The sequence below is a fragment of the Pholcus phalangioides genome, unplaced genomic scaffold (assembly GCF_987345545.1).
Source record: "Pholcus phalangioides strain wild (caught in Gottingen) unplaced genomic scaffold, Ppha-v1.0 ptg000028l_1, whole genome shotgun sequence".
In the NCBI taxonomy this organism is placed as follows: Eukaryota; Metazoa; Arthropoda; class Arachnida; order Araneae; family Pholcidae; genus Pholcus; species Pholcus phalangioides.
Window position 1 is genome coordinate 5,423,272 of NW_028301618.1, and position 72,089 is coordinate 5,495,360.

The 72,089-nt window shown below is 40.2% G+C and overlaps 1 long non-coding RNA gene across 2 annotated transcripts; it reads left to right on the forward strand.

Annotated features, from left to right (window-relative positions):
- Positions 1-2,435: 2,435 nt before the first annotated feature.
- Positions 2,436-15,930, forward strand: LOC149067817 (uncharacterized). 2 transcript variants are annotated; one of them, XR_016195291.1, is made up of 3 exons: positions 2,436-2,477; positions 4,557-4,733; positions 15,607-15,930. It is a non-coding gene; the product is annotated as an uncharacterized LOC149067817 (long non-coding RNA). The 2 variants fall into 2 exon arrangements; XR_016195292.1 differs by lacking the exons at positions 2,436-2,477; positions 4,557-4,733 and adding an exon at positions 14,685-14,796.
- The last annotated feature ends 56,159 nt before the right edge of the window (positions 15,931-72,089 follow it).

A 72,089-nucleotide genomic window follows, 5' to 3' on the forward strand; every position in this document is an offset into this window, starting at 1 on the left:
CCCAATGTACGGTATATATCCCGTTCTCACTATTTACATGTTTTCTAGGGTTACCGGTGAGATGATAGCAACAACCAATGTTTCCAAATGTGCCAAAGAGGATGGCATTGACGAAGTATAATTGTTTTTATGTAGTCGAAAACTTGGTAATGAAATGGTTACCGCATATTGGGAATTGACTAAAATAACCAATATATCAAAACAAAACACACTTTGGCAATTTAAGATATAAATTTCAAAGTTATTAAATAATAATTAGGCCGTTATGGTACATAAAATACGAAATTTGATTACCAAACAGCTGCATGAACAGGCCAAATTTTTTACAAGCCAACAATATTGGGAAAAACGGTCCTAAATAACTTTTATATCAGACTCTTCGGGACTCTGCGACCCAAGACGACCTGACACAAATTCCAAAAAACATTTTCCTTAACTCAGCCCCACTAATTACAAAGTTTTAGTTGTCAATACAAACTTTTAAGTAACCATGGCGACCTAAGATTTGTCAAGCCCATCACTTTTTTTGGTTGATAATGCAACAGCTATTAAACATATGTACATGAATCAACTACAATATATATATATCTAATCATCATGCATCTGAACGGCTACGACAGTCGATGGAATATCAGGATCGACAGCCCCGTTATCACAAGCGGGAGATGAAACCGGTACTCCGACGCTGGCGGCCTTTGCATACGCATAGTCGAAGATGTCCGGCGGACAAGCCTTGTCCTTCCTATGCGACCTCATGTGAGCGTCGAGCTCTTGTTTCGTTATGAAACCCTTGTCGCAAACGAGACACAATGCAGATTTCACCCCGATGTGTCTTTTCACGTGCTTGATCATGTTCGGACCAGACAGAAACTTCCTGCCGCAGTACTTGCAGACATGCCGCCTCACCCCCTTGTGGAAATCCAGGTGGCTCGTGAGGGCGCTGCGGGACTTGAACGCTTTCTCGCACAAGCTGCACTTGTAAGGGTGCTCGCCGCTGTGGACCAGAAAATGCCTCTTGAGGCTGCTCCTGCTACGGAACTGCTTCCCGCACAGCTGGCAGGTGAAGGACAGCACGTCCGTGTGGACGGCTGTGTGTTCCTTGAGCCGGCTCTTCCTGGAGAAGGCGTGGCCGCAGATCTTGCACACGAAAGGTTTCTCGCCGGTGTGGATCCGAACGTGGACGGCGAGGTCGTGTTTGGTGGAGACCGTCTTGCCGCACTGCTCGCACATGAAAACGGGTTTGCTGACGTGCGTCGTCTTGTGGTACTTGAGGTCGCGCTCGTGGATGAAGCTCCTCGGGCACTCGTCGCAGCTGAACGGCCGCTCCTTGTTCTCGTGGATGCGCAGGACATGGTTCTGCAGGGACACCTTGCTGCACATGACCCTGCCGCAGGTGTCGCACTTGAAGGGGCTGTCGCCCGTGTGGGTCAGCATGTGGTTGTCGAGGGTCTCCTGCCACTTGTACCTCTTGTCGCAGATGCTGCAGCCGAAGTTCTTCTCGTCGCTGTGCGAGTACTGGTGTTTCTTCAGCCGGTTCAGGCTCACGAAAGCTTTGCTGCATAGGACGCAGACGTGCTTCTTCAGCCGGACCTTCTTCTTCTTCATCGTCGGCTTCCTTTTCTTGGCCTTGAGCTCATCCCTCAAGAATTCATCCAGTTCATCTAATATGTAGTTCGCTTTGACGACTGGTCGGTTCCGCAGAACCCTCCTCTTGTCGAACCCGTCGTCCATATTCAGACGACTAAACTTTGCTTCACTGCCAGAGGGAATGAAAACAGAGACGACCTTGACCAGCAAAAAAATCAAGTACACTATGATGTCATTAGTCCAATACCGCTTTTGGATAAACTGACCATATTTGCTCGAGAAAAATAAGGGAAGTTGTGCTTTGCCAATACCTTATAAAGCCGGGTTTTCCTAGGAGCAGGTTTCCTGTACCGCGCGCAACGTGATTCGCCCAGAGCGACACGCCGTCCACTCACCAGTAAGAAAATCAGCATGACTGTTTTCCTACAGAGCGCAATACGCCTGACGACAGCGCTTTACGTCGGGCGTGATTGGCCGACTGCTTCTGGAGGAGTCAAATGCGTCGTGCGCCGTGGTTTTGCCGATATTCTCTTCTCTTCAAACCGGAGCATGCAGACGATAGAGTAGCTGATGCCAAGGCCATATACTATAATACAGCAGTCCAGATCTGTTGCGCTCCGCTAGGAAAACACAAACGCGTAGCGTGATTATGTAACACGTTGCTGCCGACAAGAAATTATACTGTTCGGTTCACGCGGCGCAAAACACCTATTCCTAGGAAACCCCGGCTAGGAAAGTCCAATCTCCCGTATTTTTCTCCAGCAAATATGATCAGTTCAGTTCTATGGTCTGTTTTGTTCTCGTCTGGCAACACATATTTAAGCAAGTAAAATTCTTTAACAGCTTTGGCAACACTCGCCCTGGAAGCCACGTGTTTTGTGCGGATGAGCGTAAGTATCCTCCAAATATTTTTCAGTGGTTAATGATATTGAGTTTTTCTCATTAGATTGTAATTTTGTATTGAATGATGTATGTATAAATTGATTTTTGGGTTTGTTAATATACGAGAATGTAATTTAGAATTAGTCTTCAGTTTCTTTGTTAGGCCGGTATTACACTATAAAAGTTTGATAAAATCCCTTTTATAAAACTTGAAAAATCTAACCAATAAGGTTATTGGTTACATTCTAACCGTTGACCTTATTGGCTGTATTTTTCAAGTTTTATAATAGGACTTTTATCAAACTTTTATTGTGTAAGACCGGTATTACACTATGCAAGTTTTATAAAAGTGCTTGTAGAAAACTTGAAGAATACAACGAATAAGCTGATGGGTTACATTCAAGCTTATCCAACCGATCAGTTTATTGGTTGTATTTTTCAAGTTTTATCAAAGCACTTTTACAGTGTAATACCGGCCTAATACCAGCCTTGGGGGGGGGGGAAGTGGGTCGTGAAACCTTTTACTTTAAAGTAGTGACTCGCGAGGCATATTGAGAGTTTCAAAGGTTTGTTGGCGTTCGATTTCTCGACAATTCACCATGATTTCACACTCACTTACACATCGAGATTGATGCTCAGAAAAATGTTTGCATTGTAAATGAGTTGAACGTAGAGGCATGGGGGTCCCATATCAAAACACAGCGATGAGAGTGGAGTAAATGTATATAATCGTAGGCTGGGACCATGGCCCCCACAAGGGGTGGGCTGGCAAGGCTCCAACCCCGGGGCCCGAGATGATTTTCATTTTTTTTTTTTGTTTTCATGCTATAAATCCACCATAAAAATGGCCCGTGAAAGATCCCAGCCTAGGGGGCCTGTGGATGACAATATTGAAGGTGGTCCCCTGAAGTATGAACTGAAAATAGGTTTTATCAGTGAGTTTACCCCTTCCCCCTCCCCTATTTATACTCCCCTTTTGAGATGGGTGTCTTTACGTTCAAACATTGGGTAAGAATACATATAAAATATCTCAGAGATGCCACTGTATTTAAATTTACCTTTGAAAAATCTGGGTCCTTTTTGAGTGAAAGTGGGTCCTCAACAAAAATTTATCTTGAAAAAAATTATGCCCCCCCCCCCTATAATTCACTGGTATATTCATGAATTTTCTTCCAGCATGCCACAGGTCTTTGATCACCTGCTTGTATTTCTTCGTTGAGACTGAGCCGGTGGGTGATGTTGTGGTTAGGAGAAGAAAGTACCTGTGAATAAAGTAATTCATTTCTAAAAACATGTTCTATCCAAAGGTTCATTTACTTTCACTGTCTACTAGTATGAAAAGCTTGCAAAGCAGCTCATTAGCACTAAGAATTTAACGTAAAGAATTCCGCACATGTAATCTAAAACAAATGTACAGTTCATCCCGCTTATGTTTCTCCCATTTAGAATGTTTTTCCACTTGGTACAACTTATTTTCGTGGTCCTAACAATAAGTAATTCTCATTAAGATTTCCTGTTTAAAGTTTTTCTTATTTACGTTTTTTATGACGGTTTTTGAAAAACGTTATAAACAGGATCCACTAACAGTTGGAGAGAGAGGCACACTTTTATATATTTACTAATAATGAATGTATAAATTCTCTTCTAATTCATTTTACATTTCGTTAAAAATATCTTAGCATTATTAATATCTTCTGATCAAATTTAAAGCAAATCAGATTCTCTCTTTTCAAACACTTATCTTCTCATTCCCTATTCATACTTTGGTTTTCCTGGTAAAAAGATTTTATTCTCCCTGATGGTCTACAACTCTGATCTGTTGCCATTTAACTGCAACATATTTTAACACCTGAATATGGGAGCTATGACAGTTTTGTGTTCTGTAGGTGGTGCCATCTATATCGCTCCGTAACTATATACTTTCTCAAATATGAGGGTGAATTTGGTGCTCCCCTCTAGTCCAGAGCCTAGGACGCCAGACCTGCCTGTCCCTCCTCCCCCCCCCCCAGTTGCGGCCCTGCATCTATCCTCCAAACTTGTAATGCGTGCATTTGAAGTAGTTTAATGTATTCATATTTGTGTTGTAGGTCTGTGTGATGGCTGTGGCAACCAGAAGTTTTTCCAAAGGAATAGCCAACTCAAAATTTGAAATCGGGCCTGTTGGAAAAATGTTGATGTGCATCTTAAATGAGAAAACTTGTAGTTCACACAAAAACGCTTTGTAATTACTCTTTACAAAGGCATTATCTGGAGACTATTTTCAGGTGATGTAACAAAAAGAGTAACAGAAATTGAAATTTGCTATTAGGGTACATTTATTGGTGTACCGTTTTGTAATTTTCAGACATTTCTTTTTTCTTGTGCTATAAATATTGGGTCAAGACATAATTTGACGTTTCAAAGTGATTTGTTTTAGATATTTATGTACAGTGAAACTTGTGTTTGAGGGCTGGGCTGAACAAATCGCAGGTGCCAAGTCACCATGACAGGCCCGAGTGGCACCATGGTAAGATGCTCGTCTTCCACTATGAAGGTTACGATCAAGGTCCATGGGTTTGAATCTGGGCATAGAACGTTAGGAGCAAGTTCTTTACCTATCGAGCCTGAGGCGACTACCGATGCACCCTTCATTTCTCACCCAACTCCCCTGCTTGGAAATTACCGTATGGCCATATATGACCGGAGTTGGTGTGCGGTAAAAGTAGGTCACCATGGCGATTTAAAAATTGGCAGTGACGCCTAAAATTTTCTTTGAACAAAATTTTCAACTAAATTGTAGGCTGAGAGTAGCACAAAATAATTGGAATTTATAGCAGAATATCTGCCATTGTCAACATTAAAAAGAAGTCTCTATGCCTTGAAAAACTTAGTTGTAAAGAAAATTTTTTTTAGGACAATGATTTTTTTTTCCCGCCACCAATTTTTATTTGTTCAGCCCTGCTCAAGTGACCCTAGGCATATTTCTACTGTCTGGCCAAGGGGGCAGCTATCTCTATTTCTTTGTAAATTATCTCAGGGGCTTTACCTATGCACAGTCAAATCCCGTTTTAACGAACACTTTTCCAATCATCCCAGGTAAGTCTACATAGAAATAATGCAAAAACTTTAAATTCCTTTATAACGAAGTGATTTCTCTGCTCTCGGGGAGTTTGTTATAACGGGATTTGACTGTAATTGATAACTGCATTTGTAAGTTGCCACATTCTCTATACCAACGTTTCCCAACCTTTTTTGACTTGCAGAGCCATTTTCAGTATATAATTTCTATGGCTGAGTCCTGTTTGACTCAAGGAGCCTTTTTTTGTACATAATTTTTATGGCAGAATCTTGTCGGTCTTTCTTATTTACTTATCTCAAATTGCTGATTCATTTTATTTCCCTCGAGTCACTATACACTATATATAAGTATATAGCTCGTGTATAGAGCAGCGGTTGAGAACGCTGCTCTATACAATCCTTTATCTAAAAACATCTCAAAATACTTTTTTCAATTTCTATGTTCAGTGGATATTTCTATGTATTTTTGGTAATTGTGGATGATTCCACATTGTTTCATTACGTAGGTGTGGCCTTTTTCCCCAAGTCGTCTGTGGTGTTGTCTATAAAATACTTTTTATTTTTCTGCTACCATAGGTGCCAATGCTTTCGATTTTTCAGCCTTATTAAAATCTCCTGGTCGGGAATCGGAATCTTCTGATTTTTTGTATCTTCATAGAAAAATTCCTCAAAGTCCTCAAATTGTGGTTTGTTTGAATGGGAAAATTGCTAAAGAAAAAATTTTAGTCCTTACAATTCCAGGGTGACCACTTTTTCTCAGGAAAAATATGGGGAATCGAGATTTCAAGTACGAAAAATCTGTGTCACCAAATATGATGCCAAAAGCAAAGTGGCCAATTATTTTGCCACAGAATCAGCACAGCAAAAAATGTGTCCCGGGAAAATGGGACATAAATATATGTTCACCCATTGAAATTCTGAAAATGTCCCCGGCTTTTCCCTGTTATTTGTGCACTGTTGTCTTTGATTTGGATTGTGTCATTATGTGATAAACTACAGATTTTTCAAGTCCGTGAATTGGTGCCTAATACATATTTCACATTTTTAGAGGGTGGTGATAGCTTTGACCAGAGGATTCATAAAATGGCCTGAACAGCCAAAGGCGAGGACATGTGGATGGTTTTGGACAATTATGTCGCAAAATTTTTTCATTTTGTTCTTATTACCGCAACAAACTTCACAAACACTTTTATTATACTTTTGCTTGATAGTATGGGCAATTCCACAGTGACTGACGTTAACATTTTGAACTTTTTTAGAAGTTAATAATTGCAATAACACAAAAATAAGTTTCTTGATTTATTTGAAATTTATGATACAATATATTCAAGGTTAGACAGACAATATTAGGAACATAAAAGTGAAAAGATTAGGAAAAAAGATTATTACTTTGAGCCCATTCAAAATGGTGTGACTGACGTTATGTTAAAAAAGACATGGAGTCAGAATACCTTCAAAACATTTGGATATTCTCCTTCATGTGTATTTAAATATTACATTTTTAATTTTTTTTTTTTTAGTACGTAATAGATTTCAAATAAAAGGTGCACAATCAATAAATCACAAACAATAGTGAAATTATTTAATTAAAAAATAAATAATTGGTGTGACTGATGTTACACTTTTTGCGTGACTGATGTTACATATGAAAAATGTTTTTTTTGTATGCAAAACTTAGGTATCTAAAAGTCCTTCAAAATACTTTTAAGGTAATATATGGATAAAACCTAAAAAAATTCTTGAAATTTAAAATGTCCTCGAGCATTTACAACTTCTGGTGAGTTTAATTTTTTTATCAATTGCTCTTGAGGATAGAAAATTTCATCCACATGCTGAGGCCATTTCCAGTACTTCCCAGCTCTTATTATTACATTCACTAAATATTCATTATTTTCAATAGATTTTATTTCCCCCCGGAAATGTTCATTATCATATTCAACTTCATACCAGTCTCCAATAGATGCTATGGGACTGACTATACTGTAACTTTGATTAGCTATTTGGGAAAGATCTGTGAATCTGCTTCCAACACTTTTACCATTCACCACTTCAAGAAAATGATAACTTTTCAGTCCTTCAATGCGATCTGCATTTTCAAAAATTTCCTTAAGCTTTAGTTTTTCCATCCTCTCTTTTAAATTTTTTGGGGTCATTTCAAAGACATTAACATTTGATGTTGAAATAGCAGCTTTTACAAAATCTCCCGCACATTGAACTATATGGCTTCTTTTCTTAACAGCTTGCAACACCTGCCTTTTTACAGATCCACCAATACCGTCGACAGGCCCTTTTCCATGAGATTTTGCAAAGAAATTCCATGTTATGTGCAAATGATGTTTTTCTTGTAGTGCAGGCAAAGCAGAAGCAATAAATTTATTTTTGAATTGCGATGCTGGACCATCAGACCAGATGTTCAAAATTTCTACTTCTCTTGGAATTTCTTCTAAAATTTTGTCAACATAAGGCAGTACTGTATCCTTGGAATGACTCAATTCATCTGAAACTATTACTGTAGGGTGAATAATTCCAGAATGATACAATGCGGCTGTGAACAGACTTATTTGAGATTGCACCCAGTGTGCACTCTGAATTTCATCTTGTGAAGCACATTTGTAATTTTCAGCAAAGTCAACCTGTAGTAATACTGTATTTTGGGGAGGAGACATGCTAGTTACTAGACCATGTTGTCTATAAATTTTTGATTGGTGTCTTTTTGTAAAACAATGTTCAAGAAATTTTGGGATGAGTTTATGAATGTACTGTATTAAATCACTTGAAGTCCCATCCTCTACAGTCTTACTTAGACGGTCATTTTGACTGTTCTTCCACACATGCCAAGTAATTTCCGTTGAATCAAAAGTTTTCATGTGATCTTGAACTAACTCCATGAATAACTTGCCATCTTTGCAATTTGCACATTCATTAAGCCAACAATCTGGTGATTTTTTTGCACAGTAAAGTAGAAGGGAAATCAAATGTGTACTCAGGAACCTGTGGAAAATATTTATGTAAACAATTTACTGCAGCAATGAAATTTTCATGGTATTTACATAAACAAACATTGTGTGGAAGTTTGCAACTAAGCAGTACATGCTTAGGGCGTAAAGCAGCATATTTACTTTTTCCAATCTTTAAGTGTGGGTATTATTTTTTAAACATGACATATGCTTCTTTTATGGAAAACTGCAGATGTCTAATGTGTATCTTCTTTTTCATTCCATTATCTTCACGAACAGTTACTATGTCTTTACGACCTAGAGCCTGTCTGCCTATTTCATCTTGTTCATAGAAATGTTTGACCATTTCTCTTGTTTCTGAAGTTAGTGAAATTGGTTGATTATCAATTGCAGAGGTATCAACTGTGGTTTCCAATCCTATTTCTGTTTGGAACAATCGTCTTATCACTGCTTTTTTTTCTCCTAGGAGAAGACGGTAAAAATCGTTTAGTGCGAGATGTGGCCTTTCCCAATGCACTGGAGTTGATGTAGGATGAATTAAGGTTTACAGATGTATCTGATTTTCGTTTTAATATTCTGCATTTTGCCACTCTTTTTTTAATGTTTTGTCTTGTCTCATGTTTTATTTTTGCTTGTACAGATTTTGGTAATTTTGATAAATTTTCATTCTTTTTCTTACGACTTTTAGCTGCTTCTTTGTTTTTTTCTTTATATTCTTCATACTTTCCTTCCTCCTTTAATTTCTTTCTTTTTTTCTGGGAGTGATGCTGAAAGTGTTGCCAAAAACAAACAAAACTTTTACAAAAAGCATTTTAATTGATTTATTCTGAAAGTATATGTTTCACCCTTGCTATAAATATAAAAATATTGAAATAAAGAACAACTTATTTTTTCACACATGATGTCCAGTTTCACATGGAATTGCCCGTATGCATATAGCCCTTTCAGCTATTTCCGCACAGAATTCAGCTGTTTTCTTGTGAGCCACATTCTTAATCTTTTTTTGCTTTGCCAGCATTGCTTATGTCCGGCACCATGGGAAGAGCACCTATAAATTATGGCCACCCCCTTCATAAAGTCATTTACTGTTCCAAAATTTAAATGAAAAAACAATCTATTTCTGAAATTCAAAATTTCATATAAAAAGGAAAGAGTTCCACCTTCAATTATTTTTATGGTTGCGTGTGTGCACAAATCATAAAACTTTAAATTCATATTACACAGAGTATTTTGTTCGATTCTGAAGCATGCGAAGAATAAAATTCATTTAGCAAAACATGTGACGACCCGGGTTCTGATCTGGAAAATTTTGTATCATAATATCCTCAAGACATGGAATGACAATAAAGCATTCTGTCTTATTCAGATCCTCCAAAGTTTTTCCTAGTCTTGAAATTGCCGATATGTATGTTTCTGCGCTTGTTCAAGGAACAAGGTCAGTTTCTGTCTGAAGCCCATTACCAATTCATACATATCACAAACAGTATTTCGTTCTTCCTGCATGCTTACGTTTAGATCATTCAGTTTTTTGAAATGGACCAACCATGAATGCCAAGGTTACTTTCAAATCATCAAATAGTTTCGAAAATCAGTGTGATAGATTTTGTGATGAAATTGGAGCTTTAATTTCTTTTGAATACTACCCACACACAGGAAATTGTCTTACCCCAGTGTACATTGGCATGTCTTTTACAGTTGTAGTGCCTGTTAATAGAATAAGTGTTAGAAATTTCTCTATCTGTCCATCAGAATCCATGCAGCGCATGAAAACCATGAGTTATGCAACCGATGCATAATCGGAGGACTCGTCTACAGATAAAAATATGCACGTTTTCAATTTTTCCAGCATTGATTTCTTAATGGAACACGCAATGGCATAAACTTGTCTTGCAACAGATGTATCGCTAAGAGGGATATTCTTAGCAACATTGTAGAGCGCAGGTGACGTGCTGGAATCTTGAATATTTTTAGATGTTGCTGGATCAGGCAGCTCATTCTCAGTGACTGATTTTCTGGTAATAAATCTATCCATGGTTTATCTAGGCTACATAGACCAAGTACTGACTTCAAAGACCAAATGAAAAAGACTGGACAGGGACATTGTCTGGTGAGTTTTTAATACAGATTGTGGCGTACGCCCCCCCCCCCCCCCCCGGTACAAGCGATGTACACCTTGGAAAACAGGACTTCACGCCACAATCTATGTTCAAAACTCACCAGACAATGTCTTTCTCCAAAGGACAAATACAAAAAATAGAAATATGGAACAACAAAGATGACCAAATGGCAGGGAGAAGAAAGAGATAGTGGTCTCTAATTCTTTGTTAAATGTTTCACAAAAATAAAAAGTGGCCAGGATCCCCATGTTTCAATCACTAGTGGTTCCTAGCCTTTAATAATGACTACTTAATTATTTGCAAACTAAAGATAAAGAATCATACAGAACATAAATATCAGACCTTTTTATTAAGAAAAAGAGAAAAAAAACTTGCATTTCTGATATCTTACGGATATTGTATTGAATAATTTTACCCTCAATTGTTCATTTGCTTCATTAGAAACACAAATTTTGATGCTTTTGCCTACTCCTAATCTGTTTCGCTATCTGGAATGGACTACACCAAATATTGAAGAATTCCTTTCAGCGCGGGCAGTCGATACTTTGGCTGTTTTTAGCAGGTTCGAAAAAAAAAAAAAATCCCATATCACTTTCTCTTTAATTACATCTTTACCCAAAACATTATAAAAACTATTTGACCACTCAAAATAAGAGTTATCAACAATCTTAGGGTAAGAAAAACATTTTCGGCATGAAATGGTTCCGACTTCCCCAAAAATTTTAATGTAATTGCCAGGAACCTGGAGCCACAGTTTTGTTTGATAAATTTGAGACTCTTATTTCTCTCTTCTTTTTTAACATCAATTTCCATATTAGAAATTAACATTGATTAGCTTAGGGGTCATTCAAGTATTATGTCTGCATCGGGGGGGGGGGGTTCGGATTTGATGACAAGGGGGGGAGAGGGAGTTTGAAGGTTCCTTACGTCATCAACCACCCTTTTTGAAGATATGAAATATTCTAAGCTGTTGACAAGGGGGGAGGGGGGTCAAAAATGGCTAAAAAATCTGCTTACGTAATACTTGAATGGCCCCTTAGAATAAATGCTGAAGACGAGACCTTTTTATTGTTTGATATGTTGATGCTTCTTTTACCTTCAATTGCAGCTTTTTACATGCTAGTTAGGAATGTCCATTCAGCTAGGGAGCAGTTGCTGCTCCTTTGTACAAAATCGATAGTTTTGGCTATTGATTTCAGCAGTCCCAATCATGTCTTCGACATTTCTTTTTAACCCAATATTTATGATTTTACTGGAGGTGTCGCTATCTGTTTCCGATCTGTGGTCTTCAGAAACTTTAACAACTAACCAATTTTAATGTAAGATTCAAGAGAATGACAATAAGTATTCCATTGTGCCTCTACTGGAAGTATCAATGCACTTCCACCTTCTGTATGATACTATGCTTTCGAGAGATGATTGTGAAAATATTTAAATATACCGTGCTTGTAACATGCTTTGTTACATCAGTTTTAACCAAATATTTGGCTAGCAGGTTTAAAATGTGGGCAGTGCACCCATATGTAAGTCCTGGAAAGCCAAGCTTTTCGTCCAGTGTCTTTCTGGAAGAAATGCATATTTGCAGTTATTGTCTGTAACAAAACTTGATATTTATTTTACATATGAAGTTTTCTTCTATTGATTTCACTGAATTTGCTAAATAATTTCCAGTATGCGGTGAGCCAGATGTGTCAATAGTATCCAACATGGATGACTTTACCACACTGTGTGATAACGCACATATAATTGGTTCATTAAAGATATTCAACCATCCATCGATTGCCATGCAAACTGCTGATTTTCTAAGTCAGCTTTACATCCTGTAACTTCATCATTGTAAATCTTGAGCAACCATTTGTCAGCTAAATCTGTTTGAATATGGCATCTCTGATATTTAATATATATATATAAATATATATTTTAATTGTTCCGATATTTAAGAAGGGTAGTAGAGAAGTGGTGTCTAATTATCGTCCAGTGAGTTTGACGAGCTCCCTCTCGAAAATTTTGGAAATTATCATCAAAAGGCAGTTTGTGAAGTGGATAGACGAGAATAATGTATTGTCGGATAATCAGCATGGGTTCAGGAAGGGGAAGTCATGTGTAACTAACCTCCTTTGCTTCTATGATTACGTGACTAAGGCTTTGGGTAAGAGCGAAAATGTCGACGTTGTTTACCTTGATTTCCAGAAGGCATTCGATCGGGTCCAACATGGCAAACTCTTGAAGCGTTTACACGAGATTGGAATAGGGGGCAACTTGCTGAATTGGATAGAATCGTGGTTAAGAGACAGGTCGCAACGAGTTATGGTGAACGGGGAATTCTCTGGTTGGACAGACGTCACAAGTGGAGTTCCTCAGGGAAGTGTCCTTGGCCCCATACTTTTTTCACTTTTTATCGATAAACTCGATCAGGGTATCGATGGAATTACTAGCAAATTCGCAGATGATGTGAAGCTAATGAGGGTAATCGGGAATGAAAGCGATAGGGAGTTGCTCCAGACCAACTTAAACAAGATTGCAGCATGGGCAAATGAATGGAGCATGACGTTTAGCGTAGATAAGTGCATGGTCGCTCATTTTGGTTCGAACAACCCACGGTTCTCTTACGAGTTGAATGGTGTCACTATCCCGGATGCAACTAGAGTCACCGATTTGGGAATTCTCATTGACGAGCGACTTAAGTTTTCTGAACACTGTTCAGCGGTTGTCAAAAAATCGAATAGAATGCTTGGTCTCATTTTCAAAAAGGTCTCTTCGCGTTCTCCTAAAGTCATTCTTCCGCTTTTTCGAGGCTTAGTTCGTCCTGGACTGGAGTATGCTGTAAGGTTTTGGAGACCATACCTACAGAGGGACATAGACTTGGTTGAAGGGGTGCAGAGAAGAGCTACGCGTGTCCTTATTGGCACACAGGGCTTGAGTTATGAAGAAAGACTTCATTTTTTGAATATGTTTACATTGGATGAACGCAGGTGTCGAGGAGATATGATCGAAGTGTTCAAAATTTTCAATGGGATGGATAGGATGGACCATGAACTTTTAGTACACCGCCAATCGACTGCTTTTACAAGGGGACACCAGTATCGATTGGTGAGGGACAATGCAAGGTTATGGTGTCGCAGGGAATTTTTCTCCAATAGGGTTGTTAATAAATGGAATAGCTTACCCCCGGAGGTAGTAAATTGTAACACAATTGACACGTTTAAAAAGAAATACGATAAACATGTTGGGGTAAATCGAGAAGCTATCCATTCTTAGAATAAGACAACCATAAGTATTCTTTATGGGCATTGTATAATATTTTATCATGTGTATATATTGTTTGTAATTTGTGTTAATTGCATTTTTAATTGGGTTGCTGTATTTTTGAAACATATGACAACCATATTTTTATGGGCATCTTTTTATCAGCCGCCTCGTTGGGCATTTTGCCTGTTGTGGCGTTGTATTTGTATTTGTAATACTATAATATTTAAAAATATAATTATTAAAATAAAATTCAATAAAAATTTAAATAACTTTTTTAATCCGCATAAATAAATTTGATTAAAACATTTTTTTCTTGTCTGAAATAAATTGATTTAAATCCATACAACCCTGACTCCAATGCTAATTTTGTTCCTGCTTCGCCATTTTTAAGCGCCTCCAATATCTGCTTTTCCCCCTAATGATAGAACAATCCTTTTTAGCTTTCCAGACAACTTATTTTCACCTTAGTTCTAAATGAAATGAACCAGACTAACAGATCATGAGTTCAATCAACTTTTCCAAGAAACCTGTCGCTCAACGGAAAGTTCCACTGCGAAGGAGTAAGATAAACAGGAATTTTGTTGTCTTGACCTTGATTTACCCTTTTCCCAAGCCCTTATTCTCTTGTTACTGCTCCCAACGATACACTAATCAGGGAATGTTTTCGATTTCGCATGATATATCAAAAAAATTGAGAGAAATAGGGTGTTCGGTTAATTGGAGTTGGGATAATCAGCGCTGTACTATACGTTGTGTGACATACTTAATTATCTCCATAGTCAATTTAATGTTGAGTTGCTGTTATTCCTCGGGTGAGATCAGAACGTTACAAACCAATTTTCTGTTGCATTAACATCTTTAAATCTCAATCCCTCTGACACGAGAACTTGTAGTTCAAGTATTTTTTATTACTCTTTACAAAGGCATTATCTGGAGACTATTTTCAGGTGATGTAACAAAAAGAGTAACAGAAACCGAGAATTACCAGTAGTTAGGCACATTTCATTGATGTGCCGATATGTAATTTTCGAACATAAATCAGGTCTTGACAGATCCCAGGCTGTCGTGGAAACTTAAAAAAAAAAAGGTATTGCCACCTAAAATTTTCTGTGATTATTAGTTCTGGCAAAAGAAATGCATTTGGCATCAAATTTTTTTTCTCATGCCCTGCTACAGTGAAACCTGTATGAAACAGAATCGAATGTCAAGAGACTGAAATAATATTCCGTTTAAGACAGATTTCTATTCTACAAAGGTGCAAATCAAAGCACTAATAATTAAACAGACTATATTTTGATTCAGTTTTAAACAGGTTTCCTTCTCATACAATGTCTGTCTTTGACAGGTTTTATATATAATTGTATAAATAATTGAAGTAATAATGTGGCGCTGTTCCTAGTTGAGTAGCAAATTCCATCTGGATTGGTTTTTAATTGTATTTTTATACTTAAAGCTCAATGCCGAATTATATAATTGAAGCATCATACGCTTATTCTGAAAACCAGATTTTTTAAAAAAATCTGTTGAAGCAAACACAATTTTTGTGAATTTTCAATGTTCATTCGTGGAAATTTGAGATTAGGAAAGGGGAACAGCGTAAACATATTCCTTGGCCAGATTGATTGTACTAAACATGGAAATATTTGTCAGTTCTACTTTGCGATTTGTGATGTTTGAATATGTTGTGTATTGATATTCACAATCATGTCTCACTCGTTACTTAAGTTGCTCACTGCTGTAATTTTTCTTTCTTTCAGATTCTTCCTTAACACTTTGGTTAGTCATGATCATCTGTTGGTGATTCAGATTCTCAAGATTCGAACAATGAAGACGGATATGATAGATACAAACTCATAAAAATATTTATCAAATTGCTCTGGAGACATTCTGAAATCAATTCACCATCTGTCCTTGGTGTTCTCCAAAATGAGTGTTTCAGTTGTTGCATGTTTTAAGGCTTCTCCTATATTATTTGTTGATATTTTAGTAACCCCTGCTTCAGTTTCTGTGTTGTATTTTGGTTCTGTTATGGGGAGTTCTCTTAGTTTTTGTTTATAAAGTTCCCAGTTAACTACTTTTAATGGCTGCATTGGTTTCTTCATAACATATCAATAGTCATTTCTAATGGTAGGTGATCGTTGATATTTTTTAATTAGCGTTATGTTGAGTATGTCTGGTCTGTGTTCTGTGATCCTTGGGTGATGTGTAGGTTTTTTGTGCCTATAATTTGAATTTTTTATTTTTATCAATTCTTTTAGAAGTTTCCATTTTTGTTATTCTGGATTTCCAACATTTGTGTTTTGAGTTCATATTGGCCATTAATATGCTTGGTAAAGAAGTGTCAAATTTTTTTAAACATTTAAAAATCATGCTTGGCATTGGATGGCTTGTATGCCACGAGTATTCTGATAGATGCCATTTTACCTAGATCAATAACTATCGCCAGGCATTCAAAGTTGAGGTTTGAAGTAGTTAATTGTACGTTATTTTAAATTGTTTTTAATATACACTGGTACTCCTTTTGATGAGTTTGTTCTGTTGATCTCGGGGTGTCATATTCTCCAGAGACAACGTATAAATAATGGAGAAGAGAAATACTTATGTGAAAACTCCTTTTTAACTTCTAGGACTAACGTAGTGTGTATTTCTTTTTATTTTTGTTTTCACTCTACTCGATTATACATGGCATTTCATATCTGCCAAGTCTCCCGAATTTTCCGGGAATCTCCCGAATTTTAGCTTTGTCCCTCGACCTCCCATAAAGTTCTTAAATCTCCCGAATTTTTGCTAAAATCACAAAAAATCCCTAATTGTCCCTAAAAAATTCTCTACTTTATTTAAAAAATCCCTGCTTATGAAAACAATCCCTAAAGCCAGGTTTTCCTAGGAGTAGAACTTTTGCACCGTGTGCAGCGTGAGAAAGTTGATTGGTTAAAAACCTGAAATTCAAGTTTTTTTTACCAATCAGTGTTTTCGCGCTGCATGTGCTGTAGAAACCTGGCTTAAGGAATTTCTTCTGGGACATGAAGCCTCTTTTTTTTTTTTCCTCCTTCCGAAATGACGTCAAACTTCGTAAATGGGAAAATTCCCCATTTTACAAACCCTCTGATGGTAGCTTGTTTGTCTTACCATGCAGGGAAATAGCTTAGCAGCCAATAGTCCTGGATAACAATTGAAGATTATAGTGACGCGCATATGGTCAAAATTTCTTTTGTTGAGGTTACATGCATCCGATATAACAAGACATGAATACTGATAAGCAAAAACATATTTAACCAATTTTAAAGATACTTATTCCGATGAATTTTCTTTCATCAAACATTCCAGAAAAAGCCATACTTTTCCTTTTTGTACAAGTTGTGTTACAGACATAAACATCGGTCATGGAAAGACTGATCATCACTCATGTGAAATGAAAAACATCGAGCAAGTGTCACAAAAAGTTGATGTTCTTTAAAAATTGACGCTTTTTTCCCTTCATCTTCCGATGATTTTGGGGTCATTCACGCAGAATAATGTTTGTTCACAGCGTTTCTGATTGAGCACAATATATTTTTTTTCGATCACCATTTTGAAGTTTTGGCCTCCAATTTCACTTGTTTTTTGAGTAGGGATTTTATTCCCTAATGCTTTAACTTTTATATGTAAAAAATCCCTATTTTATTTGGAAAAATCCCTTTTGTATTTATTAGGGAGTGGTTTTGGCATAAAATACGGGTTCTTGAAAATCTCCCGAATTTTCATTTTCAAAAGTAGGCAGCTATGGCATTTTCACATGTATAGGCCAAAGCCTGCTTTTTCAATAATATTATGGTGCTGCTTCACAATGCCACTGCACCACTCTCCCTCCAGTAATTTTAATCCGATACATTAGAGGGATACTGGAAATAATGCATGATGTATTTAAAATATTACGGTATCAAAGTTACATTAATTGCAAAATTTTCAAGAAAATAAATATATATGTCTAGAATAAATATATATATGTTCATAGAATTCAAAACTTGAACCTTACAGTGGGTTTCAATAAGTGGCCACTATGAGAGCATTGGGGTTCTCCAGTTCATTTACAATCAACGTTTTATTGCGAATGGTTTGAGAGTTATTTAGAACATATGCTGTTTTTAGTCTATCTATCAATACAGTCACTTGTTTGTCCTTTATTTTTATAATAAAATATTTTTCTGTGTGGCTTTGCATTGGATATGGTCCTTCGTAGGGGGGATTAGAGAGATTTACGAATCCTGTCTACTCATAAGAACACTTGTGAACATGTTTTCAAATATCTCTGTACGAATACTGGATGTTTTGAGTTGGGCCGAGCAACTCCATTTGCTCTTGAAGTTTACTGACAAACGTCTCTGATGTTGTTTTCACTTCAGGTTCATCGAAAAACTCTCCAGGAATCTTGAGAGATTGCCCATACAGCATTTGCCCAATGGTATGATTGTAATCAGGTGGAACGGCACATCTCGGACCAAGCAGTACTGTTGGCAAGCTATCGGTCCAAGTGATCTTGTTATGTGCTTTCAATGTCCGATGTAATCGTTCAATGTTTCTGTTAATTTGAGGGTGGTAAGCTGTCGTATATTGCAATTTTATTTTGCAAATTCGAGCTAAGTTATTGAATGTTTCTGATGAAAATCGTGTTCCACGATCTGCGACCAGACGCTGCGGACATCCAAATCATGCAATCCAATTATTGTAGAATGCTTTCGCGACTGTTCCTGCGGATATGTTTTCTAAAGGAATAACTTTCATCAACTTCATCTAAAATCATTTGGGACCGGATCCGAAAAATCAATAGTCATTATCAGTCTCATCCCATCACCATTTTAAACATCAATGGCACTATCATCAGCGATGTGAGGAATATTGCGGACACCATCGCCGCTTATTTCACAGCTGTCTCCAGTTATACGAATTATCCCCCCTCGTTTCATCGCATCAAGTCATCTGCCGAACGTACATTGTACACCTTCCGGCCTTTTACACCGGAGGGGTACAATTCATTGTTCACCCCTCATGAACTGACGACGGCCTTGCAGTGAAGTCCTGATTCAGCTGTAGGGGCCCGATGCCATTCCTCACTCCATGATTCTGCATCTCTCACCAGAATCATTAATATTTACTCATTTTGTTTAATCTGATCTGGGTCAATCATTCATTCCCTGACATCTGGCGAGCAGCCATAGTTCTTGCATTCCCGAAGCCTAGCTAAAATCCTCAACAACCGAACAATTACAGACCAGTTGTCTATGTACGCTCATGGAACGCATGGTGAACTATCGCCTTATGCACTACCTTGAGGCTAAGAATATTTTATTGAAACATCGAAGCGGCTTTAGACGGTTCAGGTGCACAACATGCAATCTGTTACGCCTTGAGACTTCAATTAGACAAGCATTTGTAAAGAGGGAGCACATGATAGCCACATTTTTCGACATAGAAAAGGCCTACAACCGTACTTGGAGGCACGAAATTCTTTCCGACCTCTATAATTGCTGCTTGCGGGGTAACTAGCCCATTTTTGTTTCTCAGCCGACAAGACTGTCACTGTGCACTTCTCGGCGTCGAGACCTTTATGATGACCCACAATTGTTTCTAAACAATAGTCAAATACTAATTGTAGAAAATACTAAATTCCTCGGCATCACATTTGACAAGAAACTCACTTTCAAACCTCATGTTGCACAATTAAGAGCTCGTTGCATCAACACGAATCTCTTGAAGGTCATCTCTTCTACATCGTGGGGAGCAGACTGTAAGTCGCTTCTTCACTTATATAAAGCTCTAATAAGATCGAAGCTCAACTACGGCTCCATTGTATACGGGTCGGCACCTCGAAGCTATCTGAGTGTGCTTGACCCAGTCCACCATCTCGCCTTACAGACGTCTCCAATGGAGAGCCTGTACGTCGAATGCAACGAGCCATCACTGACATCAAGATGCCAGCAACATAAAGCATACTACTCCTATATTGTGTATATTAACGTAGCAGTTTCTTGTTTGGAAAGTCTAGAATTATGTTTAGGTATGAAATATTCTTGCATAACCACGGAGTATCTGGTAAATAGTTTTTAACACTGGTAAAAACATATACCGGCAGATTCAGCCGTTTTGTATTTGACGTGCATTAGGCTTGGCTCAACAGCAGCTGTAGCGACCACAGCATGAGCCTCTTGATGACTCAATGCATGTAATCGGCCGACACCGCTCCATCTTTCTAATGAACCAGTATCTCTGCCTAAAAGATTAAAAAAACACACATTACTGCTGTTAAAGTTTGGTTATCGCTGTAACATATCACTAATTGAAATAAGTTAAAACCATTTTTTAAAAGAGTGTATATGTTTACCGACAAATCCATAAATGCACTGTCGACTAAAGGCCCGTTTACACGAGACAAGTGCTTTAGTTGGCAACTTAATTTTAACTTACCGATTCTTCTTGAAAGTGTCCACACGTATAAGTGGCAAGTAGATTCTGATTTGATAATTTTTACGGAGGCGAGTGCAGTTATCGCATGCGCGCTTCTGTCTACTCAAATCCACGGGGAGAGAGACGCAACGTGCGGGAGTATAGTAGTAATAATTTTTTATTTATCTGGCATTCAGAGAGGTGCTTTTTTTAAAGCTCATAGCTTTTGTAACGATGGATGAAGATGATCAGGTAGAACTTACGAATACTGTGATCAGAGCCACATTATATATTTTTTTTAAAGAATATAAATTTATTCACTTTTACCCAAGAGGGGTATAGTTATGTGGTACACTTTGAGGACGATGTATATTCTCACTCCAATTGAAGATACGGTTGATAATATTTAAGTTCATTTAATTTTAAAAAACTATTTACATAGGTTAACAATATTAATTCCACATAATAAAAAAGGAGAAAGTTTTTTCTCACTTGCGCGAGAGCAACACTGAGCAAGAAGTAGGTCACGCAAGAGAAATAGTTCGCTTGTCCCTTTTTTTCGCCTCTGCCACCCACGCATCAGGAGGTGCACGCAAGGGGGGGCGAGAGATGACGCCACAGTGGGAAAAAGAATACACAGCATATTATAAACTTATGTAAGTCATCGAGAAGAAATATAAGAGTTCTCTATTTCTCCTCTAAGTTGTAAATATCGATTATATGATATTTTAATCGAAGTTAAAGGAGAGATAAATTATGAATTATGTAAGCCGAAAATATGGGAGAAGATTCGTAGGAAATTCTAAGGGTTAAAAATTAAATAATAAAAATTCATTAAACAAAAATTATTTCCAAATTTTCGAAATCATTTTTAAATTTAATCTATAGAGATATCTTTATGTTAAATACAGTATTTGATCATGTATTTTTACAACAGATGGGAGCATATTCGTTCTGGACGAGAGAAATATTCGAAACGCCCCTCCAGTTTTTAATATATAAATCCTCCCCACCTGATATATATTTTTGAATCTTGGCGAACCGTTGCACACATATTTAGAATCAGCATCAACAATCAACTAGTACTTGATTACAAATTTGCCCTGCTTATTAGCCACATATTGAAAAAAAAGTACATCTTTTTGTGGGGAAAAACTGTTCATCTATCGTCAGAATAGGACCGGGAATGTAGCATGACTTAGTTGTTCATACTCGTGAGGGATAGCACAGGGTAACGAAGTACTTCCCGAAGAATAGCACGTGGTTGAGAAGCAGGATCCACACTCCAGACACCCAGCTGAAGATCCACGAGATCTCTCAGTACCAAACCGTACCGAAGTTGCACACCCAAGATGATACTGGACGAGTACGCAATTGTAGAAACAGCACCGATGAACTTCCCGCAAAAAATCCAAAAGATATTTCAATTGACCGTTGAGATCGTTGAAATCCTTTAGTGGTTAACTTCACCAGCTCGGCAGCGTTATGAAACCAACGCATCTTCGCTCTTAGCAGAGAAGAAAAACACTACCTCTCGCCACCTGTCGAATTTTTAAATTCTTTTCCCGTGTGTTCGTGTTTGTGTTCCAAGAGGATCTGGCTTTGTCCTGGTTTTGTTGCAAGACAACGTTTCTTTTGACTGAGATCATTTCCAGAGAGAAAGATTTTTGTGGTTGTTTTTATATGAAGAGAAAAGAAAAAAAGTTTCGTTTGGCAGTTCTGGCACCATTTCTGGCAGTACCTGCTCGTTTGCGAGCATTGGCTGTCCTCTGAACAGGCCCACGGGGGGCCAATGCGGAGAAAAAGACAAGGGAGTAACTGTATGTGTAATTTGTGTGGTGCGCGTATGAGAAGAGAAACAATTTTTCCGGCTGCTAAATATTTTGCCTCAGGAAAACTCAACATGTCAGATTTGTTAGTTAAGAAAAATGGAAAGGGAGGAAAGTAAACGAGGGGCCCCCGGGGCGAGACCGAGATCTCAGCCTCGAGCGTGATTGGTTGAATCTGAAAAAGAAGAAAAAATGGGGGGGGGGGGAAGAAACGTGTCGGGACGTACGTGTCGTCGTCGAAATCAATTAGGGGTACGATTTCGGGCAGCGGGGGGAATTCCGTTGCTTGGGGGGGAGCTTGGGAACGAAAGTACGGCCGCCATTGCTTAGGGCTGGGGGGCGGGCCGGACAACCAGAGAACGTGGCCGTGTGCTTTCCCTTGCAGAAAAAGCATCGTAGAAAATTATTGTTGCCTTTATGGGTGCAGCGGGCCGTTTCGTGGCCCGCAGAGCAGAAGGCACATATGGGCAGATTTCGGCAGTACAGGGCTGTGTGCCCGGGGGCCATACACCGCCTACATTGAATTGGAGAGGCTCCCCCTTGGAAGCGTTCTACCTCAATGGGGGCGCCCTCAATTTCAGTGACGTTGGCAAAGTGCTTGTTTTCTATATTGACCTCGACTATGAAAAGGGGGAGGAAACGTCTACTGGTGTAGTTCCTCATGTTTGTTATTTTGATGGTCTCGATTCCTTGTCCCTTAAGGGCTTCTTCGATTTCCGCTGGTTTTACGTTTGCAGGTAGCCCTCTGATAACGAACTTGAGGGTTCTATCCTGCTGCAGCCGGTACGAATGGTATTTAAAGTTTTTCGAATCGAAAAATTTCGTTGCGGTTCTATGGTCGTTTTCTGAAAAAGTTTGGAAAACGATGGTGTTCTCCCTGGGTTTCGCCACCGTGGGGTGTTCACATTTTTTGCGAACAGTTGCAAAATCCCGGAGCCATGTATCGCCCCAGCGTGAGAGAATGATGGCTGGTATTTTAACCTTACCTCAATTGGGGGCGACTTGATTAGTTCGATTTGGTGCCGGTATGGCCACTGGGGGGGGGGGGGTGGTGCTGGTTTCTTTTTTCTTCTATAGGAGACTTTGGTAAAGCCGTCTTGGTCCACAGAGGCTGCAGTGGAGGAGGTGGGGGCGAGGGGATCGAGGTTGGCGAAGATGGGGGAGTGGGTTCAGCGGATGCTCTATCACTCGTGATGACAGGGGAAAGGGGGGGTCTGTCGGGGGAGAAGCATCGACTGGTTCGTTTGTTATGCTGGGGACGACTTGGGTGGGGGGGTTCCCTCGGTGCTGTCGGCTGAAATGTTATGCGCGTTTACTACGACTGGTGCCAGGGTTGGCTCGGGGGGTTCTTCAATGGTGGATGAAGACGAGTGAGAGTCTTCTGTGCTAATATCTGTGGAGTCGGTTACGCCACTGGAGGTCGATTTAGTTGAGTTATTATCTGACGATTGGGCACTGTCTTCGAGGGCAGTAGAGTTCTCTGTGAGGGAGAGATGTAGCGTAAAATTATTCGATTCGTTATCGCCAGAGTGGTTAGAATCATCTTCAGAGAGCGGGGGCGAATTTTTTTGGGGGCGACTTTTCTTTCTCTTTTTATTTTTTTTTCGGCGTTTCGCTTGTCGAAGGGGGACTCCCTTCGACTGGGATAGGGGTGGAGATAATTCCCAGCTTAAACGCGCGTGACGTTTTGTGTACACAGGAGGTATCTTGGAATTTGTCAAAGAATTCCCTTGCCTCGGATATAAAGCTATCGATTAGTGAATTTTCATTTTTTTTCGATTATTTCATCTATTTGGTCGGAACGCTTGAGCGGAGTTAGTCTATTTGACAGCTCCGTGTAGCTTGTTGCAAGAGAAAGAATTGCTTCATCAAATTTGCAACTGTTGAACGATTGATAGGGCGAAGCGTTGATTACGTCTTCTTTGCTTTTAGCCCATGTAAGGAGAAGATTTCCAAATTCGATTCGTTGCTCCCTTGAGAGCTCGTCGAAAGCATACGATTGGCGCTGCAATTGCGCATAGACGTTATCATCCTCAGCGGTGGCGAAGGGACATAACACACCCATTTTCAAAAAATAGAGAGCGCACAATCAAGGCCACTTACCTTGATTTTTTGTATCCTAGAAAAAAGGTGTGTAATCCATTGCACATGGGGGGGGGGGGAAGAAAAAAGTCACAGGGGGAAGAGGGGGGGGCGACGTAGAAGCGAAGTGAGATGGTTCTGCGGCTAGCGCACCGGAGAGCCTCGCGGACAAAGTCGCTGCGGCGGTCCCGAGCAGGTGTCACCAGCCTTGTTTCTGAACAACCGTTTGAGAGCGTCGATCTCTATCCGGTGTTTATTAATGATCTTACGAGATCAGCTTGTGGGACCCGTCCAGCCTTACTATGGCCTAGGTCCCCGGGTTTTACTCCCTTGGCCGGGCTGAGATTCCTTCTCACCCGGACCCCTACGGGAGAACGTGCGTCAGCGAGAAACCGTGTCGTACGGGTGTCTGCATCTATTATTGCTGGAATTTTCTGATATCTAAGCGTGCGCGGGTTTTGGTTTGCACTTCTTGTGGGCTGCGTTGTACTGCATGGGCGGTTGACCGCCGGGGGGGGGCATACGCCCCCCCCCCGCTCTTATTTACATGCTCTAAATTATAGATCTCTTTACTTTTGGCGTTCCTGGACAGCTCAATGAGCCAAATCGGTAAAAGGACCGCTTCCTTGTTGGGGTGCCGCCCTCTAAGGCTTTTCAGCTGAGATATATTATTGGGGGCGAACCCTAGTTCCCTTAGGGCGCTTTCTAGTTCCTCCTTTACAGCCCCGTGGTCAAGGCCTTTGATAACTACCTTGATGCTGATGCATTTGTCCGAAGGGAGCGTGTAGGTACTGAACCTAATTTGCTCCGCCTCGAACGCCTTTGTGACTGCTCGGTGATCATCTTCCGACTGCAGGTACAAGATTAAGTCCTTTCCGGATGTCTTAGCGGAGAAGGGATCTTTGCAGATCTCCTTCAATTTCCCCGATACTCCCCCATGAACCATACTTCGTGATATGAAGGGGGGGGGGGGGGATACGGATCTTTTTTCGCACCTCTATCCATTCGTTCGGATTTTCTGGGTCCGGGTCCTCGTACTCGTTTTCTTGGCTCTCGCCAATTTGTTTGCCAACTCTATCTTTGTTGACAACTGTGTTTCTAGCTTTCGCCGCTGGGGAGGGCGCTAGGGGCGCCACCTGTCAATGTAGAAGGAGTTTGTTCTCTGTTGGATTCTCCTCTTTCGCTATATCGATATCAGGGTCACCCCTATCGATTGTTACTTTGGAGCTCCGAGGGATAGCATCCCTCGGATAGAAAGGGGAGAAATTGAAGAGACTTGTAGCGACTATTTTTTCCAAATAATTTACTAATCCCAGGAAGGAGGCTGATTGGGCGAAAGGACTGGGGAAGGAGGGGGTCAGTGCCTCCCTTAGGGATAGCTTTAATCAGCGCATGCTTCCATGGCGTAGGAAAGTAGCTAGCGGTGAGGCAACAATTGAAGATGTTCGTGATGGAGTGAAGAATGGGGGGGGGGAAGCTTACGTGCCCTGGGATGCCATCGATGCCCGGGGCCTTTTTTAGTTCGAGCTTCCGGATAAGGGCTGAAATTTCAGAGGACGAGGTGAGGGACATTTGGTCTCGCCTATTTTGGAGATGGTGAAAGAGGAGCAGCATCTTCGATTATTCCGTGACGTCACAGGTGGTTGCACCCGATTGGGTGAAAATTGCTGCTCGAAGGCGTCGGCAAAAGTTTCTGCTATGACGTCATCGTCGAAGATAAGGGTATCATCTTTTTTCAGCTTGGATACCCGGGGCTGACAGATGCGCCATGCCTTCCACAGATTGCCGTTTTCGGCAGTGGCGTTGCTAACAAATTCTGTGAAGCGAGAATTAACAAAGTCGTCGACATCTTTTTAAGTTGCTTCTGGAGTCGGTTTAAGAGAATTTTATCGGAGCGACGACGGCGATCCTGCCAATTTTTCCGGATACGATTTTTAAATTTAATTTTCTCCAGGATGTCTCGTGGAAGCCCAAAGCGGTAATCGTTGCTAGGAATTTCAGTGGTCGCTTGGGCAAGGGCTTGCTGTATACGTGAGGTTATTTCAGTGACGGCGGCGTCGATGATGGCGGGGGTGGGGGCGAGGGCTCAAGGGGGGCATCGTTTCGAAGATTTTCCTGGAAATTTTCCCAGTCGGTTTGTTGAAATTTTTCCAGACACTATCGGGCAGGAAGGTAGCTTTCCCGTAATCTTTGGATGATTTCGTTACGATGAACGATTTTTTTATGGTTTCCGTGATGTTGTCCACAGCTGTGTGGAGTTCTTGGGGGGTTCGGAACCAGCAAGGTGGCGCTTGTATACCTAACAGTTTGTGCGTTTTTTAGGTTTCTGGCCGTCAGGCAAAAGGAAGTCGATCTCCATGATGATTGGGATTAACCTCGATCGACATTGCGACGTTTAGATTTTTCGTAAGGGCAATGTCGAGTGTATCAGAATGCATATTGTGATTATCTGGGTCAAATGTGTGGGCGACTGTGCCAAAGGGGCGTATATTTTTGCTCCTGCAGTATCTTTCGAGGATCTTGCCGTGTTTATTGTATCCTCTGCTGTTCCAATATTTTGACTTGCAGTTGTAGTCACCCGCCATTATGGCTGGGTGCCTACAGTTGAAGAAAATGTCGAGTGGGACAAAATCCAAATTATTTTGTGGGGGCTTATAGACTGCACCTGATTTTTAATATTTTTTATTTAAATGCGGTTAAATAATTATATACGAATAAAATGCGGTTAAATAAACAATGTACTCAAAGGGAGTTCAAAAAACTTCCATTATTCAGGTTGGCTAAATAGTTTCCAAATTGTATTACAATTATGTACAGATGTTTACAAGGATTTTTCTCATTTCCCCACAATTATTATAGTACTTTAATTATCAGATTTTATGATGGGGGAGGCCAATACAAATGTAGTAATTGCTTTGGTCTTCTATGAGTGGTATGTGTTGCAGATTCGTAATTAACGATTTCTCTGAGATGTTCAAATTCCGAGTTTTCCATCGTATTATATTGCGATTGTGCAAGTTCTTTAATGTGATCCAGTATAATTTGTATATTTAAATCTTTTCTAATATTTGAATTTCTTATGAAATAAGGGGCATGTACAAAACGTCTTAAATTTTTGTTTTGAAGAATTTGTAATTTGTCCATGTTGCCCTTTGAAGCAAAAGCCCATACTGAAGAGGCATAAGTTAAGATTGGTCTTATAATTGTTTTATATAGAACCATTTTATTTTCCAAGGACAGTTTAGCTTGTGGGAACAAAAATACCCATTGTATTGTTAGCCTTATTTATTACATATTTGGTATGCTCATTAAAGTTGAGTAACTTGTCCAGAATAACACCCAAATACTTGATATTATATTTTGGTCTTAGAATTTCATTACCAATGTACAAAAATCTTCCAGGAATTTCTGTTCTTTTTGCAAACCATGTAAAATTGTATTTTTGAAAATTTAATTGAAAGTCTGAGTCCGAGTACCATTCCTCCACTTCATCTACTGATTCTTGTAAGTTATCTATTGCATGAAATTTATCCCTGTGACTCGTAAGTATAGCTGCGTCATCTGCATATAAACTGATTATACCGTTATCAGGAGAAGGGAAGTCGTTTACAAAAAGAGAAAATAATATTGGGCCCAAACAAGATTCCTGTGGAACTGAAGTTGTAATTTGCCTGGTACTAGAAGTGCTATTCTGAATTTTTACTGCAAATGTTCTTCCTCTGAGATAGTTATTTATAAAAATTATAAAGTTGTGTGGAATACCCATTTCTAATAATTTGAAAATAAGAGTGTTGTGATTGGTTTTGTCGAAAGCCTTTGATATGTCAAGAAAAAGTGCACTAACATATTCTTTATTATTAAAAGCTGAAGTAATAAACTCGATCACTCTAAGAAGTTGAGTGATACATGAGTGATTATTCCTAAAACCATGTTGCTCTGGTATAATTATTTGATTGTTAATAAGAAAAAAATTAAATCTCACAATGAAAATTTTTTCAAACAACTTGCTAACACTGCTCAATAAACGAAATTGGTCTATATGAGTTTGGAATTAGAGGGTCCTTTTCAGGTTTGTGAATAGTTTTTACAATTGAAAATTTCCATCTTGAAGGGAAATAATTTATTTTCAGCATATTATTAGAAAGATTAGTTATTGAAGAAATTATGTTAGTAGGAAGATTTTTAATGGCTTTATTTGTGATTTCGTCTGCTCAGGGGGCTTTCTTTGGCTGAAGTTCATTAATGAAGTATTTCACCTCAATTGCGGTAGGGTCTGTTTGTGGTATTTCAATTAAGTTATTATCGATTTGATATTGATAGTTCCTGAGTCTCTGTAAAATTCGATTTTTGACAAATGAAGATTGTTTATTATTTGGAGAAAATTGTTGTTCGTATGTGTTAGCAAAAAGTTCTACTATATTTGAGGCCTCATATACTGGTCCATTTGGACCCTGAAGTATGTTTACCTGTCTTTTTTTAGGTTTACAAATGTTCCATGCGGTACATTAACTTCTTCCGGAGCAAGTGGGGGCGCCGGGTCTAATGATTTCGTGAAGCTTCTTCTGTTTTTCGATTAATTCTGGAAGGAAAATCAGATGCTGGGGGGATCTTGGGCAGAATCGTGCGGCTGTTGTTACTGAGAGTGGGCCGGGCATCCAGGAAAGGTGGCGGTGTGTTTACCGCTACAAAAATAGCACCTTAGGAAGTTGTTTCCCTTACGGGAACACTTGGCCGTCTCGTGGTTCCCAGAACAGAACGCGCTTACGGCTAGATTTCGGCAGTAGAGGGCCGGGGGCCATGCACCGCCTACATTGTATTGGCGAGGAACCGCCCTGGAAGCGTTCTATTACGATGGGGGCGCCTTCGATTTCTGTCACGTTTGCAAAAAGTTTATTTTCTATATCGACTTCCACAAGAAAAAGGGGGAGGAACCGGCCAGTTGTGTAGTTGCGCATATTCGTGACTTTGACCGTTTCTATACCTTGTGTTTTGAGGGCTTCGACGATTTCTGTGGGTTTAACATTAGCAGGTAGCCCCCTTATGACGAACTTTAATGTTTTTTTCAGATTGGAGGCAATAAGTGTGGTACTTACATTTTTTTGAGTCGAAAAATTTTGTGGCTGTTCTATGATCTTTTTCACAATATGTTTGAAATACTGAAGTATTATGAGTGGGCTTTGCCTCTGGGGGGTGATCACAAAGTTTTCGCACAGCGGCAAAGTCTTTTAGCCAAGTGTCTCCCCAGTGTGAGAGGATGATGGCCGGAATTTGAATTTTCTTATTACGATTGGGGGGCAGTGTTTGCATTTCGATTTGGGGTGGGCGCCGGGGGCGGTATCGGCTTGTTTTTTTTCTTGCCGTATCGGACTTCTGTGAAGCCTTCATTATCGTTGAGGACGGCTGCCTCCTCGGGGGAGGGGGGTTGTTCCATTTGGGATGTGCTCGCACCTTGGTTGACGGGGGGGATGGAGGTGGTCTGGCTGGGCTGCGGGGAACATCAGCCTTGGGGGGGCGACTGGGGTGGGCTGACAGTATTTTGCCCTGGGGGCGAAACAGGCTGGATATTGGGCTCTTGGTCGTTTTTATCAGGGGTCGACTGGCGTGGATGATGTATGCACAGCATTTGTTAAAATTGGCGGTGTCGTTGGCCGTGAGGGTGGATTTTCGATTTTTTGCCCTGGGGGGGGGGGCAGGCTCTTCGTTTTCGACTGAAATATTATGACTGGCCACTATTGGTGGCGGAGGCGAGTCTGCGACTGAGCTTATGCTTGATGACGACGTCGCGGTGGATCCATCGGTGCTAGAATTGGGATCCGAATTTTCTGTTACGCCACTGGATGACAGGGCAGAGTTTAGCTCGACTGAATCCTCACTGTTATTGAGGGCTGTTGAATTTTCGGTGAGGGAATAGTGGAGGGTGAATTCATTCGTTTTGCTAGTCGAAGAATGATCGCTACCAGAGTCGCTGTCTGAGTGTGGGGGGGGGGGCGACTCTTTTTTTTTCTTTTGCCCTTTCTTTTTTGGGGTTTCACTGGGGGGGGGGGGAGACGAACTCCCTTCAACAGCAATGGGGGTGGAGATAACTCCCCGTTTGAAAGCTCTTGCTGTTTTGTGAATACATGTTGTATCCTGGCATGAGTCAAGAAAGTCTCTCGCTTCAGAGGTGAAGCTTTCGATTAGCGGGTTTTCGGTGATATCAAAGATTTCTTCGATGGAATCAGGGCGATTGATTGATGGAATACGATTTGACAGTTCAGTGAAACTGACTGTGAGCGATTCAACTGCAGAGTCGAATTTGCAGCTTTTGTGCGACTGGAGGTGGGATTCGTTTAGAGAATCCTCCTTACTCTTTGCCCAAGTTAGTAGGAGCTTGGTAAACTCCGTTCGGTCGTTTTGGGACAACTCATCAAAAGTAAACGATTGACGCAATAATTGCGTGAAGACGACATCGTCGTCGGCAGTGGCGTAGGGACACAGAACACCCATTGTGGAAGAGAGAGAGCGCACAACAAACGAAACCACTTACCTCATTTATCGTTATCCAATAATGTGTTGGTCCATTGCACATGGGAAGAGGGAGGGGGAGAAAGTCACAAGAGGGGGGGAAACACAGTGGAGTAGTGAGGAAGATTTGCGGCTAGCGCACCGGAGAGCCTCGCGCACAAAGTCGCTGCGGCGGTCCCGAGCAGGTGACACCAGCCTTGATTCTGGACGACCGTTGAGAGAGCGTCGATCTCTGCGGTGTCGATTTGTAATTATGAAGATCCAAATAGTGGGACCCGTCCGGCCGTACTGTGGCCTAGGTCCCCGGGTTTTACTCCTTGGCCGGGCTGATATTCCTTCTCACCCGGACCCCTGCGGGAGAACGTGCGTCAGCGAATGCAGTATCCGTCGGAACGAGCTGTAAAGAAAGCGTGACCGTATCGTTCGGGTGTTAGCATGCGAATGTTTTTGGTGATTGATTTTTGATTTTGCTGTATCCAGGAGCGAAGATGAATGCGACTGTACTCTCTGAAAGCTGTCACCGTTCTCCTGTGTTGTGTTCTGTGTTCGGAACGAGCTGACTGACTGACTGAAAATGGACTTCTTGAAGGCTACGAGCGTCTTATTTTCGTGCGCTCTTGTTCTCTTCTAGTGGATGGCCCCGTGCGGACCAGACCAGACTCAAAATTTACCGATGGTGACTGGCCCTTAAAGTGGGCCATTAGCCAACATAAAGGCTGGGGACCCCCGGTGAAGAGAAGGACAAGTGAGTAATGTATGTGTAGCTGTGTAAGTGCATGTATGAGAAGGGAAAATTTGGGAATAAATCCTCTTTTTAAAAATTCATGGTCACTTAATGGTCTGTCGATTATTAATTTTGAATTTAAAAATTTAATCGATTTTGGATTGGCTCTTGTGAACTTTGACTGAAGCTTCCGGACTTGTATTTTTTAGCGATTCTTTGGACTTTGTCGTTTTTTCGTTGACCTGTGAAATGTTCCGCGATGAATAGGCCCCGTGCGGGCTGGATATCCAAGTTGGCGTGGATATAGGCAAAAGTTAAAAAGGATTTGTGTTTCATGTAAGTGTCGATAGATGGCGCTGTGCATGTTGTGTTGGTGGTTTGTAATTTTAGCTCGAGCTACGCTCGTTATACTTCTTCCAGAAAGTCAGTTCAGTTTACCTTCCTAAGTCCTGGTGTTCACAGGAATTAATGCGAGACAACAAGAAACTCGGGGATTGTGCGATTTCAGGATTTCTTCCGGCTGTTGTTAATTGATGCCGGCTTTTGGGGAAAAAATTAATTGTTGCCAATTAACTAAAAAACCCCGGGAAGTTTACTTAGATGTTGGAAAACTACCCCTCTTTTCAGGGCCAATAATTTTTTCTTTTTGCCAAGTCCAGACGGGCAGGGCCCGAGCCCCGCAGGCCGGTGGCCTGCCCGGCTCCCTCCGGAGTCAGGTGGATAATTTTAATATAAAAATAAAACGATAATTTCCTATGCATATGTTTTCTCTTCAGCTGGACTGAAACTATTTTAATAGGATTTTTGGCTTCCCTTGACCTGACCTGACCTGAATAAAACGTTTTTCGGCGGTTCCGCGGCACGTTCGCCGTTCTACCGCTCTTAGCGAACGGGCCAATGGGGTGGCCTATAGAGTTCAAGAAAAATAAAAAAAAGGGGGGTAGGGAAAAATTTTGTCTGTGTGAGTGAAGGTGTGTGTAGGATGGTGTGTATGTCAAAATCGTGAAAAACAGTCCATATTTCAGGGCTACTGCCCACAATGGTCGTGCAAAATGCTTAATCACTTATTATATATGACGAGATTTTAAATTTGAGGAGATTATTACACCAGTTCATCCAAGGGGGGGTGGAAATTTCGGGGAAAAAGACCGTTTGATCTTATTAACGGCTAAAAAACCCCAGGCACCTTTATCATTGAGCCGTATGAAATATTTAATATTTCAAAGACGAGATTCTAATAGAGTGTTAGAATATCCTGTTTGCATTTAATTTCAGCATTCAAAATTGCTATTAAATATGATTTCAATTCCCTGCATTTCAAGGAAGAGCTTTCAGCCATCTTCCTCATGGCGCCATCTATCAGTTCACTTCTCAATTAACAATCCGATCGAACATTTCCGCAGATTCCCCGACTAGGAGAGCATTTTTACACATATGAAAAGTTATAGATAATAATAAAAAAGGGTCAAAATATTTACATTTCTACAATATATACAGTTTTTACAAACTCCTACCAGGGACGGTGGAGAATGTTCATCGGCCTGCCATGTTTAATGATAATTTCAGAATCATAGCTTAGGAATTCTCTAAGGTGTTCATATTCCGAATCCTTTATCGTTTCATAGCAGCTTTTAGCTAGTTTTCGTGCTTGATCTAGGAATTTATTAATTTTTAGATCACAGCGTAAATCTTCGTTCCTCATATACCATCTTGCCCCCGTAAATCTACGGAAGCTCTTATTTTCAAATACTTGGAGGTCCGTGATATTCTTTTTGGTTTTAAATGCCCAAACCGGGGCTGCATAAGTAAGTGTTGGGCGTATAACCGAATTATAAAGTAGCATCTTATTTCTAAGGGACAGTTTGCTACCTGGGAAGTAGATCCTATTTAACATGCCCTATTTTTTGGTTGCTTGTGCTTTTACTGCTTCAACATGTGCCTTGAAGTTCATTTTGCTGTCAAAAATTACCCCAAGATATTTTAAGTGTGGTTTAGGTCTTAATTTAACGCCCCCTATTTCGAGATGATGATTTGGTCCATCCGGAGGCTTTTTCCTTCTATGATACCACATGAAATTACATTTGTTGTTGTTTAGTTTGATGTCAGATTCTTGACAATAGTCCTCAACATCCTCCATTGTCTCTTGCAGGTTTTCGAATGCTTTGTGTACGTCCGTACAATGTGTTAATAAAAAGACGTCATCTGCATACTGACTTATAATCCCACGCTGTGGCCCAGGGAAGTCGTTAACATAGATGTTAAATAAATGTGGACCTAACACGCTTCCCTGAGGCACAGAAGCTCTTATCTGTCTAGGGGAAGAGAGTTTGTCCCCAATTTTAACTTGAAAAGTTCTGTTTTCGATATAACTCTTGAAAAAGTATATGTACTTGTTATGAAAATCTAATTCCATAAGTTTAACAAGCAACGTTTCATGATTTGTTTTGTCAAATGCTTTTGCCACATCAAGGCTGACAGCACAAACATATTCTCTATGATTCAGGGCATCCATGATGAATTCGGTAGTCCTGAGTAGTTGGGTAGTGCATGAATGACCCCTCCGGAAACCGTGTTGCTCGGAGCGGATAATATTATTAGTATGAAGGTAATAGAGAAAGCGAGAAGCAAAGATTCGCTCAAACAGTTTACTCATGTTAGAAAGAAGCGATATTGGTCGATAATTTTGGGGAAAAAGAGGATCAGAGTTAGTTTTATGGATAGGTTTTATTATTGCATTTTTCCAGAAACTGGGAAAATAGTTAAGTTGGATCATGCTATTGAAAATATTAAGCAGAGAAAGTCGAATGTTAGTAGGAAGAGTTTTAAGGGCCTGATTTGAAATATTATCATGCCCAGGTGCTTTTTTAATTTTGAGATTATTAATCACCTCATTAAGTTCACTTAATGTTGTTAAAGGGAGCTCCTCAGTTTCCGTGGTGGCCGGTGGATTGTGTGTGAAATAGTTTTGAATTTTCTGCCTATTTGCCATCCTAGTGGCCATATCTTGTACGTCATTTGGCGAAAACTGCTCTTCCAGGCTTTCGCCAAAAGCATTGGCTATGTCCTGAGGGGTAAAGACCACACCATTGCTTGCACTATGTATTTTCGTAATTATTTCCCTTTTGCTTTTGCAAATTTTCAGGGCCTTCCAGAGGGAGCCATCCTGAATCTCGAGCGATTCTAAAAATGCAGTGAAACGTTCATTCGTGAAGGCTCTGATCTCCTCATGAATTTCCCTTTCCATTTGATTAAGTTTCAACTTGTCCCGTGTCTGCCTGTGCCTTTGCCACCTTTTCCTAATCTTATTCTTTTCCCTGATTTTCCTTAGTATTAACCTAGACAGGCCGTATTGATGTTCGTTTATTTTGACTTTTTCAGTAGCACTGTCAAGTGCAGTTTGAATGACATCTGTGATACAGGCAACACTAGTTTCAATTTCTTCTATCGAGTGGGATAAGAGCTCAAGAGTTGGGTTATTTTCAAGTATCTGGGCAAATAGCTCCCAATTGGTTTTCCTGATGGTGGGTGCACTAAGTGCAAATAGGAAATCAATCCTGATTATGAGGGGATTGTGATCAGACTTCAAAAGAGCTGGAGACTGTATAGAAATTGATGCATCAATATTCTACAATTGCTAATTGCAAAATCAATTGTGTCTGGCCTATGAAATGGGTGATCTGGATAATCTGTGGCATGTATGTTTATTCCATTATTTAGACAGAATCTGTTGAGAGCAACACCTCTTGAACAGTTATAATTAGAGTGCCAGCTGGCATGCTTTGCATTGAAATCCCCCGCAATAATTGTAGGTGTATTGAGGTCAAAAATGTTCCTGAGGTGATTCAAATCCACTGCATTACGAGGTGGCTTATACAGAGATACAATATTTATATCCGTGTTGTTTATTCTTACTGTGATTACAAGTGTTTCCATCGTGTTGGATTGTGGAATGTCTAGTTTTTTATAAGGAATATTATTCCTGATTAAAACACATACCCCTCCTCCACGATTATGAGTTCTATCTAATCTAACACAATTGTAACGGTTGATTTTCAGTTTATAGCTGGGCAATAGCCAAGTTTCCTGTATAAGGGCAACATGGATATCTAGTTCGAATAAAGTTTCAGTGAGTTCCCTAATTTTGTGTTTAATACTGCCTGCATTCCATGAAAGAATTGTTAGGGGCCTAGGTAGGCCAAGATTGTTAGCGTATGTACCTATTGTTTGCTTTTTAATAGATTGATGACTTCTTTAAGGCCGCTTAATAGGGCAATAATTTTTTGACTGATCTCGTCATCATGTTTTAGCATTGAAGTAATATTGCATGTAGCATTAATTAGTTTTTCAAATTCGTTGTCAATATTTGTTTCTCTGTGAGAAGGACCCTGTTTTTCTATTTCATTTTCCCCACTGGCTCCCTCCCCCAAAGGGAAAAGAGGGGAGACAATCGGTATGTTTACATTTTCTTTCGATGATGACACTGCTGATGATTGTTTGCTAATTGTCTCAACTTGATTTAAAGTGTTATCCAGTACTTCTTTGGTTTCATGTATAATTTTTTCCCCTATTGCCCTCTCTAGAAAGCTTGCGTACTCACTTTCAGGAATTGAATTTCCCTTATCTAAAGGGTGTTTTCCTATCCCCAGTTCTTTTCCTCTCAAATGACCAAGGGGACGTTTGTTCTGCTCCGGTTTAAACGGAACCCTTTTTTCTATTTCATTTTCAGTGCTGCCAGACTCTCGATCTAAGCCTTCCGGATGTAGTGAAGGGAAGTTATTATGTGACTCCAGGTCAGGTCCGTCCATATTTTGGTCCAGTGGCTGCTTTCCCGCTAGAATATCAGCATGTCAACCCTCCAGCTAGAATTCTGTTTTCATTTCTAGAGCGGTCTCAAAATCGGGGTCTTTTAGCAGAATCGATGGCAAGGAGGGGATAAATACAAAGGCAGAGAACTGAGAATACTGGCAGAGTAACTTTTTGGGACATCCCCCGAAAAATGCTGTGTGTTTTACTGACCCACAGAGGGTACATTTTCGTTTACTTCTGTCACCCTTATTTGGGCATTTCCCAGTGATATGGTTTTCACCACAAAATGAGCAGGACGGTTTATCGAAGCACGTTACTGAGCTGTGCCCTAGGCGTAAACAAAACCTGCATTGCAGGGTGTTCCTATTTCCTTTGTATCGTTCTATGTGAACGGGAATTTCAGCGATTTTAGTTAAATTAAAAATTCCCTTATTTAAATTCCCTTCAGTTTTTGAGTAGGGATTTTATTCCCTACGCTTCAACTTTTATGTTTGGAAAATCCCTATTTTATTTGGAAAAATCCCTATTGTATTTATTAGGGAGTGGTTTTAGCATAAAATACGGGTGTGCGCGAAAATCTCCCGAATTTTCATTTTCAAAAGTTGGCAGCTATGTTACGGTCTTCGTATGAGGGCACTTGTGGAAGAACTAGAATTAGACATCAGTCGTGTGGCCCCAGTTGCTTGGCAACTGGCACCATGGGAGCAGTCTCTGCCAGATGTCTCTCTTTCATTATCGTTATACCCTAGAGCCACCACAGCTTTTCTTCAGGCACAGGGGTATGTACAACAGGTACTTCCCCATATATACCGACGGCTCCAAGAGCCCTGGGCATGTCGGTTGTGCCTACATCTGCTGTGAGGAGACATCTTTCAAACTTCACGACACATTCTCTATTTATTCGGCAGAACTGTACGCAATCCTTCAGGCTCTACGTCATATACGACGCAAACGCCACCGACGATGCATCATCTATAGCGACTCTCTCAGCGCATTGCAAGCACTGTGTTCCTTCACTTTTCACACTCATCCATTCATCCATGCCATTTTTCATGAACTACATTTCCTCAATCATCATGGTACTGCAGTAAAATTTTACTGGGTACCAGGTCATGTAGGAATACCGGGCAACGAAAAAGCAGACAACGCAGCTTGAACAACAACTAACATTGACAATAGTCTTTTGGTACCTGCCAGTGACCACTTCTCAATCCTCCGGGAAGTGATGCATCGCCGCTGGCAGGAGCACTGGAACAATCAAGTAAATAATAAACTGCATGCCATCAAGCCCACACTTGGCCATTGGCGTTCGAGCTGCAGAACTAACCGAAAGGAGGAAGTTCTTCTCGCCCGGTTACGCATAGGACACAGTGCCCACATTGTCAAAATCTATTGACCATTGCTCATGCTTTTACTTGTTCACATCATCGTCATCATTTTACGACCGCTTTTGGTCAGAGTCATCTTTCACATCATGACATTTTAAATGACAATAGCGATGCATCTCGCATTTTTAAATTCATCAAAGCCATTGGTTTTTATAACAAATTATAGTTTCATGTCATTGTTTTACGTTTGTTTTCCTTTTTATATGTTTTAGTTTTTTGACACGACAAAAGGACATTTTTCTTATTTTTGAGTCATGTTCTGGCGCAGTTTGGCCAAATTGGTCATTGCGCCAAAAAATTCAATATCCAATCCAATGAATGTCCGGAGCGGAATGCATGATGTGCGAGTTTCCCCCCACAGCAAAAACCTACGGGAGATAAAATGACATTTCACATATAAATGACAGGTTTTCTCGGAAAAAGATCATAGAGTGGTGACAAAGATATTCAATGAAAAGAAGTTTAAGTACCATACCTACCAGATCAGGGGTGACCGTACTATAAAATTTGTCATAAGAGGTCTACCGGCCAACATAAAAACACAAGAAATTATTGAGGATCTGTAAAAACAGGATATTCAGTCGGTAAAAGTGTCAAACATGAAAAACTACTCTAGTGGTAGAATTCTACCACTATTTTTAGTAGAAGTAGCTATTAGTTACAAAAACTTTGCAAACATTACTCATATAGGTGACATACCTATTAGTATTGAGAGATACAGGGGAAATCAAATTCCCCTGCAATGTAGAAACTGTATGATGATCGGTCATAGCTCATATTTTTGTAAAAATATGCCTATCTGTTCCTTTTGTTCGGGGAACCATGAAACCAGGAGCTGTGTGGTGAAGGGTGATAAAAATTTTTTGAAGTGTCACTTTTGTGGTGGTCCTCATTCTGCTCGGTATCCTGGTTGCCGATCTAGACCGGGATTTGTGACTAAAAATACCCGCAGTTTTCTGCCTTTGCTACCCACTACATGTAAACCCCCTGCGACGGAAGACTTTCCATCATTAGTTGGATCTAATGAGGATGAATTCAATATTGGAAGGTCCTCGCTTTTTGTGAGGTCCTCCAAAGGACTTTTAAACTCTGATATTGATATTCAAAAACCTTCACGTGAAGCTCTTGAAAAGGAGATGGCTGACCTCAAGCAGAGGCAAGAAGAACTGCACAATACTATACATGCAGGTACCCATCCACTTGGTCGTGAAAAAAATCACAAAACTCTCGAAGAGCTGCAAATGGACTTGCAAAATATGATTCACAGAGACGTTATGCTTGGCGTGATTACTCACACAGTTGAAATCGATATGAGTGGCATTGACTCTTCTCATGAAGAGACACTTGATGTTTTAGAGGAAGGTAAAACAACTATCTCCATAAATGACCCTGGAACTGCAAACAGCACAGCAATCATGCCCACAACGAAAGAACAAAATGTGGTCATTGAAAGGTGCTCCCCAACAGAAAGCAATACACTTATCAAGAGTTTTGATACAATATTTAAATCAGCTAGTATTGACCCTACTAAAGTACAGCTGATTATTGAAGCCTTGATTCAGATTCTGGAAATTCCTAACAATTACACAATTAATTAATGCCCCCCCCCCCCAGGCCACTTTGCTTAATGGCCTGGAATGCTGGTAGCCTGAGAGGCTCAAAAGAACTTTTTAAACAAACACTATGACTATCAGGTGGATATAGCACTTATTAGTGAAACCTGGCTCCTTCCGAGCAACAAATTCGACATAAACGGCTATCAATGTTTTAGAAACGATCGAATTCATAATCCCGGAGGTGGTGTTGCTTTGTTTGTGAGAAATCATATCCCTTGTCAACAATTTCCTTTGCCAAACTCACATAACATAGAGGCTGTTGCAGCTACAATTTTCATAAACAGAGTCAAAATGAGATTTTGTGCCATATACAAACCACCTAACAATCTCTTAGACCTTGAACTCTTGAGAGAAATCTTCAACACAGCTATCCCGGTTATGGCAATTGGTGATTGGAATTGCAAATCATCACTGTTTTACTCTAGATCGATCTACAAACAGGCAGGGCAGAATCCTGAGGAAATTCTGTTTGGACAATTTTTTGGATATCATCTCTTCACCTGAACCAACGCACCATCCTCCACAAAATATTGGCCAGCCTGATGTAATAGATTTCGGTATTGCTAAAAATTTTCTTCGTGACATACAAATGCATGCATGTTAAACCTATTCTATACTCAACACATAATCCACTTTTGTTTCTATTGACTTTTTAATGCCTAGGAAAAAACAAATTTTGAAACAAGTTGATTGGGTAAAATATACTGAAATACTGGAGAATTTACCTACATTAGAATTAAATGAACCTAGTGCCCAAGACATTGATCAGGCAGTAGAACATATAACCTCACTTCTCAAGAACACAATAAACGAGGTTTCCACTGAAAAAAATGTCAGTAATAAAAATTTTGGTCTCCCTAAGGAAATTCTCGATAAGATACAATACAAAAACAGGGTGAGAAAGAGGTGGCAAACCTTTAGAGGGAACATTATATTAAACAAACTTCAAAGGGAAATCAAAAAGGAAGTAGCGGCTCATGTGAACGAAAGATTCACAGATTTTATAAGTAACGTCACGGCAGAAAATGGGCAATTATGGCGTGCATGGAGATTGTTTATCCTAGTGGTCTTAGGTTTGCACAAACTAAAAAATAGTTCAGGAGAATTTGTCTATACAGATCAGGAAATAGCTGATTCCTTTGCTGAAGGATATGAAAGACAGTTCACTCGCAATACAAATCAACCTGCAGCTACATCGCTAAGAATCAGACGTAGGGTAGCACAGTATCTGCAATTTTAATGCTGCAATTTAAAATAACTATTTCCCTACACCTTGGAAAAGATCAATCATAAAAGCTGTACATAAGGCAAATACTGATCCCTTAATTGCTAAAAACTTCAGACCTATCAGCCTATTGAGTAATTTTAGTAAGGTGTTTGAACGTATCATCGTCCCAAGACTCTCACAATTTTTGCAAGTAAACAATATTATTAGACCTGAACAGCATGGTTTCAGGGCAGAACATTGATAAGTTGCGTTACACATGAGAGTCACGGAATTTATTACAGATGCTTTTAATCATTTTGACTTTGTGGCTTCTGCATTTTTGGACATTTCAAAGGCGTTTGATCGTTGTGATCATGCCACCTTGCTTTCCAAAATGATTGATCTTGATTTCCCACCGCATTTTATTATCTTCTTCTATAATTATCTTTTGGGAAGAACCTTCCAAGTGAAAATTCAGGATAAATTGTCTGCTGTTAAGCCCATTCAGGCCTCGGTCCCACAGGGTAGTGTATTGGGACCTCAGCTATTTTTACTTTACATAAACGATATCCCTGGTCCACAAATTGGAGCTATTGCTCTGTTTGCAGACGATTGCGCTATTTTGTGTAGCAGTAGGGATGCCACACAAGCTCTAAACAATTTACAAGAAACCATTGACTATGTTGAATCATGGTGTGATAAGTCAGCTATCAAACTCAATTTTGAGAAATGTAAATTTGTTTGGTTTACTAGAAGACGAATACTTCCAAGACAGCCACTCCTAATTGGAGACAGTGTACTGAGACCTGTTTCACAGGTAAAATACTTGGGGTGCCTATTAAACAAAAACCTTTCCTTTACACCTCACATAGAATATGTTAAAAATAAAACAAATAGAGTTTCGGGGATGCTAAACAAAATCACATTCCCACAGGCGGAACTTACACTTAAAAACAAGATAATTTTTTATAAAACTATTATCAGACCTACAATGCTTTATGCTTCACCTGCATGGTCACATTAATGCAAAATGAACATAAAAAATTTACAGACGGTGCAGAACAAATTCCTTAGGAGATGCACCATGGTACATTAGAGGTATCAACATCAGGAATGACTTAAAAATTCCCCACATTTTTGACTATATAAAGAAAATAAATGGAGAACAATATGATAGGATGAGAGAGTCGGAGCATCAGCACTTAAGAGACGTTGTGGACTATGATGCTCATGTATTGGGAAAATATAGAAGACCCCAACAAATTTTACACTTGGATTGGAATCGATTGTAGAACTTACTCCTGGAATATCTGTGAAATACTGTAAAATTCTTGTCGTTCAGATGGTCAATTCCTTCAATTGTCTTCTTGTGTACAAATTCATGTCTTTATTTATTTTTGATGAGCACTTACTGAACAGAACTGTGTATAGTGTCTATATTTTCATTTTCTTGTATATTGTTATACCACACATTTGTACTTTCTATTGATCCTTAAAAATGAATGAGGTTTTTGCGCTGCGACACCCATGCAGTGTTTTTTATTTGTCCTCTTTTCCACCTTGAACTTGTTGACTGGTGTTCCTGCTGCTGGATCTGGGTTTGGTTGTGGTGGCGTGTTTTTTTTTTTTTCCTGACTTAATTTTGTATAGTCTGACGCATAATACTATATCTATCCACTTTTTCTTCTATTTTCTTTTTCCCTCTTCATAGGCCTTCTTGGTCAGTACGTATGCCGACAGTCGTCCCCAAAACGGATGGGAATCGGCTCCAAATTCAATTCTGGTCTGGTAATCTGATTCAACAGAAAATAAATCACCTGCACGAAGGATTTTGAGACGAACGGTCGCACTTTTCAGAGCTCTTCGACGTCAGTATTATAACGTTCAACGAGGATCTACGAAGAAGCAACGAATCGTCAGATTCTACGGTGTTCTGAGTGTCCTGCTTGACCGTGACCGTGAAACAGTTAAACAAAGCGCCAGACCCATTTTTAATAATGGCCTACATCTCCTTCATCATTGTGACCACTAATGGCGTGGCCGATTAAAGGACTTTGGGTAACATTTTTTTTTTTTTTTTGCATTTATAATTACTGCCGATTGCAGTTCCCCAGGAAACGCTTAATTTACTTTATCACTAATTCATACGCACTCAGTCATTGCCCGTAGGATCCATGTTAATCAACTCTTCGTTTTATCTATCTTTGTTTTATTTTCCAACTTTGGGTTTTCTTCCCAGATTTATCCGTGTATCATGGTTCATTTTCAAAATATTTCTGCTATTTTGTTCATATATCATTTACCTTCAAATTTTTCTCTCTCTCTCTCTCTTTTTTTTTTTTTCATTAATTCTAAACTTGAAATACAAACATCTGCAATTATCTTCCAAATTACAAAAAATATATATTCTCACTTTAAATACTGATTATGCGATTATAATTATATATGTCAATAAATAATGATCTAATTTTTCTTTGTTAGATCTATTTAACCCTTTACCTGTTAAATCTCTTAAGAGGTATATTTACTTACAAAATGATATAATTTAATGACACTGGATTTTTTTTTTTTTCATCCATAATATAATCCTATCATTTACTTACCTATTTACACGATTACCTGTATATGTCTCTATTAGACTTCCCTCCTCTTGTACTTATTTTTCAAAACTCCTTTTTGTACTGAGTCCTCAGTACATTTTTTGGTCTTAAATGTCTCATTCTTTCTTCATTGTTGTATGTAACTAATTCTTGGTATCTAACATGTATGGGTCATTAAAAAGTCAAGTTTAAAAACAACAGGGTCATGATCAGAGTGTAATGTAGGAATCGTATCAACAAAAATGTAACATGGTATTCCCTTTGATAACCCAAAATCCAATATGTCAAATCTATGATTCGAATTAAATGGAAAATGCGTAGGATCTCTTGGAGCATGCACATCAATATTCTCCTTAACACAAAAAGAGGCCAAAAGCCTTCCTGCTGGGTTTGAAACATATGAATTAAAAAGTTCATGTTTACTATTAAAATCTCCAGCAATGAACGTTGGCAGATTTAAATCGAAAAGGAATTGAAAGAGAGAGAGGTCCAAGATTCTTAATGGCGGTTTGTAAAAAGAACAAATTACCATAGGAGCAGAGTTTGGAAGAAAAATTTTAACAGCAATGGCTTCATGCGAGTTGGAGCTAGGAAGATCCATTAACTCATGAGGAATATTATTTCGAATTAAAATCAATACACCGCCTCCTCTATTATGAAGACGATCTTTCCTGTAGCAAGTATAATGATAAAATTTTGGCTTATCCCCAGGTACTAAAAAAGTCTCCTGTAGTAACACAATATCAACAAAAAATTCACGAAGGGTGTGACGAAACTCCACCAAGTCAGATTTAATACCATTACAATTCCAACTAAGAAATGTTAGCTGTCTATTAATTTGAGAATTTTGAGACTGAAAAAACGAAGCTATTGTTTAGAATAAGAGGTTTGAAGAAAATTTTTAATGGCATCAGTAATGCCTTTTGAGAGGATTTTAGTTCTTTCAATCCTAGTATTCGCATGTTCAAAATCAGAGACACATTTCTCAATAATAGAGTTCATATAATCATCTTCCGAATCTTCATATACATTATTTCCAAACACATTTTTAGCAATATCCGATTCATTTTCAAACACACATTCAGTAATACTATCAGCAGCTTTCTTATTGAATTCTACATTTTCCTGTACACATTGCGAAACAATATCACTATTTATACAAGCTGCAATATTTAAATCAACGTTAGAGTCCAATATATTATCTACATTTTCATTTAGTCCATCACTATTTATAATATCAGTACTTAATTCCTTATCTTCAGAAACTTCTTCCGCCTGTTTAGCCATCTCATGGAGAATAGCTAGCCATCATGCAAGGGATGCACTCCGTTCCGCAATACATTCATATTTACACTCTCATTTACCACAGAGACATTTGATACACAATTAGCATAACTTTTACCCAAAACAACTTCATTATTATTTTTAACTTCACATTTTTCAATTTTACTTCCATTTTCACTTAATATAGGAAAATGTTCATCAAGCTTTTCTCTGGATATTTGTAAGTATGGAGGGCTAATCGGAGCAAATTCCCTATTACGTGTATTTTTTTCAGCCTTAGGATGCTTTGGACAATTTCTATATGTACCAGTATGCTCATTTGAGCCACAGTGAATACATTTCAATTTATCAGAGTTCCCTTTATGCTTACAGTCCCTGGTAAGATGTTTTCCAGAACAAAAACTGCATCTTGGGTCGTTGAAACATTCAGTATCCCTATGATAGAACTGAAGACATCGTCTACATTGTAGAATACGATTTGTTCCCCTGTAGGCCTCGATTGAAATCGGAAGACCAGAAATTTCTGTTATATTATGAATACCTTTGTCCCTTACAGGAATTTCCAAAAGGAAAATAGGAAGAAGTCTTCTTTCACGATAATTCCTGAGTTGGTTGATGTTTACAATCGTGTATCCGTTTTTCTCGAATGCTTGCTTAATGTTGTCCTTAAGCATATTGCTAGGAAACCCCCTAACAACCACTTTTATTGTTTTGTCAGTTTGTAGTTGATACATATGATATTTGAACTTATTATTAGTGAAATAGGAAGTCAACTTCCTGTGATCTCTTTCAGAGAATACCTTAACAACAATTTTGTCAACCCCAGTATTGAATTCTGGTTTATGTTTTGCGATACGGCACATCTGTGTATATGTTTCAAGCCAATTAGTGCCCCAAGTACTCAGGGAAATAGGAGGAATGTCCTTTCTTTTTTTCGATCGATCCACAATATCAAACTCCTCATTACCCTCAGAATCCTCGCTATTAGAATCATAATCAGAAGACAAGTCCTCAGAATTTTCTTCCTCAACTTGCTTAACACCAGTATCTATAGTTCGTTCCATATTTACATTGTCCAAGCCTTTCTTTACCTTGGCTTTTTTATTGCCACGTGTACCATCAGTATCACTACATTTAACAGGAGATGAAATCTCAATATCTTGTTCATTATTTAGTACTTCAAATCTGTTTTTGCATACAAAAACATCACCTGTACCTGAGGAGGTACCTTCAAGCGGGTCACCATACCTTTCATTTATCGTTTGATCTATTAACAATGAATCAGCATAAGGTACCAAGGGAACCATAGTCGGAGGGTTTAGATCTTCATCGCTAGAAGATATTTGATGGATTTTCCTCCCCTTTTTCTTTTTTACCAGATTTATTATGGCTTCCATTTCCAGAAACTCTAAGATTTTTAGGAATTACACTTTTCTTACTCTTTTTACCACTTCTCAATCTATGGCTAATCGGGGAGTTTGAAATGGGTATCTGACAGCTACTTTTACCACCTACCCTAAACGCCATTTGGGTAACATGTACACAAGTTTTCTTTGAAATTGCATCCACCATTTTTACCATTTTCTGAAAAATAGATTCAGCTAATTCATCACTTTTGTCATTCAAATAAATCAAATATTCATTTATGAGATCTTGTAAGATCAGAGCCAAATCACAATCATCACCATTTACCAATGGATTTTTAGAGGCTTCAAGCCACTGTTTTGACAAATAAAATTGGTACGCATTCACATAAGTCAGATAGCTCATCCTCAACTACCCTATTTACAATCGGACACCTCAAGGCCATAACTAATAGCAATAGCACTTACCTTGAAACTCGGAACCACCATAAATAACAACAAACAACAGAAAGACACAATACGGCGACCGATTTTCACTATACGGCGACCGAACGTTTTCCACCCGAAGCAGCTTGCAGTATACTTCCAATGAGTTCAATACGAACTTTCTACTAGAAACCAGCTCAGAACGAAGTGAGAACGACTGTCACACCATTTTTACAAAAATTTCACTAATTAAATAATTAATTCCGCAAATTACTACTCAATTTTAACGTGGAAACATCGTATCACAGTAGTGGCGAAGCCCCCAAATGGGCTACTTTCGAAGTAGGAGTCTTTGAAAATGGCTCAGTCGAGCAGTTAATGTATGGACCTCTCGGAACTTGCATAGAATTTACATGATGATCCACCTATCATTTTTGTGCTATAACTGACTTTATTTTCAGCTCACTTCTGACACCTGATGACTTGTGGTGGCATTTTTTCGGAGAAAAATTACTGGGCTTAATTCATTTCAGCCATGACCAGAACCCTCGAAATTGACAAAAAAAATTTTCTTTCTTTTAAACCTACATGCACTCACTAACTGACATACACATTTTTCACCTCTTCATAGGCCTATCTTGGCCCGTCTTTATTCCCACTATCAGCCCTTTGGAGCTGGGAATGGGGGAAAAATTCTGATGCTGGTCTGGGTCAAAGTTCAGAAAATAGTAGAAGTCAAAATAAAATAAAAAGTACGATTTTTTTTTTTCCCCACAAATTTTTAAGTTTTTTTGAAGAGAAAAGATGGGTGAAAGGAAAAGAAGAAAAGTTGAGAAAATTCCGATAAAATAAAAATGCTGAAATAAAAAATAGAGTTAGAGAGCTCCTTTACTGGGTACCAAGTCATGTAGGAATACCGGGCAACGAAAAAACAGACACCGCAGCTCGAACAACAACCAACATTGACAATAGCCTTTTGGTTCCTGCCAGTGACCACTTCTCAATCCTCCGGGAAGTGATGCATCGCCGCTGGCAGGATCATTGGAACAATCAAACTAATAATAAACTTCATGCCATCAAGCCCACACTTGGCCACTGGCGTTCGAGCTGCAGGACCAACCGAAAGGAGGAAGTTCTGCTTGCCCGGTTACGCATAGGACACAGTCGCATCACACAATCATATCTTTTACTACGAGAGAGTCAACCGCAGTGCCCTCATTGTCAAAGTCCATTGACCATTGTTCATGCTTTTACTTGTTCACATCATCGTCATCATTTTACGACCGCTTTTGGTCAGAATCATCTTTCACTTCGTGACATTTTATCTGACCATTGCGATGCATCTCGCATTTTTAAATTCATCAAAGCCATTGGTTTTTATAACAAATTATAGTTTTACAATTCATGTCATTTTTTTACGTTTGTTTTCCTTTTTATATGTTTTAGTTTTTTGACACGACAAAAGGACATTTTTCTTATTTTTGTGTCATGTTTTGGCGCAGTTTGGCCAAATTGGTCCTTGCGCCAAAAAATTCAAAATCCAATCCAATCCAACGAGAGCTATGTACAATAGGCAACTTAGCGATGGTTATTTATCTAAGATTTTCCCATCGGAGATGGAAAATCTGTTTAGGCCTACGGAAGGTGATTCTTCTGGCCGAAGTTCTGGGGGTAGGGGCCACGTTATAATTAACCAACTCTTTGATGTGTTCAAAATTTGAGCTTTCCATGGCCTCATACTGTTTTTTATTAAGCCGCTTAATGTAGGTAAAGATTTTGTCCAATTGAAGATCTCTGCGGATGTTTTCATTCCTGACGTACCAAGGGGCACCGGTAAAGCGCCTTAGGATTTTGTTATCGACCTGGTGAATGTATAACTCTTCCTTGAGTTCTCGTATTTTATCCTTAAGACCATTGGCATTCCAGGCCATTATGCACAAGGGTCTTAATGTTACACTTGGGGAACTAATTATTAAGCTGTGTTAATACTTGAATCAAAGCTTGCAGAATACTCTCAATTTTTACTTGGGAAATTCCCGCTGCTCTCAAAATTGTACAGAATGTATCAGAGAGCTGACTCATGTCTTTAGATTTTTTTTGCATAGGTAAATTATTAACTCCTTCTCCTTCAGCTATGGGGTTAATGAACGGAAGATTGTGCAATTGATCTTTACTATTATTTTTGCTGATTTCCACAGATTTTCCTAACTGTAATTCTGGACTAAAATAATCAGTATCAGAATCATTTATTTCTGACACAGAAGTAATGTTGATTCTCTCAGTTCTAACTAATAATTGACGCAATACCTTTTGATAAGTGATTTTGGAATTCTTCCTGTCTATATGTATGTAATCTATCTAAGTCTAACGTAATAATAAATACTCATCAAAATAAATACCCATGTGTTATCCACTCGGCTAACAAAGTGTTAAAGAAAACACAACAATATCATTTACAGATCCCATCTGAGGAGGTTTGAGCACTATCACTCACCGAGTCACCGCAAAGTTCCATAGATTTATTTCCAGATGTATCCAGAGAACTAGACCTCTTTTTCTTTTTTTTCTCCTTCCCAGCCTTATGAGATCCAATTTTCGGTGTCGAAGTTAGGGGGGTGACATCAGAATTTTTTTTGAACATAGCAGATTGCTTATGCTTGCATGACTCCAAATTTAATGCATCAAAATATGTTATGGAATTAAACACAAAATTTTCATAATATTGTACCTTATTCTTACTTTCGGAGGTTTCCCACAAAACATACTCCGCCATGACAATTAAGTCAAACTCTCTGGCCAAATTACAGTTTTCACCAATGTGATTGTTAAAAAAAAGAGAAGGGAGAGTGATGATCTCAAAGTCCAGTAATAATTCCTCAAATTTGTCTCTAATTTCCTTAGATTCGGAAGCTTCAGTAGCCCATGAAGATAATTTGCTAACTATTTCAATGTCACAACTTGCATAGGGGCAAATACTGCCCATTTTTACATGCGAATCTACTTACCTTTTAAAGGAAGATCACTATTCCACAGAAATACACAAGGGGGGGGGAATATTTGGGGCAGACGTAACACTTGGGAGGGGGAAATCACAATTTATCACTAATTGAGAGCGATGACACACGCCGGATCTGCAGAGACCGTTATGTCGCATTGCAGGTATCCATAGGCCAATAGAGATGATCCTTGATGGCAAGTCACACCCAACACCGTACCAGAACCAGAATAAAAATTTTGAGGGGATGCCTGGCCCTTATGCGGGTCATATATTCCCCATACAGGCTGGGGGCCCATCGCGTCCCCCTGATGAAGGGATAGACAAGTGAGTAATGTTTGTATTTTTATGTAGTGAATGTATGTGGGAGGAAAGGTTATCATCATCATCATTTTTTTTTTTTGTCATATTCGGGAGAAGATTTTTCGATTAAATTAATGGTTCTTGGTTTTAACACTTTTGCAGGAAAAATGCCGGCACAACCTCAGATGTTAGTATTAACATGAGAAGTGAGATAGCGAAGTTGAAGCTGTGAAGAAAATGTTTTTTCGATGGTACAATGCGACATTCGATTTGGCAAAACCAGCTGTGGTGCAGGAGAGCCTGGGAGGTGAGAAGAAAAAGAGGGAGATAGAGAAAAAATATTAGTATGTTAGGGGGGGGAAAGAGAGTGACAAAGGAAAGGGGGGGAGAGAACAAGAGGTGAAAAGAAGGTGGGAGACACTGGTAAGTGACTCAGTTGTATACTTATTACAATTTGAAATGAGCAAAACAATTAAGAGCGGGGGCAGAACGATGGAAAGCCAAGAGAATTACGATTTTCGGTGCTGCCATCTGTGAGAGTTCAAGCGAACTAGGTTATGTCCCAGCCGAGATCAGTAAACTGTCTCGGATGACGATATTTTCTTCGTTCACCAGGGTCGTAGTCAACGATGGCCCGTATGTGGGCGTGTTCGGATTCAAGCATACGATTGAATTGAGTTTCATTCAGTTGGAGAATATATGGAAGAAGAAGTGGGAGGTCCAGATCTGAACGTATGTTTACGTTCCTGATGAAGCGTGGTGCTTGTAGTAGGCGACGTAAGGCTTTATTTTGTTGTTTCTGTAAAATTGTGATGTTACCCTTGCGGGCCACTGTCCATACTGGGGATGCGTACAGCATTGTGGGTCGAATTATTGATTTGAAAAGGATAAGTTTATTTTTTACGGTGAGTTTTGCGTTAGGAAAGGTTATTTTATTTAGCATACCGATGATTCCTGTTGTTTTGTTTCGGACGTGGGCGATGTGTTCTCGAAAAAGCAGTTTTTTATCGAGGGTGACACCCAGGTATTTAACTGTTGGTTTAGGTTCGAGACGTTGTCCAAAACGGAGGGGGACGCGAGGCAGCTTTATTTTCCTAGAGAACCAGGCGAAAACACATTTGTTAACGTTCATGATTACGTCTGATTCAAGGCACCATTGTTCTATCTTTTGGGTCTCGTCTTGAAGGTTCCAAAGGGCGTATGATGCATTTCTTGCCCCACAGAGGGCGACTGCGTCGTCAGCGAAAAGTGCTAAGATTCCGCTCCGGGGGGATGGAAAATCATTGATGTAAATTAAAAATAATTGTGGGCCGAGGACGCTTCCCTGGGGGACCGAGGCAGTGATGTTTCGTTTTGATGAGAGGTGTTCATTTTGTTTTACTTGAAAGGTGCGTTGTGTGAGGTATCGAAAAAAGAAAATTATGAAATGTGGTGGAAAGTTAAGGTTAATAAGCTTGTGAAGAAGTGTGGCGAAATTACACTTATCGAATGCTTTCGATATATCGCAGAAAAGTGCAGCCACGGAGTCGTTGTAATTGAAAGAATTTGTTATATATTCTGTTACCCGGAGCAGTTGCGTAACACATGAGTGCTCCGGGCGAAAGCCGTGTTGTTCTGGCCGAATAATGTTGTGTTGCTTATTATATTCAGACAGGCGGTTTGCTACGATTTTTTCAAAAAGTTTGGAGAGACAAGGGAGAAGGCTGATCGGTCTAAAGCTCTGGGGACTGAGGGGGTCGGCTCCTTGTCTGGAATCGCACCCAACACCGTAGACCAGACCAGACCAGACCAGAATTAAATTTTACCTTTCGGGCCAACTGCGGGCTTACAAACTGCAGCCACGGAGACTGCGTATGAAGGGAAAGACAAGAGAGTATGTGTAATTTTAAAGTGCATGTGTAATGAAGAAAGTTGACAATATCGGGAAAAAGCTACGGTCATGGTCCTGTTTAAATTAAATTTAAACGAATTTTGCAGATAAAATGCTGGCAGCAACCTTCTTGTGTTAGTTCTATTACGATTATGTTCCGCTGTGAAGAAGACGGTGATGCGACAAGGTATCTTCGCTATCTGCTCGCACGGGATTGGCTCGTGCGGTCTTGATCCCTGGTTGCCTGGATCTGTAATCGATATAGATTAGTCACAAGAAGAGAAAATTTAGAGATAGAATTAGTATGTTATTTTTCAAAGTTCAGAAAATGGTAGGAGAAGTCAAAAAAAATAAAAAATACGATTTTTTTTTTTTCCACAATTTTTAAGTTTTTTTGATTTTATAAAGAAAAGATGGGTGAAAGGAAAAGTAGAAAAGTTGAGAATTTTCCTGAAATAAATATATGAGAGCTCAGAATCTAGTCTTTCACCAAGATATTTCCTGCATCGACTAGAAATTTATCGATGATGGCTCTCCTGTCTTTTCGAGAGTTCATTTTCATGATATCCTCGAAGCAAGCTTTGGCAAATTCAAACATCTCAAAAGTCGAGTTATTGCTGCGTATCGAGTCTGAGTCCGAAGAATCCGCACAGTTGTCTGCGGAGGAAGCCGTGGGTGTCTCGGCATGGTGCTCGGGAGAACTCGTGGGCATCTGGCTACTCGAAGCTGCTGGCACGCGAGAATTTGCCAAGTTTTTGCAGAAGTCCGTAGATGATCTCAAGTCCGTAGGGTGGGACTTCGAAAATTTTTCGGGTCGTTTCTCTTGAATTTTGTCCGCTTGTTTTTCTAAGTTTTCCACCAAGTCGGTAGATCGGGGAGCACTAAGGTCCGTAGAGTTGGACTTAGCTTTTTTCGCCGTTTTTTTCGGGCGGTTTCCATCGTTTGTTGCCCAACACCGTAGAGACCAGACCAGACCAGCATTAGATTTTCACCCCCATTCCCAGCCGTTGAGGCTGACTGTGAGGTTACAGACGGATCCAGATGGATCTATGAAGAAATTGAAAGAGGAGACTGTGTCTGGTGTATGTTAGAAAATGAGTGAAGTGTTGTGCGTGAGAAAGTAAGTCAACGTCTGGTCAAATAAAATGGTCATGGCTTCCCCAGAACTTAGTCTAGTTTTGTAAGTTTTTTGCAATGCCGCCACACCTGAAATAAAACATAAAGCCAAGAGAGCAAGTCCAAAAGCAGTACACTCAGTATCACAGGGACATCACAACAAAAGCAGTGATTAACTTTGTGTGTCAACAAAAAAAAAAAATTTTATCACAAGCATTCTTGCTATCCTACCCAATATCAAAGGAAGTTCGATCCGTACGGTGTGGATTTTTTTTTTTTTTTAGGGTAAATGTTGAGTAAATAGGTGCCAAAACGCAAAAAGAAAAAAAAAATACTGTACAAGTAACACGTACAGAAGTAATCAAAAGCACATAGGAAAAGAGGTTAAATAGATTCCAATAGAACAAAATGCAGTTTGGGATTTTCCCATGAAAAAAGGATAAATAGGAGCCAAGACATCATACAATACAGTGAAAAATCAAAGTGTGATGAGAGCTATGTACATATTTACACAAGGGAAGAGTAAGAAAGATGATTAAATGTTTCTCCAGGGGAGATGAAAGATCTGTTTTGGACGTCTGTAGATCTTCCTTCTGGAAGTCCTAGGTGGAGGGATTTCACTATAATTGACAATTTCATTGATATGAGAGTATGTGGAATTAGCCATATGTAAAAATTGATTTTTATTAAGCTTTTTAATGTATTTCCAGATGTGGTTAATTCTGAGATCTTTTCTTATGTTTTTTCCTCTTATAAACCATGGCGCCCCGGTGAACCTCCGAAGAGTCTTGTTTTGAGCAGTTTGTAATGATTTAATGTTAGCTTTATTAGCAAACGCCCAAGCTGGGGAGGCATACAGAAGGGTGGGCCTAACGATTGATTTGAAGAGCAAAATCTTATTTTTAATAGAAAGTTTCGCTCTAGGGAACGTAATCTTGTTTAAAGCACCAAGTATCCCATTGGCTTTATTTCGCACATATCTGATATGTTGTTTGAATGTAAGAGCACTATTAAGAATTACACCCAGATATTTAATTTGGTCAACTGGAGCGAGGGAGCAGCTGTTAATATGTAATCGACGCAATCTGGGTATCTTTTTACATCGAGTAAACCAGATAAATTTACATTTATTGCTATTCAAGACTATGTCTGAGTCTTTACACCATTCAGTGATATCGTCTATTGAATCCTGAAGAAAGTCAGCAGCATCACCTGGCTTTCTGTGTCTACAGAGTACTACCGCATCATCAGCAAAAAGCGATAATATACCAGCCTGAGGCGCAGGAAAATCGTTGATGTACAATAAAAATAGTTGAGGACCTAAAACGCTGCCTTGAGGCACAGATGCATTTACAGGTTGAACAGTAGAAAGTGTGTCATTAATATTTACTTGAAAAGTTCTACCAGTTATGTAGTGGTAGAAGAAAATTATGTAGAAATATGGAAATTGCAGGTTAATCATTTTATTGAGGAGAGTAACAAAGTCACACTTATCAAATGCCTTGTTAATGTCTAGGAATGCAGCAGCAGCATATTCTTTATGATTGAAGACATCCGTGATAAATTCAGTTACACGGATTAGTTGCGTCACGCAAGAGTGTTCTTTCCTGAAGCCATGCTGTTCAGGTCTTAAAATATCATTAGTGTCAATGAAAGCTTCCAATCTGGTGGCTATGATTTTTTCATAAATTTTGCTGATATTAGTCAGAAGACTAATAGGTCTATAAGAGGTTGGAAGTAATACGTCATTTCCGTTTTTGTGAATTGCTTTAATAATAGAGTGTTTCCATGGTTTAGGAAAATAATGAATCTTGAGGGCTGAGTTAAAGATATCTGTGAGTGTTGAAATTATGTTAAAAGGTAAGTTTTTTAGAGTCGTATTTGATATGTTGTCATATCGAGACGCTTTTTTGGTTTTGAGAGTAGAAATAATATCTACCACTTCGTCCACACTTGTTGATGGAATTTGTTCATCATACTTGTTTATATGTTGGTGGACGTACCTAACTACTCTGTTTTTGAGCTCTATTTGAGTATGGAGCGGCTGAACATGATTTGGTGAGAGCTGCCTTCTGTATGCCTCCGCAAAAGTTTCAACTATTTCATTATCTGAGAAGACTATGCCCCCTGCACCAAGAATCTTGTTTATTCGTCTACTATTGTAGGGCTTGCAAAGGTTTCAAGCCTTCCATATGTTAGTATTATCACATGTTGCATTTTCTATAAAATTTGTGAATCTGCAATTTACGAAGTTTTCAACCTCAAGCTTAATTTCTTTACTTAATTTGTTCAAAGTAATTTTATCAGATCGCCGTCTGAATCTTTGCCAGAGGCTTCTAACCCTATTTTTGTGCCTTATTTTCTGCAAAATTTCTTTAGTTAGGCCATATTTATTTTCTTTTTGTATTGAGATAGTTGTGGAATTTTCGATTGCAGATTGAATTTTGTTTGTAAGTTGATTGACTGCACTATCTATAGTATGTGCACGTGCTGGAATGTCATTATGCGTTCCCTCATTCACAAGAAGCTCTTTAAATTTGTTCCAGTCAGTTTTACGATATATTTTTTGCCTGTGAGGAACCGGGAAGTCAATCTGCAAAAATATAGGATTATGCGGTGAATTAAGTACTGTTTTGGTATACATATGTATTTCATATAAAAAGTTCTTAGATATACCAAAGTCTATTACATCAGGGCTGTATCTAGCACATGAAGGAATATGTGTAGGAATATCTGAAGAGTGAACTTCAAGAAGGTTATCAAGACAAAATTTCCTCATAATACGACCACACCTGTTATTACGTTTACTGTGGAAAATGCTGTTTTTGCTATTCCAATCACCTGCAACAAGTGTAGGAATATTTGTGTTAAAGATGTATTCAAGGAGTGGCACGTCAATTGTATTCCTTGGGGGCTTATATATGGCACAAAAATTTAGAGGAGTTCTGTTAATGTATGTTGTTATTGCACAAACTTCCATTTGCGTGGAGGGTGGTAAGGTATTAATCTGATAAGGAATATCAGCCTTAATATAAATAGCTGTCCCTCCCCCTCGATTATGAAGTCGGTCTTTTCTGATTTCATTGTATCCATAAAGTTTTATTTTTTGGCTTGGGAGCAACCAAGTTTCTGAAACCAGAAGAATATCCACCTGGTTGAGAAATAATTCCTCTCTTAGTTCTCTAACACTATTTTTAAGACCATTGGAGTTCCAAGCCATAACACACAATGGAGGTACTATAGGTGGTATTTGATGTGTTAATTTTTGGGCTGAAGGATCAAAATTGAAAAATCTGTTCGATTTTGTCCTTAGAAATGCCTGCCTGGTTCAGCAGTTGACAAAAATTTTTAGAGAGTTGACTACTTTCCACTGTGTTACCGTTTGAGTTTGGATAACTATTTTTCACATTGACAGCTGATGTCGCAGCCTTGCATGATCCACTGGAGTCATTTAAGTGACCTCTTGGGTGATCTGTATGTGTGCTGATAGTGAAAGTGTTGTTTATGAGTGTGTGTGTGTTGGGGGCTTCAACGATTTTCGTGGCAGCTTTATCATCTATCATCGAGCAATTTGTGGGCACGTTAAAGTCCATTACAGATTGCGAATCTGACATTGATGTTATATTCAGCCTCTCTGTTAATGTGATGAGTTGGTTTAACACTCTGCCAAAAGTAATCCTAGCATGTTTTTCTATAAGATCGAGTTTGATTTCATTCACATCTTTTGAGTTTGTTCCTTGCTTTGTAAGTGGATGTGCTCCCGGTCTAACAGTTTTATCCAGGTCCTTTTGTTTTTGGATATTTATTTGTGATAACTGTTAATTTTCGACTGAAAAGAAGATTGTTTTGGTCCATTTCATATTGTTCGGATTGCAAGTAATGGTGATTGGTCCTTGACCTATTGAGAAATCGTCTTCTTGATCTTCATTTTGCACATTGCTCTGTAGCGAGGGAAAGTCCAGTGTATTTGGTCCCTGAAAGTTAACAGGAACCCTGGGAATAAATAACACCGTAGAGTTTCTGAAGTCCAGACCAGACCAGAATTAAAGTTTTTCCCCCTTTCCCAGCTCCATATGTGCTGATTGTGGGACCACAAACGGGCCGTGAAGGGCCTATGAAGAATGAAGGAATTTGTAGTGTAGTTGTGTATGTGTATGTAAGTGGAAGAAAGAAGAAAAAACAAGCATGACAAAGATTGGGAGGAATGGTCCTGGTCGGTCACTGCTAAAAACAGAAATTAAGCCCAGGGATTTGGTCGTGCAAAATGCCGTCACAACTCTTCCATCTAAGGAGAAAGAAATTTAGCATACATGGTTATTGAACAGTGGTCAAGTACATGCGAATGCAATTTTATATGACAAGCTCCATTTATCAACATTCTACATTTATGCAGTCCGTCGGTATTGTACAGATAATTTTCATAAAAAGCCTTCAAAAAAAACTAATTCACAGAGAGAAGCAAGTCACACAAATACACCTCAAACCAGCTCAGTTCGCCAGAATGGATTTTTTTTTTAAGTTTTGATTTAAATGCGGTTAAATATGGTTAAATAGGTGCCACAATCATATGCAAATATCAAAGGGTGATATACTAAAAACACAAAAGAGAAAGATAAATAGGTGCCAATTTGTCAGTATTATGTACATAGTATTTTTGTTATCTCTCATTCTCCCATTGGAGATGAAAGATTTGTTGGGGCCTACGATAGGCCTTCCTCCTTGCCGAGATACGTGGAGTTGGGGCACGATGGTAGTCAACAATGTCACGTGTATGCTGGTATTCAGAATCAGCCATGTTGTCAAATTGTGTTTTATTGAGTTCTTTGATATATGAAAAAATATGAGGAATACCAAGGTCTTTTTGTATATTTTCGTTTTTAACGAACCATGGAGCTCTTACAAATCTTCTGAAGATTCTATTTTGTCCACGTTGAAGGATTTTTATGTTAGTTTTGTTGGCATGTGCCCATGCTGGTGAGGCGTAAGTTAGCGTTGACCGAAGAATAGACTTGAAGAGTAAGATTTTATTTTTCATGGTTAGCTTTGCTTGTGGGAAAGTAATTTTATTGAGTGCTCCCATGATATTGTTAGTCTTGTTGCGCGCGTTTCTGATTTGATGTGTGAATGACAAAGTTTTGTCTAGAATGCAGCCGAGATATTTAACCTTCGAGACTGGACAAAGTGTTGTGTTGTTAATGTGAATTCTTCTATTCTGGGGAGTGTTTCGGCAGTGTGTGAACCAAGCAAACTTACATTTTTCTTGATTTAAAACTATGTCTGAGTCGATGCACCAGTCCGTGATGTCATCGATTGTTTCTTGCAAGTTGTTGATCGCTTGTGTTGCACTTCTATTTCCACACAATACCACAGCATCATCAGCAAATAGGGCTATTATTCCATTGTAAGGTGCCGGGATATCATTTATGTAAATTGAAAAGAGCTGTGGGCCCAACACACTTCCCTGTGGAACCGATGCACGTACTATTTTTTTTGACGAATTTTTCTCTCCAATTCTGACCTCAAATGTTCTCCCAACAAGATAGTTATAGAAAAAAGTTATTATATAAGGTGGTAAGTTGCAGTCGATAAGTTTGACAAGTAGCGTTGGGTGATCGCACTTGTCAAATGCTTTGCAAATGTCTAGAAAGACTGCTGCAACGTAGTCTCTGTTGTTAAAATGGCTCATTATATATTCAGTTACTCTCACTAGCTGAGTAACGCAAGAGTGATTTTTTCTGAAACCGTGTTGTTCGGGTCTTACCAGATTGAGCTCAGTGCTAATTTTATCGAAACGTGTAAGAACAATTCGCTCAAATACCTTGCTGATGTTTGACAAGAGGCTGATTGGTCTGTAAGAATTTGGCAACAATGGGTCAGTGCCTGTTTTGTGAATGGTTTTTACAACCGAGTGCTTCCAAGAAGTTGGAAAATAATTAGCAAAAAGTAGTGCATTGAAAATATTAGTGAGTGAAACAATAACTGCTGTGGGAAGATTCTTTAGTGCAGCGTTGGAGACATGATCGACACCTGAAGCTTTTTTTTGACGTTCAGCTTCGATAAAATGTCTGATAGGGGTGTAATGTGATAGGCCTCCTCGTGGTGCACCCTGGGTAATGCTAAATCTATCACACGTCATTGTCATCGCTTATTTGTGCTCATATCCTTCACTTTCAATAGCCAAGATTACATGTTTTTTTTCTACACTTCTTACAGTACTTGTCTTGCGTCTTGTTTTGTCCTGTACATGTTTATGTCTTGTGTCCAACCCCTCATTGTGGACCCCGCTTAGGCGGGGAGGGGTCCTCCCAGACGGGGCGTTGCTTCTAGCGTATGCTCTGTCTGGGACGCTGTCTACCTGCGTGTTTGCCGTGCGTGGAGACCCGTAAGGCTGGAGATGGGGATCCTGGTTAGCCTGATGCGCTAGCTTTGGCCTCGGATTCAGCCGAAACGGGAGGCTTGGATTAGCCCCGTCCAGGTCAATCGGCTGTGGTCGCCTCGGTGGCTGAAGGGGTTACACTACTGGGCAGGTAGAGGGGCCGGGCCTGCCGGACGTCGTTGAGGTTTGTTGGTGCTGCTTCACGACGATCTTGGATCTTGAACGCGTCTGCTCGCCTGCTTTGGTGGTGTATAGCTCCCACCTAACCTGGCGTTGCTACTAACCTTCACCGGTTACGTGTGCGCGTCCCCTTGTAGGGCTCCATGGTGGGCATGGTGGGTGGGAGTGGAACCATACCCATTCAAATATGGGAAAAAATCAAAATGCACCAAAACGTCAAAGAACTGCTTCAAACCAAACACATGTCAATGTAACTGCTTCAAATTCATCAACTGTCTCATTTTTCTTTCTGCACTCTTCAGATGCTGAAAAAACGCTGGCCAAAGTATCACCATTTGTAATAGATAAAGCTCTCTATGGCACAGTTGGTACCTTAAAATCGGTGAAGGCCCTTCGTTCAGGAGACATTCTCATCGAGACTAACACATCCAAACAAGCCGAACTCATTCAAAAGCTCACATCTCTCGGAGACATTCCAATAACAGTCAAAATCCATCCCACGTTGAATTATTCACGTGGTGTCATTTCAGATAATAACTTAATTAACATGGATGAAGAAGAACTAACACAAGAGCTGGCGTCTCAAGGCGTAACATCTGCCAAACATATTATGAGCCGCAAAGATGGCAATCCAGCTCCCACACGAAACATAATTCTCACATTCTCATCACCAACATTGCCGAAAGATATCAAAATAGGTTATTATAACCTCAAAATCCGGCCATACATTCCTAACCCTGTTCGATGCTTTAACTGCCAAAAATACGGTCACTCACGAACGGCGTGCCGCAGTCAACCCACCTGCGCAAAATGCGGTGAGAAGGACCACATTTCGGACAACTGCACTAATTCACCATTCAAGTGCGTCAATTGCGGTGGCGACCACCCCGCATTTGACAAAGTGTCCGAAATGGAATGAAGAAAAAGAGATCCAAAAGATCAAGGTCCTTAATAACATCTCATATATTGAAGCACGCCGTCGTGTAATCCGTAACCAAACTCCAATAGCTAGTAGATCATACTCTAATATGGTAACAAATCCATCAACAGCTAATACGACTAACAATATCACCAAAGCATCTGTAACAACTCAGACTGAACCAATAGCTGATACATCAACTCAAACATCATCATCTAACCAACCGTGTAATAGTTGTGGCTGCTGTTGCTCTGCTGGATTACGGAGGGAGTCCACTACCTCCGAAGAAGAGGCAGGAAAAACAACAGTGCACACATTCAAAAAAACCTACTGTTACTAAACCCAAGATTAATTCTGGAAATAGATCTAAAAAGACCGGATATTCAAGAAAAGCAATACAGAGAGCAATAAAATGTCCCACCCTCAAGAATGTGTCACTAATTGATGACAAATCAATTGGTGACATGGATCTTGATAATCTATCAGAATCTGGTGGTACTCGCCGGAAACTAGACCGGAATAAATTTAAAGAACTCGAACCGTCTACTTCTACCTAATTTATGGCCAACATAATCCAATGGAACATTCGTGGTCTTAGATCCAATTATGAAGATCTCAAAGATTTGATCAATCACTATCATCCTGTTTGCGTGGCACTCCAGGAAACTTTTACGAAGCCCTCGGAGACATGGAACATCAGGCGACATTCCCTGTTCCGTATCGATTACGATGACGGGAGTAGAGCTTGCTGCGGTGTTGCTCTGCTGGTTCCACATCACGTGTCGTCGCGCGTTCTTACGCTGCGCACGAACCTGCAAGCCATCGCGGTGGAAATCTCTACAGGCCTGAAAATTACCATCTGTTCCATTTATTTGCCACCAAATGACACCATCTTACAGAGAGATTTAGAAGATCAATCAGATCAATTACCTCCACCTTTTTTTCTTCTTGGAGACTTCAATGCACATAACATGATATGGGGTTCTAACAGCAACACCCCTCGTGGGGAAATGGTTGAACGTCTATTAGACGACATGAACCTCGCCATCATGAATGATGGCAGTTTCACTCATTTCCATGCCCCAAACAATAGTTTCACTGCAATAGATTTATCGTTATGCTCACCTTCACTCTTGCCCAACTGGTCCTGGTCGGTTGATCCGGACCTCCACGGGAGCAATCATTTTGCTCTAGTGGTTAAGTGCTTTGATCGAAGCCATAGCATACCTGAGGGTCCTCCTCGGTGGAAGCTTGTGGCCGCCCGATTCTTGCATTCCCGAAGCCTGGCAAAAATCCTCAGCAACCTAACAGTAACAGACCTATTGCCAGTTGTCTATGTAAGCTCATGGAACGCATGGTCAACTATCGCCTTATGCACTACCTTGAGGTTAACAATATTTTATCGAAACATTAAAGCGGCTTTAGACGGTACAGGTCCACAACATGCAATATGTTACGCCTTGAGACATCAATAAGACGAGCATATGATAGCCATATTTTTCGATATAGAAAAGGCCTACGACCGTACTTTGAGGCACGGAATTCTTTCCGACCTCTATAATAGCGGCTTGCGGGACAACTTGCCCATTTTCATTAAGAACTTTCTTGCTCGCCGCATCTTCCAGGTACGGATCGGAAGCACGTTATCAGCTCCACAAATTCAAGAACAAGGTGTACCTCAAGGTAGCATTTTAAGACTCAACGGGGTGTTGAACCAACTCCCGTTGTCAGTCACTGGCGCACTTTACGTGGATGATCTGTTGATGTCATATCAATCAGTGAATATGAGGTCAGCCGAGAGACAATTACAAACCGCACTCAACAAGATGCACTCAGCAAGTGGGCTCATGACAACGGTTTCTCTTTCTCCGCTGACAAAACCGTCGCTGTGCATTTTTGCCGGCGTCGTGAGCTTCATGATGACCCACAATTATTTTTAAATAATAGTCAAATACCTATTGTAGAGAATACAAAATTCCTCGACATTTCATTTGACAAGAAACTTACATTTAAACCTCATATTTCACAGTTGAGAGCTCGTTGCATGAAGACGATGAACCTCTTGAAGGTCATCTCTTCTACATCATGGGGAGCAGACCGTAAGTCGCTCCTTCACTTATATAATGCTTTAATAAGATCGAAGCTCGACTACGGCTCCATTGTATACGGGTCGGCACCTCGGAGCTATCTGAGTGTGCTCGACCCAGTCCACCATCTCGCCCTACGGATTTGTTCTGGAGCTTTCCGGACTTCTCCAATGGAGAGCCTGTATGTCGAATGCAACGAGCCATCACTGATATCAAGACGCCAGCAACTTTCCTTGAAATATTTTATCAAGATGAAGTCTTTTCCAGGTCATCCACTTCATCGTGTCATTTTTAATCCCTCATTTCATAGACTATTTGCTGCTCGACCTTCGTGTGTTCCATCTTACGGTCTTCGTATGAGGGCACTTGTGGAAGAAATACAAATAGACATCAGTCGTGTGGCCCCAGTTGCTTGGCAACTGGCACCATGGGAGCAGTCTCTGCCAGATGTCTCTCTTTCATTATCATTATACCCTAGAGCCACCACAGCAGATGTCATATATCGACAGATATTCTTCAGGCACAGGGGTAGGTACAACAGGTACTTCCCCATATATACCGACGGCTCCAAGAGCCCTGGGCATGTCGGTTGTGCCTACATCTGCTGTGAGGAGACATCTTTCAAACTTCCAGACACATTCACTATATATTCGGCAGAACTGTACGCAATCCTTCAGGCTCTACGTCATATACGACGCAAACGCCACCGAAGATGCATCATGTATAGCGACTCTCTCAGCGCATTGCAAGCACTGTGTTCCTCCACTTTTCACACTCATCCATTCATTCATGCCATTTTTCATGAACTGCATTACCTCATTCATGACGGTACCACAGTAAAATTTTGCTGGGTACCAAGTCATGTAGGAATACCGGGCAACGAAAAAGCAGACACCGCAGCTCGAACAACAACCAACATTGATAATAGCATGGATTGGATTTTGGGTTTATTGGCGCAAGGACCAATTTGGTCAAACTGCGCCAAAACAAATATAAAAATTAAAAAAAATGTCATTTTGTCATGTCAAAACAAAAACTGTGCATGATAAAAAAGCAACGTGAAACATAAAACAATGACATGAATTGTAAAAACTATAATTTGTCATAAAAACCAATGGCTTTGATGAATTTAAAAATGCGAGATGCATCGCTATTGTCATTTAAAATATCAAGAAGTGAAAGATGACTATGACCAAAAGCGGTCGTAAAATGATGACGATGATGTGAACAAGTAAAAGCATGAGCAATGGTCAATGGACTTTGACAATGAGGGCACTCTGGTTGACTCTCTCGTAATAACAAATATGATTGTGTGAGGCGACTGTGTCCTATGCGTAACCGGGCAAGCAGAACTTCCTCCTTTCGGTTAGTTCTGCAGCTCGAACGCCAGTGGCCAAGTGTGGGCTTGATGGCATGAAGTTTATTATTAGTTTGATTGTTCCAATGATCCTGCCAGCGGCGATGCATCACTTCCCGGAGGATTGAGAAGTGGTCACTGGCAGGTACCAGAAGGCTATTATCAATGTTAGTTGTTGTTGTTCGAGCTGCGTTGTCTGCTTTTTCGTTGCCCGGTATTCCTACATGACTTGGTACCCAGTAAAATTTTACTGTGGTTCCGTGATGAATGAGATGATGCAGTTCATGAAAAATGGCATGAATGAATGGATGAGTGTGAAAAGTGAAGGAACACAGTGCTTGCAATGCGCTGAGAGAGTCGCTATAAATGATGCATCGTCGGTGGCGTTTGCGTCGTATATGACGTAGAGCCTGAAGGATTGCGTACAGTTCTGCCGAATAAATAGAGAATGTGTCGTGAAGTTTGAAAGATGTCTCCTCACAGCAGATGTAGGCACAACCGACATGGCCAGGGCTCTTGGAGCCATCGGTATATATGGGGAAGTACCTATTGTACCTACCCCTGTGCCTGAAGAATATCTGTCGATATATAACATCTGCTGTGGTGGCTCTGGGGTATAACGATAATGAAAGAGAGACATCTGGCAGAGACTGCTCCCATGATGCCAGTTGCCAAGCAACTGGGGCCACACGACTGATGTCTATTTGTATTTCTTCTACAAGTGCCCTCATACGAAGACCGTAAGATGGAACACATGAAGGTCGAGCAGCAAAAAGTCTATGAAATGACGAATTAAAAATGACACGATGAAGTGGATGACCTGGTAAAGACTTCATTTTGATATAATATTTCAAAGAAAGTTGTTGGCGTCTTGATGTCAGTGATGGCTCGTTGCATTCGACATACAGGCTTTCCATGGGAGAAGTTCGGAAAGCTCCAGAGCAAATGCGGAGAGCGAGATGATGAATTGGGTCGAGCACACTCAGATAGCTCCGAGGGGCTGACCCGTATACAATGGAACCGTAGTCGAGCTTTGATCGTATTAGAGCTTTATATAAGTGAAGGAGCGACTTACGGTCAGCTCCCCACGATGTAGAAGAGATGACCTTCAAGAGGTTCATCGTCTTCATGCAACGAGCTCTTAATTGCGCAATTTGAGGTTTAAATGTAAGTTTCTTGTCAAATGAAATGCCGAGGAATTTTGTATTTTCTACAATAGGTATTTGACTATTATTTAAAAATAATTGTGGGTCATCATGAAGCTCACGACGCCGGCAAAAATGCACAGCGACGGTTTTGTCAGCGGAGAAAGAGAAACCGTTATTATGAGCCCACTTGCTGATCTTGTTGAGAGCAGTTTGTAATTGTCTCTCGGCTGACCTCATATTCACTGATTGATATGATATTAACAGATCATCCACGTAAAGTGCGCCAGTGACTGACAACGGGAGTTGGTTCAACACACCGTTGAGTCTCAAAATAAAAAGTGTCACACTTAAAATGCTACCTTGAGGTACACCTTGTTCTTGAATTTGGGGAGCTGATAATGTGCTTCCGATCCGTACCTGGAAGATGCGGCGAGCAAGAAAGTTCTTAATGAAAATGGGCAAGTTGCCCCGCAAGCCGCAATTATAGAGGTCGGAAAGAATTCCGTGCCTCCATGTACGATCGTAGGCCTTTTCTATATCGAAAAATATAACGAATGCTTGTCTTATTGCATGTTGTGGACCTGAACCGTCTAAAGCCGCTTTGATGTTTCGATAAAATATTGTTAACCTGAAGGTAGTGCATAAGGCGATAGTTGACCATGCGTTCCATGAGCTTACATAAACAACTGGTCAAAGCAATAGGTCGGTAACTATTAGGTTGCTGAGGATTTTTGCCAGGCTTCGGGAATGCAAGAACAATGGCTGCTCGCCAGGTGTCAGGAAATGAATGACTGACCCAGATCCGATTAAATAATATGAGTAAATGTGACAGTGATTCTGGTGATAGATGCCGAATCATGGAATAATGAATGGCATCCGGCCCTACAGCTGAGTCAGGACTTCGCTGCAAGGCCGTCGTCAGTTCATGAAGGGTGAACAATGAATTGTACCCTTCCGGTGTAAAAGGCCGGAAGGTGTACGATGTACGTTCGGCCGATGATTTAATGGGATGAAACGATGGGGGATAATTCGCATCACTGGAGACAGTGGCGAAATGGGCGGCGATGGTATCCGCAATATCCCTCACATCGCTGATGATAGTGCCTTTGGTGTTTAAAATGGTGATTGGATGAGACTGATAATGACCATTGATTTTTCGGATCCGGTCCCAAATGACTTTAGATGAAGTAGATGAATTGATTCCCGTGGTAAACTTTTGCCAGGACTCACGTTGAGCCTGGCGCCTGGTTCTTCTCGCTATCGCCTTTGCTTCTAAAAATGCCAACTTGTTGTCATGGGTAGGATACCGCCGGAACCTACTCCATGCTTTCTTTTGTGCTTTAATCGTGAGATTACATTCGTGGTTCCACCAAGGTTGAGGAAATTTAGGAAGTTTCGAGGAGACTTTGGGTATTGTTTCATTGGCTGCTGAGATCATACAACTGGTCACAAGGTCGACACAATGGTCGACGTCGGGTTGCGAAACCATATCCTCCGTGATTTCTGCCTTGACCGTGAAGTCTGCCCATCGGGCGGCCACAAGCTTCCACCGAGGAGGACCCTCAGGTATGCTATGGCTTCGATCAAGGCACTTAACCACTAGAGGAAAATGATTGCTCCCGTGGAGGTCCGGATCGACCGACCAGGACCAGTTCGGCAAGAGTGAAGGTGAACATAACGATAAATCTATTGCAGTGAAACTATTGTTTGGGGCATGGAAATGAGTGAAACTGCCATCATTCATGATGGCGAGGTCCATGTCTTCTAACAGCCGTTCAACCATTTCGCCACGTGGGGTGTTGCTGTTAGAACCCCAAATCATGTTATGTGCATTGAAGTCTCCAAGAAGAAAAAATGGTGGAGGTAATTGATCAATCAGATCTTCTAGATCTCTCTGTAAAATGGTGTCATTTGGTGGCAAATAAATGGAACAGATGGTAACCCTTAGGCCTGTAGAGATTTCCACCGCGATGGCTTGCAGGTTCGTGCGCAGCGTTAAAACGCGCGACGACACGTGATGTGGAACCAGCAGAGCAACACCGCGGCAAGCTCTACTCCCGTCATCGTAATCAATACGGAACAAGGAATGTCGCCTGATGTTCCATGTCTCCGAGGGCTTCGTAAAAGTTTCCTGGAGTGCCACGCAAACAGGATGATAACGATTGATCAAATCCTTGAGATCTTCATAATTGGATCTAAGACCACGAATGTTCCATTGAATTATGTTGGCCATAAATTAAGTAGAATTAGACGGTTCAAGATCTTTAAATTTATTCCGGTCTAGTTTACGGCGAGTAGTACCGGAATCTGATCTATTGTCAAGGTCCATGTCACCAATTGATTTGTCATCAAGAAGTGACACATTCTTCATGGATGGACATTTCAGCGCTCTCTGTACAGCTTTTCGTGAATATCCGGTCTTGAATGGTTTCTTTTTTGATTTGTTTGCAGAGTTGATTTTTGGTTTAGTAACTGTAGTTATTTTGAATGTGTTAGCCGTTGCTTTTCCCGCTTCTTCTTCGGAGGTAGTGGACTCCCTCCGGAATCCAGCGGAGCAACAGCAGCCACAACTATTGCACGGTTGGTTAGATGATGATGTTTGAGTTGATGTATCAGCTATTGGTTCAGTCTGAGTTGTTACAGATGCTTTGGTGACAGTGTTAGTCTTATTAGCTGACGATGGATTTGCTACCATATTAGAGTATGATCTAGTACCTATTGGAGTTTGGTTAGAGGTTATACGACGGCGTGCTTCGATATACGAGATGTTGTTAAGGACCTTGATCTTCTGGATCTCTTTTTCTTCATTCCATTTCGGACACTTTCTGTCAAATGCGGGGTGGTCGCCACCGCAATTGACGCACTTGAATGGTGAATTAGTGCAGTTGTCCGAAATGTGGTCCTTCTCACCGCATTTTGCGCAGGTGGGTTGACTGCGGCACGCCGTTCGTGAGTGACCGAATTTCTGGCAGTTAAAGCATCTAACAGGGTTAGGAATGTATGGGCGGATTTTGAGGCTATAATAGCCTATCTTAATATCTTTCGGCAATGTCGGTGATGAGAATGTCAGGATTATGTTACGTGATGGAGCTGGATTGCCATCTTTGCGGCTCATGATATGCTTGGCAGATGTTACGCCTTGAGACGCCAGCTCTTCTGTTAGTAGTTCTTCATCCATGTTAATCAAGTTAATATCTGAAATGACACCACGTGAATAATTCAACGTGGGATGAATTTTTGCTGTTATGGGAATATTCCCAAGAGATGTGAGCTTTTGAATAAGTTCGGATTGTTTTGGTGTGTTGGTTTCAATTAGAAGGTCTCCTGAACGAAGAGCCTTCACTGATTTTAATGTGCCTATTGCGCCGTAGAGAGCTTTGTCTATTAAGAATGGTGATGCTTTGGCCAGAGGTTTATCGGTGTCAGTAGAATGCAAGAAGAAAAATGAAACAGTAGGAGCAGGTTCAGTGACAATTGTTTCGCTCATAGCTATACGTTGACGTTTTGGTGCATTTGTATTTTTCCCCATTTTGGAGATAGTTTGTTCGGCCCCTACCGACCGTGCCCACCATGGAGCCCTACGAGGGGACGCGCACACATAACTGATGAAGGTTAGTGGCAACGCCAGGTTAGGTAGGAACTATACACCACCGAAACAGGCGAGCAGACGCGTTCCAGATCCAAGAGCGACGTGAAGCAGCACCAAGAAACCTCACGAAGTCCGGCAGGCGCGGTCCCTCTACCTGCCCAGTAGTGTAACCCCTTCAGCCACCGAGGCGACCAGCCGATTGACCCAGACGGGGCTAATCCAGGCCTCCCGTTTCGGCTGAATCCGAGGCCAAAGCTAGCGCATCAGGCTAACCAGGATCCCCATCTCCAGCCTTACGGGTCTCCACGCACGGCAAACACGCAGGTAGACAGCGTCCCGGATGGAGCATACGCTAGAAGCAATGCCCCATCCGGGAGGACCCCTCCCCGCCGGAGCGGGGCCCACAATGAGGGGTTGGACACAGAAGACAAACATGTACAGGACAAAACGAGACGCAAGACATGTACTGCAAGATGTATAGAAATAAACGTGTAATTTGGGCTATTGAAGGTGAAGTATATGAGCACAAAAGGCGATGACAATGACGTGTGATAGATTTGGCGTTACCCAGGGTGCACCACGAGGAGGCCTATCACATTACACCCCATTGATAATAGCCTTTTGGTACCTGCCAGTGACCACTTCTCAATCCTCCGGGAAGTGATGCCTGGCAGGATCATTGGAATAATCAAGTTAACAATAAATTGCATGCCATCAAGCCCACACTTGGCCATTGGCGTTCGAGCTGCAGAACTAACCGAAAGGAGGAAGTTCTGCTTGCCCGGTTACGCATAGGACACGGTCGCCTCACACAATCATATCTTTTATTACGAGAGAGTCAGCCACAGTGCCCACATTGTCAAAGTCCATTGACCATTGCCCATGCTTTTACTTGTTCGCACCATCGGCATCATTTTACGACCGCTTTTGGTCAGAATCATCTTTCACTTCGTGACATTTTATCTGACCATTGCGATGCATCTCGCATTTTTAAATTCATCAAAGCCATTGGTTTTTATAACAAATTATAGTTTTACAATTCATGCGATTGTTTTACGTTTGTTTTCCTTTTTATATGTTTTAGTTTTTTGACACGACAAAAGGACATTTTTCTTATTTTTGTGTCATGTTTTGGCGCAGTTTGGCCAAATTGGTCCTTGCGCCAAAAAATTCAAAATCCAATCCAATACCAAACTTCTCACGTACATCTTGCTCAATAGATGGCGCTTAACCCCAAGCATCCCAGGGCAGTTTCACGCATCTTCTCGTCAAAATATGAACTTTGAAAATTCCTCCCGATATAATTTCATAAGTTTCGAAATTCTCTTCGCCACCACAGCTCTACTGATTGTCCGACTTCCTTATGTGATCTGGGCTGGACTCTCCATAACTTGTCAACATGTCACAAAAATTTTATGAATTCCGTACTGGCATAAATTGTAAGCATAGATGCTACTTTCTTGTGTATATATATCATTCAACTGTATGAAATTTGACAGGAATCTCTAACTTCCCCCCTTCTTTCCTATCTCACCTTCTTCCCCCCCCCCCACTTTAACATGCGGCGTCCAATCAAAAAGTATGGTTCGACCAATGGCGCTCCAGAGATGTGGCTTCGGTCACAACTCTAGGGGGCCCCCTTTTCACTTTTCCTCCTACATTCTTATACTAAAACGACTAACAGTGCTCGTCCAGACATGTTTGATTTCAGGCAAAATTCATGAGGCCAGACCTTCACGAAAATTGGTTTTCTTTTACGCATACATACACAACACGAAAAACATACAAATACGCACTTGTCTTTTTTCTTCACACCGGCTCCCCGCGAGCCGACATGAGGGCAGCTAGTGTTCCAAAGAACAGGCACTGCCAGAAATTTCCATCGATTTCAATTTTCATAGCAAAACAACACACATTTTTCAAGCGCGGATTTTTCGATTCCTCTCCTCACGACTGAAGCTACAGGTTGCTCGAATAGCTTTCCGGCTCTGAGTGGATTTTCGGCAACCGAACGGTTTTTCTTGAAGAAATTAGATCGGATGTTTCAACAAGGCAGTAGTAGGAGGAAAAGCACGTCCCCCCCTCCTTGTCGCTAACGGTCACTCCGATAAACTGGAAAAGAAACAATGATTGCATCTTGAGAACTCGGCTCAGCGCACTAAGCCTTTCTGAGGAAGACAAAGCAGCTCCACCAGTACAGCCCGGTCACTAAAAGGTTTTTACCCTTCTTTCACGCGCAATTGTCGCAAAATCACAAAATAAATTAATCCTTGTCAGTGCCATCAAGTTGGGAACCTAAAGTGATTCAGGATACTGGTGGTAAGTTTACCATTTCATTGCATGACTTCTCGTCTTTTTGGGGGTAACTAGACAATGGCATCCAAGGAACTAAAATGTATGCTAGGACCCAATAAGATTCTTAAGGTCACAAGATTGATTTGGCAAAATGCTCAAAACATAGCAGATTTTCTAAACGAAGGATCCAAAAATGTAAAAGAAAGGTTCTGGGACAGCCTAGAAGCTGCAATTATAGATGCAGAAAAATATGTAACAGAACGAAGTAAGGCAGAATCACCCGAGTGCCCTGTCTACCAAATTTTTACTAAACTGTACCAAAAATACCTGAAATATGCAGAAATGCACTTTGATGTAGCCCCTGAAGTAGAAAAAAATGAAATGATACAACTCTGGCTAAAATTGTTCAAAACATACTGCACACACGCTAACACCCAAACAAAACGCTCTCCAACAAAAGCTAAAAAACCTCAATAAAAGAAAAAAACAGCTGTTAGCCCAAGCGAAACGAGTGCTGATGAAGCAGGTTATGATACCCCATATAATCTTGATGCAAATACCAATGATGAATTGAAAAAACCAAAACCATCAACCAGTTATGTAGTCACTCCATACCAAGAAAACGGTAAAAACAAAAAAAAACAACAAAGTAAAAATCATGCAAGCCAAACCCAAGATACTGAACAACTTGAACAAAATCTAATTATCACAAGCGAGGAACACAAAGGAAGGTAAGTTCCTGAAATATCTTGACGTGAAATATGGCGAGCAACATTTTGAAATGTTGTTATCTGCATACTTCGCTAATTCCGCTTGTATTGTCTCGGAGATATGAGATATACTCAGATCAAGACTCTGATTCTAAGGAAGCTGGCGATATAAAAGCCGAAATTTTGGATCATGTTACGCGTCTTGCTAGCAAGTTAAAGGCCGACGCTACTTTCATCAGGGATTACCCGCAAACTAGACGGACATGCAGGGACGACCAACTCTTCAGACGGTCCTTCGAGGTTGTTGAGCGTATGAGGAAGATCAAGTCTTCAGAGGAGAGGAATAAGCTTTCAGATCAGGTTTTTGAGAGCTTCCAGATCCTGTCGACCCATCAGCCTGTCATCGACGTGCAACATCTTGAGGAAGAAGTCACAGAAGAAGACGGTTCAACCTAAAAATTCGCCAAAGAAACTCATGTTCTCTCCTGTTCCTTTCTCCCCGCAGGGGAGTATTGAAGTCAGCGAAGGAGATCTCACCATCCCACTCAAGCCCTTGGAGATGCCTTCGGTAACTCCAAATCAAGCTGAGGAAGTGCGTGAGCAAACATCTGCAAATCAAATACCTCCCATTATTGTTAACAGAGGTCAACAAAGAAAAATTCCTCCAGTCCATATCTCTAGTATGGGGAACTGGAGAAAAATTTCCAAGGATCTGCCCTACTGGTTTTCAAGCAAAGTCTGTCAACAACAGAGTGACAGTAAATCCAGCCAGTGCAAATGATCATAGCCTCATTACCAAGTATTGCGAGACGAATAACATCGAATTTCATACTTATCTACTTGAGTGTGACAAACCGGACCGTTATGTTGTCAAGGGTCTAGAAATAGACTCTTCAAATGACGATGTTTTATTATCTTTACAGGATTTGAACTTTCAGGTTATCAAGGTACAGCAACTGAGAAGACGCCGAGATGGAAGAAAACTGCCCATATGGAAGGTGGACCTCCCACAAGTGCCGGAGTCTTCAAAGATCCTGGACCTCAA